This window comes from Chelonia mydas, chromosome 1, assembly GCF_015237465.2.
Source record: "Chelonia mydas isolate rCheMyd1 chromosome 1, rCheMyd1.pri.v2, whole genome shotgun sequence".
In the NCBI taxonomy this organism is placed as follows: Eukaryota; Metazoa; Chordata; order Testudines; family Cheloniidae; genus Chelonia; species Chelonia mydas.
In genome coordinates this window covers 55,888,772-55,960,860 of record NC_057849.1, presented here as the reverse complement: position 1 = coordinate 55,960,860, position 72,089 = coordinate 55,888,772, and the positions used below count along the sequence as shown (strand labels likewise).

The window sequence follows — 72,089 nt, the reverse complement described above, 5'->3', positions numbered from 1 at the left end:
AAAGCAGACTTAAAGGTTGCTAAGGGAACCCCAACTTTTGTGACATTAAAACCTCAATCATATCATTTATGTGGCACCAACTGTGTTCCAAGCACTTTTCAGAACAAGTTATAAACATAGTCCTTGGCCCAAGGAGTTTACAATCTATGGGGCTAAGGCAGCCACTAATGCAGCACTCGTAGATTCCATCCCTGCAATGGAGCTGTCATATGGAAAAGAACACAGAGCTCCACTGAGTTGAAGATCCTTCCCCAGGGAAATCAAAGATGGGGGCTCTTTCATTGACTCCCATCTCTCACTCTGAGGTGGTAACTTGTTTCTTTAAAATTGTGTGATCCACTCCCCAATCTCACGCCAGAGGCAACTGTGTGGCGGTTACTGCAGACCTATGGTTCTAGGCCACAGAGTGCTGCAGTGAGGGGAGAAAAGGGTCTGGAAGTTGTGGACAGCTGCATGACTTCCCCATCTTCTCAATTAGCTTCACACCTTGCTCCTCAGTATGGACACAATGCTGCATCCTTCACCCTGAACTGATTGTCCTTGGCATCTGTCAGCCTCGTGTGAAGCTGTATTACATGGTGGTAAGAATCAGAGCTGTGCGAATAACTGAGTGTTTTGGTTTGCTGCCTGTAGGGTTGCCAGGTGTCCGGTTTTCGACTGAATACCCGGTCAAAAAGGGACCCTGGCGGCTCTGGTCAGCACCACTGATCAGGCCATTAAAAGTCTGGTTAGCAGCACAGCAGGGCTAAGGCAGGCTCCCTGCCTTAGCCCTGCGCCCTGGTTCCGCGCAGCTCCCGGAAGCTGCTGGCATGTCCCTGCAGCCCCTAGGTGCAGAGGCTGCCCAGGAGGCTCCGTGCACTGTCTCCGCCTCAAGCACTGGCTCTGCAGCTCCCATTGGTCAGAAACCATGGCCAATGAGAGCTACGGGGGCAGCACGCAGAGCCACCTGGCTGCTCCTCCGCCTAGGGGCCTCAGGGACATGCCAACTGCTTTCAGGAGCTGCCTGAGGCAAGCCACTGCACCCCCACACACGTACCCAAGCTCAGAGCCCCCTCCTGCACCCTGAACCCCTCATTTCTGGCCCCACCCTGGAGTACGCACCCCCAGCTGGAGCCTTCACCCCCCCATACCCCTGCCCCAGCCCAGTGAAAGTGTGTGAGGGTGGGGGAGAGTGAGTGATGGAGGGATGGGGGATGGAGTGAGCGGGGATGGGGCCGTGGAGTAAGGGCTGGCCCTTGGGGAAGGGGGCAGGGCAAAGGTGTTCAGTTCTCTGCAATCAGAAAGTTGACAACCTTCGCTGCCTATACCGGGGAAAATAGGGGGAGTAAAAAATTAATTTAGGTCAAACAATGTTTTATTTGACCTGAAACGAATCTTTTTGTTTGAGCTTTTTAAAATGTTTTCATTTAGAAATTTACTTCAGTTTTATTAAAAAGTCCTATTGAATTGAAAAATAGAAATGTTCTGATTTTTCTCCGATTTTGTTTTTTTTGTTTGTTTGTTTGTTTTTTAACCAAAACAATTTGTGGAAATTGACGCAAATATATGAAATGTTTCAGCTGATCTGAATTTTTTTATTGAAAAACATTTCCGCCAAAAAATTTTGCTCCTCTCTAGTAAGGCACTCCCATACCTCTTATTGTCATGTAAACAGGGGAGAGAATTTGACCTTAATGAATGTGATTTCCTCTGCTTTTTGAGATACTGTCAGTTTGCAATACTGTTTCTACCTCTTGCCATCCAAGAAATATTTTACAGTAGATTTATACTTGCGTATGTGAAATCAAAGAATGAGGCAAACAGTGGTTCCAACAGATAATTATTTTCAACACTTTAAAACGTAACGAATTCAAGAATAGAGAGTACTGTACAGTCTACATGAGGGGCCAGGATGACCGAAAAAGCTGTAGCTCAACAGTTAAGAACGAAGCCAGCATGCTACAAATTACAAGGAAACTGAAGTGTCTGAGTGAGTAATATACAGCCTGATCCAGCCCCTAGTGAAGTCCCATTGAGGGCCTGATCCCAGTGAAGTCAACAAAGACTTCTGCTGATTTTCAGGAGGAGCTGGCTCAAGCCTTCAATGCATAAACATTTCTGAGTATTTGGATTCTTGTACATGCTCTCTGAGCTTTAAGGGAAATAGAGTTGTTTAGAGCCTGCAGTTCACAAGTACAGAAAGCATATTCTTACATTTTCTTCTTTGGCATCAGGGTTATGATATCTAGTCCCTCTTCACCCGAGGTGGGTCATGGAACTAATCTATAAATCAGGTTTTAAGCCTTTCATTTCAGCAGCCCTTTTACATGGCACCTTGGCTCTGTTTATGCTTTTTATCTGAGCTTATTTAATCTTGTTCTGTGTATTTAGTAGTTTTGGACCTTATTCTGTAGTGCAGAGGATGCTCAGAAAGTTTTAAAGATTTTTTTTAAACAAATTATTCTATAATACCATGTTTTACAGCCCAGTGGGTGTGGATGACTCTTTATAGAGCAAATAAAAAAGCCTTGAAGAGCTTGCAGTGTAAGAGCCTGATTGCATAATCACGTACTATTAAGCATATTACTCATCTCTCCATGAGAGCAGCTCTGCTTTGAGTCACACCAGAAGCCAGTGTATTATTTATGTCTAGACACTATTGTCTGGGTCTGAACTGATCTGCAAATTCCTCAGAATGGGGACTGTATATTAATATACATTTGTACAGTGTCAAACGTACTGCTGATGCTAAATAAAATATAAGTCGGGCGGCTCCAGCCATTTTTCAACTCTGGTAATTTACACTCTGCTCCGAGAGGCCTTGATTCAAGAAATCTCTTAAGTATGTGCTTAAGTCCCACTAACTTCAACAGGAGTTGAGCATGTGCTTGACTTTAAATTCATGCTTAGCTGCTTTCTGGAATAAGCAGTATTTCCTTAATCTGTTCCAGAGTGCTAGCCCTGCAGTAAAAGTGCTAAGCACCTCCTGAAATGTGCTGTTTGCCTCAGATACCTTCGATGTCAGTGGAACTGAGGCGGTGGAGGGGTGAGCACCCTGCAGTATTAGAACAGCTGCATTAAAAATACTGCAATAGGAATGTCCAGAATCAGATTTATGACATTAACAAAACTTGACATTAATTTTTCAGATGGAAATGCCAAACAAGATGAAATAAGCACCTAGCAGATTTAAATGATCAGGCATCAATTTTAATACTTGCCTTTATGATACCAAATAACATTTTTTGAGAACTCAGTGTAGAAAGATCAGTTAACTTTTACAGGCTTATTCTCCAAGTACTTATTAGAACTCCAGTTATGGTTGTGATTTTTTTATTTATTTGGATTAGAAGACCTTATTATTTATATTTACATAATTTATATAAACATGGACATAAATATTGTTAAAGTAAATACTTTAAAAAAATCAAAGTAAATAATAGAAAGGACAAATGTAGCACATATCAAAAATAAAAACAATTGTTGTAAATATAATGGCCTTCAATGTTTGCTTTTATGTGACAGATGTTTTTAAACAAAATTTCTGAGTTGGCAGTTTGAGTACACTTATGATTTTCATTTATGTAATATTCGCTTTTAGTATTGATGTCTATTTACAACATCTGTGAGCGGTCTGTAACCTGAATTTGACAGGGGAAAGCTAACATACTGCTATTGGAATCTTTCCATGGATTCCATGTAACAGACTGTTACCAAAACTCTTAAATAACTATTCTAATCATCAACAGGGTTCTTACGCAAATTATATTAGACCCAAAGGGCCCGATTTACTTTAAAACGCCTTACAGACATGAAACATAAATTTAGCTTTCCCTGCCTTTAGAATAGGAATCGGATCATAGAGTGTATGCCCATTACATGCACACACACAAATCTGTATGCAAGTCAGTCTTATATCAAGTAGGCAGGATTACATTTTCATAACTGAGAAACCAAACTTGTGAGTACAAAATAAATTTAGCCCCTTTTGTCCCCATGAAATGTAAACACAGATTTACAACCAGAATTTGGAGCTACACAACTCTTTAATCAGCTGGAGGGCAGACACATTCATAGCAAAAGGAAGTATTAATATATCAACTGGCATTGATATTAAAATTATATCGGTTGAGTCAGGATTTCTGCTGGAGTAGAGCTAAGTCCCACTGATCAAGAAGCATTGTATGAACATAGCTTACAATTATCGAAGCATGAATGAGTGAACATGAGCTCTCCTTTGCTATTCATTAGTTAATGTTTATATTGATCTTTGAATTGCTAAGTATCTATCTCCCAGAGGCCCTATCCAGAGAAGAGAGTCCTTGGCTATTTGCTTGCACTGTTCAGGGGTCATCATTTACCCTACCATATGCCACTTAGCCCTCCTTCTCCCCCTCTTGCCCCCACACATACTTTGTTTGACCCCATCTATACTATTAAAAACTAACAGTTGTTAGTCCTACTTAGGACTGCCTCCCTTGTACTTCCTGCTCCTTGACTCTGACCTTGTGGTATCCTGACCCAGCCTACCAACTGAATCTTGCTCTGCCCTCTGGCCTGAACTGGACTCTGATTTCTTGGTAACCTGCCCCTGCCTGCCGCGTCACACCTGATTCTCAGTCTGCCCTCTGGCACTATCACAGATGATAATCCCCTGGTATCTTGCCCAGCCTGACTCTTGCTCTGACCACAAGTCAGACCGCCCACATCCTTGTTGTGACAAAAAGTGAGTTCCCCCCACTAAACCAATTTTTTTGGTCAGGGATCAGTCTCTTGGCTAGAGTGAATAGATTTCACACAAGTGGGTACTTAACAGTCAGCTACCTTCTATTGTTCTTTCGCCACCAGCCTTTGGAATTTTCAACCCAACATAGAAGCAAACAGACCATAGAGAAGGCAAAAGGCTGCACATTCATAATGGAGTGTGCAACTGGACAGAGACATGTAGCGTTCATCATCTGACAGAGCATTCATAAATTGTACAGGCATGTTCCCAATTCATCACAGCTGGGAGAAGCCCAAACAACACCTAGTTTCTAAATGAAGTGATCTTGGTAATTCAATAAAGAACACTTTTCCTTCTGAGCTAGGACTGATCCAATGCTCCAGTGTGATGTTAGAGGATCCACAGCCACTACAGATGCTGTCCTGTGATAAGATATAAAGCCAAGCTGTGATAGGATGCTCAGAGGACTGGGTGGCCTAGCAGTTAGTGCACCTAACCTCTGGCCCCTTGCCCCTCTGTCAAGGTGGTAGAGGTGCCTGGTTCTTGACCATCAATCAGCCATAAATCTTCTGGCCTCCACTTGCCTCTGGGTCTCACCCTTAATGGGGTGTGGTTGTGGGACCTGGGCCCTCCCTCTCCACCAGGGCCTGTGTGAGCAACACCAGCAGGGTCTTCCCTGCAGACAGTCTAAGGGCTAGTCTACACTAGAAGCACTACATCAGCGCAGCTGCACCGATTCAGCTGCGGCATTGTAGTGAGTCTGATAAAGGCACTCTATGCTGATGGGAGAGAGCTCTCCCATGGGCATAATTACTCCACCTCCATGAGAGGCGGTAGCTATGTCAGTGGGAGATGCTTGCCTGCCGTGGTAGCACTGTCCACATGGGTGCTTAGGTCGGTGTAACTTGTGTCAGTCAGGGGGATGACTTTTTCACACCCCTGAGCAACATAGGTTATATTGACATAAGTAGTGTCTGTTTGCTGCCCTGGGCTACTTCCTACCTATAAGTCCCTTCAGGTTGGGATGTTGCCCCTATAGTCCAAACAATCAATCACTTAACAAAAGGAGTCCAAATGAGCAGGGCTCTGCAGGACCTGCTGGTTCTTAAAGTGGTTGGTGGTTTGAGAAGGCATTGCCTGTGGGCCTTACCCTCTTTATGGTCCCATCTTAGGCTCAACCTTCAATCTGGCTTCCTGGAGGATTAGTCTCTCCTATAGCCTGCCCACGACTAATAGTCTGGGCTTCTGAGCTCCTTTTTACCCACTCCTCCAATAGTCATATGCTCAGAAGGCCTGGAGGGGTGGTGCTACCTGGGCCCAGTATTGCCTTTTAACCCCTTTGGGCTCAGTGTGGAGTTTGTATATCACATTACAATCTATGGGACTTTTCACCAGAATAAGTATCCCGGCCAAACTGGTGCATAGAGAATATGAAATGAGTATATTAAGAATACACAGACAGATTAAGTATGGTATAGAGATAAATATCCCATTTTTGTAGATTTCATGTTTGTAATCTTAGGACTGGAAGGGACCTCGAGAGGTCATCTAGTCCAGTCCCCTAAACTCATGGCAGGACTAAGTATTATCTAGACCGGGGTGAGCAAACTTTCTGGGCCGAGGGCCACATCTGGGTGGGGAAATTGTATGCAGGGCTGGGGCAGGGGGTTGGGGTGTGGGATGGAGTACGGGGTGTGGGATGGGGTGCGGTGTGCAGGAACAGGCTCAAGGCAAGGGATTGGGGCAGAGGAGGGGTGCGGGATGTATGAGGGGGCTCAGGGAAGGGGGTTGAGCGCAGGAGGGGTGCGGGGTGTGGCAGGGGCTCAGGGCAGGGGGTTGGGGTGCACAGGGGTGCGAGGTGCAGGCAGGGGGCTTACGGCAGGGAGTTGGGGAGTGGAGTGCAAGGAGGGGTTCGGGCTCCAGCCCAGTGCTGCTTGCCTAAAGCGGCTCTGGGGTGGCAGCAGCGCACACCGGGGCCAGAGCAGGCTCCCTGCCTGCCTGCTCTGGCCCCACGCAGTGCTGCTCCAGGAAATGGCCGGCACCACGTCCCTGCTTGGCCCCTGGGGAAGAGGGGAGCACAGGGGTCTGCGCGCTGCCCTTGCCCTTGCTATGCCTCCAGATATAGAATCATAGAATATCAGGGTTGGAAGGGACCTCAGGAGGTCATCTAGTCCAACTCCCTGCTCAAAGCAGGGCCAATCCCCAACTAAATCATCCCTGCCAGGGCTTTCTCAAGCCTGATCTTAAAAAACTTCAAAGGAAGGAGAATCCACCACCTCACTAGGTAACGCATTTCAGTACTTCACCACCCGCCTAGTGAAAGTTTTTCCTAATATCCAACCTAAACCTCCCCCACTGCAACTTGAGACCATTACTGCTCGTTCTGTCATCTGCTACCACTGAGAGCAGTCTAGATCCATCCTCTTTGGAACCCCCTTTCAGGTAGTTGAAAGCAGCTATCAAATCCCCCCTCATTCTTCTCTTCCGTAGACTAAACAATCCCAGTTCCCTCAGCCTCTCCCCATAAGTCATGTGTTCCAGTCACCTAATCATTTTTGTTGCCCTCCGCTGGACACTTTCCAATTTTTTCACATCCTTCTTGTAGTGTGGGGCCCAAAACTGGACACACTACTCCAGATGAGGCCTCACCAATGTCGAATAGAGGGGAATGATCACGTCCCTCGATCTGCTGGCAATGCCCCTACATATACAGCCCAAAATGCCATTGGCCTTCTTGGCAACAAGGGCACACTGTTGACTCATATCCAGCTTCTCGTCCACTGTAACCCCTAGGTCCTCTTCTGCAGAACTGCTGCCTAGCCATTTGGTCCCTAGTCTGTAGCGGTGCATGGGACTCTTCCGTCCTAAGTGCAAGACTCTGCACTTGTCCTTGTTGAACCTCATCAGATTTCTTTTGGCCCAATCCTCTAATTTGTCTAGGTCCCTCTGTATCCTATCCCTACCCTCGAGCGTATCTATCTCTCCTCCCAGTTTAGTGTCATCTGCAAACTTGCTGAGGGTGCAATCCATGCCATCCTCCAGATCATTAATGAAGATATTGAACAAAACCAGCCTCAGGACCGACCCTTGGGGCACTCCGCTTGATACCAGCTGCCAACTAGACATGGAGCTGTTGAGCCCAACGATCTAGCCAGCTTTCTATCCACCTTATGGTCCATTCATCCAGCCCATACTACTTTAACTTGCTGGCAAGAATACTGTGGGAGACCGTGTCAAAAGTTTTGGGGGAGACCTCCTCCAAAGCTCCCATTGGCTGCAGTTCCCCGTTGCCCACCCCTGATCTAGACCATCCCTGACAGGTGTTTGTCTAACCCAGTGGTTCCCAAACTTGTTCTGCCGCTTGTACAGGGAAAGTCTGTGGCAGGCCAGGCCGGTTTGTTTACCTGCCACATCCGCAGGTGCAGTCGATCGTGGCTCCCAGTGGCCGCGGTTCGCTGCTCCAGGCCAATGGGAGCTGCTGGAAGCGGTGGCCAGTACATCCCTCGGCCCGCACCGCTTCCAGCGGCTCCCATTGGCCTGGAGCAGCGAACCGCGGCCACTGGGAGCCACGATCGTCCAAACCTGCAGACACGGCAGATAAACAAACCGGCCCAGCCCGCCAGGGGCTTTCCCTGCACAAGCGGTGGAAAAGTTTGGGAACCACTGGTCTAACCTGATCTTAAAAATTTCCAATGATGGAGATTCCACAACCTCCCTAGGCAATTTATTCCAGTGCTCAACCACCCTGACAGGAAGTTTTTCCCTAATGTCCAACCTAAACCTCCCTTGCTGCAATTTAAGCCCATTGCTTCTTTTCCTATCCTCAGAGGTTAAGAAGAACAATTGTTCTCCCTCCTCCTTGTAACAGCCTTTTATGTACTTGAAAACTGTTATCATGTCCCCTCTCAGTCTTCTCTTTTCCAGACTAAACAAGCCCAATTTTTTCAATCTTCCCTCATAGGTCATGTTTTCTAGACCTTTTATCATTTTTGTTGCTCTTCTCTGGACTTTCTCCAATTTGTCCACATCTTTCCTGAAATGTGGCGCCCAGAACTGGACATAATTCTCCAGCTGAGGCCTAATAAGCGCAGAGTAGAGTGGAATAATTACTTCTCGTCTGTTGCTTACAACACTCCTGCTAATACATCCCAGAATAATGTTTGCTTTTTTTTTTTTTTTTTTTTTTTTTTTTTTTTTTGCAAGAGTGTTACACTGTTGACGCATATTTAGCTTGTGGTCCACTATGACCCGCAGATCCCTTTCCACAGTACTCCTTCCTAGGCAGTCATTTCCCATTTTGTATGTGTGCAACTGATTGTTCTTTCCTAAGTGGAGTACTTTACATTTGTCTTTCTTGAATTTCATCTGATTACTTCAGACCAAAGCTTCCAAAGGTTCACTTCAGAAAAGCACTCAGAAGTTCAGATGCTTATTCAAACTATCAAAACCTCTTAAATCAATATACCTAAGCTGGAAAGAGGCTTTCTTGTGAGATTTCCTTTACTTCCTTATTCCAGTTGAGTTAGAACTACTATGCCATTACAACAGTGGCTCTCAAACAGGGGTACATGTAATCCTGGGGTTACTTAGAGGTCTTCCAGGGGGTATATCAACTCATGTAGATATTTGCCTAGTTTTACAACAGGCTACGTAAAAAGCACTAGCGAAGTCAGTACAAACTAAAATTTCATACAGACAATGACTTGTTTATTTTGCGCTATATACTATACACTGAAATGTAAGTACAATATTTATATTTCCAGTTCATTTATTTTATAATTATATGCTAAAATGAGAACATAAGCAATTTTTCAGTAATAGTGTGCTGTGACATTTTTGTATTTTTATGTCTGATTTTGTAAGCAAGTAGTTTTAAGTGAGATGAAATTTGGGGTATGCAAGACAAATCAGACTCCTGAAAGAGGTACAGTAGTCTGGAAATTTAGAGAGCCACTGCATTAGTACATCCTCTCTGAGTATTTTATCACTACAGCTTCTTGTGCCAGCCAGACCTTAAACTGGAAAGGGGCACAAAAACAGAATGAAAAATTCAATATTTGTTCAAACATTAACTGAATATTTGTTCAAACATCAAACTGAAACTTTTATAGAGGTTTGGGTGATAGTTCAAGTTGCTTCTTATTTTATTCAAACTAATTTGTTGCCCTCTAATTTCAAACTCTCTTGATAGAGACAAGGAAGGTAAGCGAACATTATTTCTTGGACCAACATCATTTCTTTGTACAAGTCTTCAAACTACACAGAGTTCTTCTTCAGGTCATCTATATAGTTGAAAAGCTTGTACCTTTGACCAACAAAAGGTGGTCCAATAAAGATGTTACCTTCCTTACTTTGTCTCTGTCATATCCTGGGACTAACACAGCTACAACAACATTGCAAACAAATTCTCTTGATGTCCTTTTGAACTAGCTGTTCTCCAACTTTCTTCTTTTAATAATAGATGTATCCCTCCCAAAACAATTGAGCACTTTTAAATCATATAACCATGCATCTCTGCTGATCTTGTGCATTTAGCCAAAATTAAACACATAATTCTGAGAGAGGCTGAGAAATTACGACTCACCAGTCTGGGTATGTTGAGATGATTTAGAAACAGAATAATAAAAGTGCTGACTTCAACTGGTATGCATCATTTTTTTCCAGCAGCTCCTGTTCAAAAAGGCTTTGATCTGTTCAACAGATTTGTGGTGTATGGAGCAGATTTTGTTCCCACAACCAAATAGAATTTTTTTGGGCATACTTCAAACTCCTGTGTTTTTTGAACTACATTGTTTTCAGGTAAAGACAATATTAGATTGTTTCTAATTTGTTCACAAAATGTTTTAACATGAACTATATGAGAATTTCTTATATTTCCGTTCGGTGTCTTCTCCGCATTATCAGTGATGAAATTAAAGCAGATCCACTGTTTAAATAAAAATGTCTACTAATTTCCTTTTTTTAAAACTATAGTAATTACCTACATTTAATGTTTCTAAGTATATTCCCATTATAACAATGCCCAGAATAATCTGTATACCTGTCCTTACCCTACCATTACATTTTCCTGGAAATTGAATGCAAATCCTATATAGTTTTAATATATATATTGCTATAGGATCTGATGGCATTAGAGTCCAAATACTTAACTGTTACAGCAAGCACTATTGCACTGCCTCATGCTTATGTTTTTAATCTCTCTTTGACCCAAGGTCATATTCCAAATAAATGAAACATGCCTCGATTTTTCCCATCCAGAAGACAGAGGATAACATGTCTGTTTCAGACTATAGGCATATTACTCTTCAGGCAGTCATTTCTAAAGATATGGAACAAGTTCTTTAGTCTTTAAGTTTAATATTACCCTTTCATATTTTAATCAATTTACAGTCTTTCTTTGTAATCAGTTTGGTTTCTTCCCAAGCCCAGTACAGGGGATGCTTTATTGCCAAATCTGTGTCTCTGGTATGGTTTTCTGGATAAGGGTTATATCAAAGACAACGCTTCTTGATCTGTCTAGAGCGTCTCACACAGCCCCTTTGTTTAAACAAATATATATATTGTCAATATACCTTAACACGGCAACTCTCTAGTTATCTGCATTCAAGGTACAGGTATTGTTAAAGGTGTTTCAAACAGCAAGGACCCTTTGTCATCTAGAATTCATCTATAGTCTGTTCTTGGCTGGAATCTGTTTTTATATATATTCATAATATAATCTCTTAGCAGCTCTCAATAAATAGTAGGCTAATTTGCATTAGTGAAGACACAACACTTCATAAGTCAATGTTTAATTCAACTGATCTTTCTGATTTCCAGTCTGATGTAGAAGCAACATTAGAATATAGCTGGTTCCAATACCATTTATAGATTCAATAATACAAACAGGGTGACCAGACAGCAAATGTGAAAAATCGGGATGGGGTGGAGGGTAATAGGAGCCTTTTTAAGAAAAAGACCCAAAAATCGGGACATCTGGTCACCCTAAATACAAATACCATTCTGAATTAAGAGTTAACATTTGAAAGTCAGTAACTGAAGAAAAGACATAAGTACATAGCATTTAAAAAGGAATACTGATTACTATGGGCCAGATGCTGCCATCCAAGTGGCATTCCAATGGGACTAACTGTGGAATAAGGTGCTACTCAATACAAGTAAAGGCAGCATAATCTGGCTCCTTTGGTTGAAAGAAAATTTAATTTGTAATAAAGATAAAAACATTAGGTTAAAGAGTGGAATGGCAGTTTCTTAAAGATGCATGTCAAGGTCACAATGCACCTCTGGTTTCTCTGAATGTACCCCATCAGGTTTCAGGCCTCAGAACTTTGGCTTTCCTGGGATGGAATTCTACAATTCTCCCCCTCCTAGACCAGGCCATAGGCTAGAATACCTTGTTGTTGGCTGACTCATAGAATCAGATTTTAAGGTCAGAAGGGACCATAATGATCAGATTCTAGTCTGACCTCCTGCATATTACAAACCATAGAACCACCCCCTCCCTCCCAGCCACTCCTGTAATAGACCCCTAATCTCTGATTGAGTTACTGAAGTTGTCAAATCATGGTTTAAAGACTTCAGTGACCCATGCTGCAAACAAGATCCACTCCAATTTAGGCTCAGGCTTTATTTTGTATGTTTTAAGACAATGGTATTACTACCTGTGAATTACATGTACACGCAAAAACAGATAAGGCAAGAAACTTTTCAAATGACTCTTTTCAAATCTCTGTTCTTTCCTGTGTCTTCTTCACCACTTTCCTATTACCAATTACCTATTTTTACCACCTGTTCTGCAACTTCAGGCAGACTCAGTTTAATCAGTTACCTAATCTCTACACATGTCCTTTCTAAACCCCAATTAAAACATTCTTATACATAAATCCCAATAACTAATGCAAACTAATCCATTTTTGCTTATCCTGCTAAAAACCTACTTTAATCTGCCTACTTCTGTCATCTATTCTTTGTTCTTAACCCCACTGGCTCCCTCCAGTTGTTTCTATCTTACTGGTCTGTGTAGGTTTTAGTTTGTTTGTTTGTTTGTTTTTGTTTTTTGGTGGCCTTGGGTATGTGCTTGTTAGCATGTTCAGGGCACAACTGAGTTTAACAATTCCCTCATGACACTCTGTTTCACCCTATTTCCACAGATCAGGATTTTACAACACACACACACACACACACACAGAGCTTTCATGGTTTACACAACACAACCCTGAAGATGTTTCAGCTAACTTCTGAAATGCTGCATCAGCAGGAACACATACAAAAAGCAAAACATTCTTTATATTTTCCTATCATAATATTCATTTCTCTAGTGTATATTTAGTATTTAGTGTATATTTGACTAACACAATTCATTACCCAGTTTCCCAACACTGTGCATCAACCATGTTTATCCAGAAGGTTTGGCACCTCCAGTTCTTCCGTTCAGAAGTCTGTGACCAGTGGTGTAGTGATGAGACAGTCCTGTTGAACCAATGTATTGTTTATTTTAACAGTAGGAACAAAGCATCAGAGAAAAAGGATTTTAAAACAGTCTCCCCATGTCTATCTTACCGATAGCTTACCATTCCCGATGATAATGTTGGCAAGCCTAGCTTCTTCAGACACTCCAGTGGATGTCTGTATGTAAGTCTGGTTTCCGAGAGCAGCTTCCCCAACTGCTGCCTCCCTCTCTCTTGAGTCCCATAGTCCTTTTGATCTCATGTTCCCAGGTCTTTTCTAGTCCAGCACTGTCTCCTAACAACCCTTAAGTGTTTACCAAGGTTGGCTTATTGTGAGTCATTGTTTCCCTTCCTATTTATTTTTCCTGACCACACCCCTGTTACTAAACCAACATATTCATATAACCAATAACCTGGTCAACACAGAGTCTTCTGAATTCTTTACAAAGCAGCTCCAGTTCCCGTACAGTGCACTGTGAAACTTGTAAACTCAAATTCTGTTTTCAGGCTCACAAATGTAAGTCAGCTGAGTTATTCTGGATTTATGCCTGTGAAGCCCACATCATCCCCTCTCATAGAAAAACCTGTGGGACTGAGGGATCTCAAAGGGAAGAAATCTCTGCAACGATCCCTTCACAGATAACCCCCTCTGTGGCTCACTGGGCTGGGGTTTGCTCCCTATAAAAAATACTGTGTCCCCTCTAGCCAAACATAATGGATCCGCAGGGAGCCATGGAAGACCAAGGTCATTTGTGTGGAGAGCCTGTGCTTCTGCACCAACCCTAGCCCCCAGCAACAGCTGCCCCAGTTCTGGCAGCATAAGTCCAATGGAGCAACATTACCATGTCCTCCTCCTGGCTGCAGCTGCCCCCTGTTTGGGGGTGGGAGGCGCCAATGAAAAGATGATACAAGCCCTATGCTGTATTACTATTATTTCTGCAGGACAGGAAGGTGGGTTAATTTACTCTTCTAGGTGGCTCTCTCACGGGCTTGCTGGTCTTTACCGCATCCACCATCACAGGACCACGAATCTGCATGAAGATACCTCTGTGGGGACAGGAGTGTGGGAGAAATGGTGACAGAGATATTTAAACCCCACTTCTTGTAAGAAATAAGCTGACGGTCCCTGCCATGCATGGAACTAGGGAGTATGAGCTGGCCCGAGAGCCGAGTTTGGCACAACTGTTTTTAACCTGAAGAGTCCTAATCTAAAGTGGAGTATGTATGCTGACTTCAAAGCCACACAAATTTATTTTAAAAAAATATTTGAAAATCACTTGCATGCTGAATTCTGAGATCAGGACTCAGTGTTTTCCCTTTAAGAGCTACAGTTTCACAGTCCACTAAAACTTGAGGGGATTGCTTGCCTGTTGTACTTTAGGTGTTTGTTTTTGCTTCAACTGTTTCACTGGAAACATGGATTCCTGGACTGAGGACACCATCCCTAATCCTGTTCCACTGAAGTCAATGTGGATTTTGCCAGTTGGGTCCATAGTAAGCAAGACGTTTCAGAGTAAGAAGACACTCAATCTTCAAATAGTCTGTTTTAACTGTATTTATAGTTTTTAATCTAAATATATTCTATTGATGGCCTCAGATCAGCTTTGCATTTAACTTTAAAAAGTGTTCTGATCATCCATGTGCAAAACCTTTGTATCCATTTATAAAATTGAACTGTGCACTATCATAGGCAGTGGGACAAATGCAAGGGTGCTCTTGGGCGATTATTCTGTCTCTTGGTCTGGCAGTACAAAGGTTGTCTGTACAATAAATGGGGATGGATATTTCACTCTACGGATGTATCCCACTTAGGAAAAGAGGAAGGAGGCCCTTTCTAATAGTCACCGAACAGCTTACACATAAGGGCCATTAAGAGGCTATGCTAGCGCAAGTAGCCTGAATGACTCTAGCCAGCTCTCCAGGGGGAGCACGGTAACCAGCCTGAACAGGGTTGGTCAAACTGGGGGAAGCAGATTGAGAGTCCCAAAGAGGCAAGGTAGGGAAGATTGGGACTCGGTACTAGAATATAAATTGATTCTGCTCTGTTCCAGTAACTTAAGACAAAAGCTGATCTAATTTTGCGTGTAATGATGTGTAAGATTAAGTGAAACTAACTACAAGCATAGGCTGTTTGTTGTTTTAAAATCTTTATTTCTCTAATGCTTTGTTCCAACTCCCTAATAAAAAAGCTATATTTCAAGAAGTCTGTTGGTCAATATCACTGGTCACAGGTTCCTGAAATGCAGGTGCCCGAAACCCAGTCAAACCAATAGGTTGATAAATGGTTGGTATACATGGAGCAGTCAACCCATGTCCCCATTTAAGAGTGGAAGAATCATGAGGCCAGTCACCTGAAGCGTACATTAAAAGAGGGTCAGAGGTGCAGGGGTCAGGGGTGCAGCTAGCCCTGGAACTATGACAGGCAGTCTGACTCAATGTGCATTACTCCAGGGGGAGAGCAAAGGTTATGGTTGAAATTGATCCTGGTATACAACACTCAAAGATGTCGGAGTATCACTGGGGAAAGACTAAGAGAAGAGTTTTGAAGGAAAGTAATTTAAATAATTCTCTTTAGGTGTTTTAAACTGTTTCATTTATATCTCATCTGTATCACAATTCACTCATTTTTGGACATAATTTGAGGAGGATGAATTTGGCTTGGGGCAGAACACTAGCATTATGGCTGGGACTTGCCTACCAGTAGCTCTTTGCACTATGACAGCATGAATGGGGAGAAATTTCAGTGATGAGAATGTAATGGAGATTAACTTTCCTTTAGCTCCTTCTGGCAGGTTGGGGTAATCAGGTGGGCCTTTTATATACAGTCTCTGTTATCTGCTCTCACGTGACACAACTCTTACTGTAGAGAAAAATTGCCCGAGAAGAGTAATTTGAGACATGCCAACATCCTCCCACTCAAAATGGACAGGAGAAAGCTTGGAAGAAAAGTGAAGAATGACCACAGGAATGTTAGGAATCAGGGAGAGTTTTTATTAAAGTGCCTGGCCCTCAAGAGCTGCTACTAAGTGTCCACCACCAATAAACTTGTGGGTGGAACTTTGGACAACACCCGCAGTGAGCAGCATTCTATGATGTGGAAGAAAATGCATCCCAGCTCATATTTCTTTGGAAGACATTCCTTTAAAATTAATAGAATTATTTATTTGAATTTGTAATCTGCTTTAACAATATATATTCACCAAGAGTTACAAGATGACTTTTAATTCCCTCCTTACTGGCCTGAGTTTCTCTCTCATATAGGTGGAAAATGCCTTAAAAATGTATTTTTTGTATTTTGTATTTGAAGTATAATATAATTATAATACAGACTTTTGTAATGGGGTTACTGACTGGCACTATTATAGATCCCTCATTACAGAAGAGCAGCAAATTTGATACTTCTATCATAGCTTATCTGTCCAAGAATTTGCAGGATATAAATTCTTTGTGTGTGTGTGTGCTAGCCATATGGGGTATGAGGCCTTCAGTTTGTAGAAATTAAGGTCACTGGTTCTATTTACCAGATTTCTAGGCAAAAAAATTGTTGAAGGCAAGAGAGCACTCTGTAGGTGACTACATGATAGCCAAATCTGTCCAAGAAGCTGTTGTCTGCTAATAATAATGACTAATAATAATGCATCACTTACTTTATGAGAATAAAGACAATAATTAAACTCAAGAATTGTCCATATCTGTTCTCAGAGTAGCAGCCGTGTTAGTCTGTATTCGCAAAAAGCAAAGGAGTACTTGTGGCACCTTAGAGACTAACTAATTTATTTGAGCATAAGCTTTCGTGAGCTACAGCTCACTTCATCGGATGCATAAAAGTGGAAAATGCAGTGAGGATGTTTTTATACACACAGACCATGAAAAAATGGGTGTTTTTCACTTCAAAAGATTTTCTCTCCCCCCACTCCACTCTCCTGCTGGTAATAGCTTATCTAAAGTGATCACTCTCCTTACAATGTGTATGATAATCAAGGTGGGCCATTTCCAGCACAAATCCAGGGTTTAACAAGAATGTCTGAGGAACAGGGTGGGGGGGGGCGGGGGGGGGGTAGGAAAAAGCAAGGGGAAATTGGTTACCTTGCATAATGACTTAGCCAATCCCAGTCTCTATTCAAGCCTAAGTTAATTGTATCCAATTTGCAAATGAATTCCAATTCAGCAGTCTCTCGCTGGAGTCTGGTTTTGAAGTTTTTCTGTTGTAATATCGCAACTTTCATGTCTGTAATCGCGTGACCAGAGAGATTGAAGTGTTCTCCGACTGGTTTATGAATGTTATAATTCTTGACATCTGATTTGTGTTCATTGATTCTTTTACGTAGAGACTGTCCAGTTTGACCAATGTACATGGCAGAGGGGCGTTGCTTGCACATGATGGCATATATCACATTGGTAGATGTGCAGGTGAACGAGCCTCTGATAGTGTGGCTGATGTTATTAGGCCTTGTGATGGTGTCCCCTGAATAGATATGTGGGCACAGTTGGCAATGGGCTTTGTTGCAAGGATAGGTTCCTGGGTTAGTGGTTCTGTTGTGTGGTATGTGGTTGCTGGTGAGTATTTGCTTCAGGTTGGGGGGCTGTCTGTAGGCAAGGACTGGCCTGTCTCCCAAGATTTGTGAGAGTGATGGGTCGTCCTTCAGGATAGGTTGTAGATCCTTGATAATGTGTTGGAGAGGTTTTAGTTGGGGGCTGAAGGTGATAGCTAGTGGCGTTCTGTTATTTTCTTTGTTAGGCCTGTCCTGTAGTAGGTGACTTCTGGATACTCTTCTGGCTCTGTCAATCTGTTTCTTTACTTCATCAGGTGGGTATTGTAGTTGTAAGAATGCTTGATAGAGATCTTGTAGGTGTTTGTCTGAGGGGTTGGAGCAAATGCAGTTGTATCATAGAGCTTGGCTGTAGACAATGGATCGTGTTGTGTGGTCTGGGTGAAAGCTGGAGGCATGTAGGTAGGAATAGCGGTCAGTAGGTTTCTGGTATAGGGTGGTGTTTATGTGACCATCGCTTATTAGCACCGTAGTGTCCAGGAAGTGGATCTCTTGTGTGGACTGGTCCAGGCTGAGGTTGATGGTGGGATGGAAATTGTTGAAATCATGGTAGAATTCCTCAAGGGCTTCTTTTCCATGGGTCCAGATGATGAAGATGTCATCAATATAGCACAAGTAGAGTAGGGGTATTAGGGGACGAGAGCTGAGGAAGCAGCTTGTTCTAAGTCAGCCATAAAAATGTTGGCATACTGTGGGGCCATGCGGGTACCCATAGCAGTGCTGCTGATTTGAAGGTATACATTGTCTCCAAATGTGAAATAGTTATGGGTGAGGACAAAGTCACAAAGTTCAGCCACCGGGTTTGCCGTGACATTATCGGGGATAGTGTTCCTGACAGCATGTAGTCCATCTTTGTGTAGAATGTTGGTGTAGAGGGCTTCTACATCCATAGTGGCCAGGATGGTATTTTCAGGAAGATCACCGATGGATTGTAGTTTCCTTAGGAAGTCAGTGGTGTCTCGAAGATAGCTGGGAGTGCTGGTAGCGTAGGGCCTGAGGAGGGAGTCTACATAGCCGGACAATCCTGCTGTCAGGGTGCCAATGCCTGAGATGATGGGGCACCCAGGATTTCTAGGTTTATGGATCTTGGGTAGTAGATAGAATATCCCAGGTCGGGGTTCCAGGGGTGTGTCTGTGCGGATTTGATCCTGTGCTTTTTCAGGGAGTTTCTTGAGCAAATTCTGTAGTTTCTTTTGGTAACCCTCAGCGGGATCAGAGGGTAATGGCTTGTAGAAAGTGGTGTTGGAGAGCTGCCAAGTAGCCTCTTGTTCATATTCCTACCTATTCATGATGACAACAGCACCTCCTTTGTCAGCCTTTTTGATTATGATGTCAGAGTTGTTTCTGAGGCTGTGGATGGCATTGTGTTCTGCACGGCTGAGGTTGTGGGGCAAGTGATGCTGCTTTTCCACAATTTCAGCCCGTGCACGTCGGCGGAAGCACTCTATGTAGAAGTCCAGTCTGCTGTCTCGGCCTTCAGGAGGAGTCCACCTAGAATCCTTCTTTTTGTAGTGTTGGTAGGAAGGTCTCTGTGGATTAGTATGTTGTTTAGAGAAGTGTTGGAAATATTCCTTGAGTCGGAGACGTCGAAAATAGGATTCTAGGTCACCTGTATCATGCTCGTGGGCGTGGAGGGGCAGGAGAGGCCCCGAGATAGGACAGCTTCTTCTGCTGGGCTGAGAGTATAGTTGGATAGGTTAACAATATTGCTGGGTGGGTTGAGGGAACCATTGCTGTGGCCCCTTGTGGCATGTAGTAGTTTAGAAAGTTTAGTGTCCTTTTTCTTTTGTAGAGAAGCAAAGTGTGTGTTATAAATGGCTTGTCTAGTTTTAGTAAAGTCCAGCCACGAGGAACTTTGTGTGGAAGGTTGTTTTTTTATGAGAGTATCCAGTTTTGAGAGCTCATTCTTAATCTTTCCCTGTTTGCATATCTGTTCTATTCAGTGTAATTTTTTGGCTGCTGCATCTGTGAGGTCTGGGCCACCAAAAGGCATTGCATTTTTAAGCACTCCTCAGGATGGTAGGGGTCTGAGAAATCCCCTGAAATCCTGAAGATAAGGCTAAGGTCACCATATTTTCAGAATAAAAACCGGACACTTTTGTGGCTGTATCTTTTAGGTTGGTGGAAACACTCATGCAAGAGGCAAAAGTACATTCTTAACAATGTGTGCTGGTGCCCCCTACAGCCAGGTTCTGACTCAAGTTGCTCATATTTCTTGGAGCAGAGGAGTTCTTGCAGTAATTTAGTGTTGAGAATAAATTTATCATGAAATATTGAACAAGTGTTAACATTCACTTTGAGCAAAATAACAGCCTTGACAGAGTTTACACCATTCAACTTTTCTCTCCAAACACTATGCATCACAAAGAACGCTTTCCATTAGACTGTTGCTGGTAAACAGAACAAATTCTACCTTTGATACAAACACATTTTAAAAAATGAGCATGTTCATTGATGAAATGAAAAACCAGGACATTTCAAGTGCCCCAAAAGAAGGTCCTGGGATCCTAGGAAATCATACAAAAAATCAGGACTGCTTTGGTAAAACTGGATATACGGTTTCTTTAGATATTCTTGAGCACGGCTTACGTTTTTCCAGGATCAAGGCCCAAGTTATTATTGTTGCCAATATTTACAGAGAATATTTTCCAAATGAAAAACTTTCTCTGTAGACAGGTTTCAACACAGTAACCAATTCTGTTTGAGAAATAGATGCTCTGGCAGAGATAACAAACACAGCCAGCTCCAGTGGATTTTATAATCACGGCAAACACAAACAGCGGGATTTATAAACTCTGCTGGTGAATTCTGCAAATCCGGTAGCGTGGGTAGTTTGTAAGGTCCTAAAGAGAATAATTGTGGAACCATATCAGGCCATCAGTTTATAAGCAGAACTTTCCAGTGATTTCTGCTTTGCAGCACATGCCGTAATGCGGCCCTTGGCTTTTCCTATGTCCCTGTCCCTCCTTAGGTTAAAAAAAAAATCAAGGAAAATGAAAATGAACGTAGGTTAACATAATTTTAAGGGTATAAATGTATATAGCCAAACATCAGGGAATTGTTTTCTGTAACATGAACTTAGCCATTTGGCATGTCCCGGCCTTGTCTTGACCTGCCGCTGTTTGGTTGTTTGGGTTTGTATGATGGCAAACAGCGTGCGCTGCGCTGCTATTTAATGCCCGCCTTAACAGATGCGAGTAACAGTGGTCTGGACCGGCTCTTTGGGGCGGGAATGGTCTTTGGGTTGGGGGTGGGCAGCACAGTGCGGCCCCGCCCCAGGCCTGGCGCCCCTGCAATAGCGGGCACCGGCTGCCTGCGAGACGAATGTAACGCCACCCCCCTGTCACGCCCCTGGGGCTGGCGCGTAGGAGGGGAAGGCCGGGTGTGTGGTGAGCGGAGCGGGGGGAGGGGTTAGGGGACGTCAGTCCGTCCCTCAGCTCAAGGCGGGGCCCGGCAGCGCCCGACACCGAGCGGAGGGCTGAGGGGAGGGAGCCCCGCCTCGCCGCGCCAAGCTCGGGCCGAGCAGAGGGAGCCAGCGCGAGGCGCTGCAGTGTGTCAGGCCCCGCCTCCCCCGGGCTCGTACCATTTGGCGGCCCTGGTGGGGGGGGTGCGCGGCAAACCCCAGCCAGGCGTTCCCTGGCTGCCGCGCGAGCGACTGGACTCCCCTGTGATCTCCGCGCGCAGACCGCGCGGCCCCCGCCTTCCCCCAGGCTCTCGGGCCCGTGCCGGGCCTGGGGCAGCCCTGGCGGGAGGGCGCGGCGCCCGCGGCTCCCCCGCCCCGCGCGCCCGCCCGGGCCCCGCCGTTATTCGGACGCGGAGGCCGAGGCGGGCAGCGCCAAGAGCGCGGGGGACCCGGACCATGCTGGGTAGCGGGCGGCGGCGCCCGGCGGACTCGCGCCCCGACCAGTGGGTGCTGGTTGCACCAGGTAACCCCCCCCTCCCCCGGGCCCCGCGGAGCAGCTGGAGCCCCGGCGCCCCGTCTCCCCACCAGCGCCCCCGGGGGAGATTGGACCTCCCTCAGCGCCCCAGGTGCCACCCCCCCGCCCCCGCCACTAGGGCCCCTGGGGAGACTGGAGCCCCCTGCCCCCACGAGCTGCTCCCTGGGGAGACTGGAGCCCCGTGCCCCATCTCGGCAAGGAGGGGCGCGATCTCAGTGCAGTGAGATTTGATCCCCCTGATCCACACCAGCTTCCCTTGTGCCCCATCGAGTCTCCGGGAGCAGGACCCAGCGGGGTTGAGGGGCTGCTCTTTGTAGAAGGTTAAATTCTTTGCAGCTGTATTACAGTCAAGACAGGGGGTAGGAGGTGTATTTAAGGCAGGATGTGATGGTCTATATCTGCTGCCCCTTCCCTCTCACGAGTGAGCTAGATGCATCTCAAAGGCTACTGATGCTGCAGAAAGAGAGAGATCTTCCCTTATCAAATACTTAGATTTCCTTGGCTGATTTGCACCCTAGTCAAGACCTCTCTGTATATCCAGCCAACCCCTATCGTGCTAAGAAGCGGGATCATCTACCGGACCTTCCTGTGTGTAACCTTAAGCAAAGTCTTACAGAGTTCACCATTCTGCTTCTCAGTCCATATTCAGTATTTTCCTACATCACTGGGATGTCATAAGGCTTAACTCATTAGAATTAGTAAATTGCTGTGAGATCCTTGGAGAGAAGGTGCTGTGCAAGTGCAAAATATCATTTCTAGAGTACTCTCACAGGTGCTTGATCTCACCTGTTTTTGATGATCTCTCGTGAAGGAGCCTTACCTACTTCACAGTTTATTCTGTCTTCTGTTTTCTAAAGGGAATGGTGTAGAGACATAAACATCAGATTCAAAACACTTAGACCCCTCTGAAACACAAAGTGCTAAACCTGATGGGGTCTACTCAACCCTTCATCCTTATAGGATAAAACGGAATTCCCTGTATCTGATGGAAGAATGTCTCAGATGAGGGCCTTAAAAACTGAAATCATCTCTGGCCTGTATTTCCCTCCACTCCACAACTGTCATTCGGTATGATTTGTAAATGTAAAATTGCATTACTGCTAATTTTTTGCAGTGTCTGGATTTAAAATGTCATCTGATTCTTAGGTTTCAGAGTAGCAGCCGTGTTAGTCTGATCCGTAAAAAGAAAAGGAGTACTTGTGGCACCTTGGAGACTAACACATTTATTAGAGCATAAGCTTTTGTGAACTACCGTATGGTAACACCCATTGTTTCATGTTCTCTGTGTATATAAAATCTCCCCACTATATTTTCCAATGTATGCATCCAATGAAGTGAGCTGTAGCTCACGAAAGCTTATGCTCTAATAAATTTGTTAATCTCTAAGGTGCCACAAGTACATCTGATTCTTACCTTCAGTTATCTCCAAACAAAAGATTGGTTAATTTTTAAATGAAGGTGGCTGAGTGAGCGAGAATGTGCACAAACCGTAGGAAACGGAGAAAAGATGCATTTCTCAACCCTATTTTCTTCTGGATTTGCTGATTCCTCCCTGTCTGTTCCACACTTGGATCTGAGATACAGAGTGTACAAGATGCTGCCGCTGATAGTAATAATAACTAGGGCTATCAATTAATCACAGTTAACTCATGCGATTAACTCAAAAAAATGAATCGCGGTTCAAAAAATGAACTGAGATTAATCACACTAATAACAATAGAATACCAATTGAAACTTACTAAATATTTTTGGATGTTTTTCTACTTTTTCAGTATTGATTTCAATTACAACACAGAATACAAAGTACACAGTGCTCACTTTATATTATTATTTTTGATTACCAATATATGTGCTGTAAAAATGATAAACGAAAGAAGTAGTGTATTTCAATTCACATCATACAAGTACTGAAGTGCAATGTCTTTATCGTGAAAGTGTAACTTACAAATGCAGATTTTTTTTTTGGTTACATAACTGCACTCAAAAACAAAAGTGTAAAACTTCAGAGCCAGGTCCACTTGGTCCTACTTCTTATTCTGCCAATAGCTAAGACAAACAAGTTTGTTTATATTGACGGGAGATACTGCTGCCTGCTCCTTATTTACGTCACCTGAAAGTGAGAACAGGCGTTCGCATGGCACTTTTGTAGCTGATGTTGCAAGGTATTTACATGTTAATATGCTAAACATTCGTATACCCGTTCCATGCTTCGGCCGCCATTCCAGAGGACATGCTGATGATGCTCATTTAAAAAAATAATGGGTCAATTAAATTTGTGACTGTACTCCTTGCGGGGAGAATTATATGTCTCCTACTCTGTTTTATCTGCATTCTGCATATGTTTCATGTTATAGCGGTCTTGGATGATGATGATCCAGCACATGTTTGTTTTAAGAACACTTTCACAGCAGATTTGACAAAATGCAAAGAAGATACCGATGGGAGATTTCTAAAACTAGTTACAGCACTCAACCCAAGGTTTAAGAATCTGAAGTGCTGTCTAAAATCTGAGAGGGATGAGGTGTGGAGCATGCTTTTGGAAGTCTTAAAAGTGCAACACTCTGATGCAGAAACTACAGAACCCAAACCACCAAAAAGAGAATCAACCTTCTGCTGGTGGCATCTGACACAGATGATGAAAATGAACATGTGTTGGTCTGCACTGCTTTGGATCGTTATCAAGCAGAACCCATCATCAGCATGGAACCATGTCCTCTGGAATGGTGTTTGAAGCATAAAGGGACATATGAACTTTTAGCGCATCTTATACATAAATATCTTGCAATGCCAGCTACAACAGTGCCATGCAAATGCCTGTTCTCACTTTCAGGTGACATTGTAAATAAGAAGCAGGCAGCACTATCTCCTGCAAATTGTAACCAACTTTGTTTGTCTGCGTGATTGGCTGACCAAGAAGTAGGACTGAGTGGACTTGTTGGCTTTAAAGTTGATATTGTTTTGTTTTTGAATGTAGTTGTTGTTTTTTTTTCTACATAATTCTACATTTGTAAGTTCAACTTTCATGGTAAAGAGATTGCACTATGGTACTTGTATGAGGTGAATTGAAAAATACAATTATTTTGTTTTTTACAGTGCAAATATTTGTAATAAAAGAAGTGAGCACTGTACACTTTGTATTGTTGTAATTGAAATTAATATATTTGAAAATGTAGTAAACATCCAAAAATATTTTAAATAAATGGTATTCTATTGTTGTTTAACAGCACAATGAATCCTGATTAATTTTTTTAATCGCTTGACAGCCCTAATAATAACTGCTAGCTCTTATATCATGCATTTCATCTGCAGATCTCAAAGCAGTTTACAATACAGGTCAGTATCATTCTCCTCATTTTACAGTTGGGAAAACGAGGTACCAGGCGAGGTGAAGTGAGGTCACCTACCAGCATAGTGACAAAACCAGGAATAGAACCCAGATTTCCTGAATTCCAGTATAGGATGAGGATTCACTTCTCACATGCGTCCAATGAAGTGGGTATTCACCCACGAAAGCTTATGCTCCAATACGTCTGTTAGTCTATAAGGTGCCACAGGACTCTTCGCCACTTCTTACTTTGACATCGATGCAGACTTCAGTTTAGAGTTAAGTACTGTATTCAAACAGCTGGCTTTGCCAACAAATGCCTCTTTCCTATTAATTTTAACACACTTAACTTTATGCATGTGAGCAGTCAGTTCTGTGCAAAATGTTAATCTCTCACATCAGCATTTTCAGAAGTGGAGCCAGAGCTTGTAAATTCCAGGAACTCAGGTTTCCTTACAGAGGCTATGTGTACACTAGGGGGGCTTTACTGGTATAGTATAGGTATAATATACCAGCAGAATGCTCCTGGTGTGGGAACAGCTGCACTGGCAAAGCTGCCAACTTTGCCAGCAAAGTTTATAAAGTTCATCAAATGTATAGGAAAGTCTATTAAATTCAGTAGAACCTGAAAGCACACATGGAGTTTCAAAAGTCCACAGCAAACAGCTCCAAGGTTTTGCTGCTGACATAATCAGAAATAGTCCTGTGGTTGAGGTCTAATTGAAGACCATTGAATATAATAAATGTAATGTTTTTTGATTAAGTGTTTTTGAGAAATTACAGGAAGTTGAATACCACTTTTTGAAGTTCCATATTTCAGAAGTGTTTTGTCATAATTTCCGTAAATTCTCTTGTGGCTATACTTGCAAAACTTGACTTTGCTTTCCAAATTTCCAATAGAAAAGTCTGTTTTTTGAGGAAGTTAAGTGGGCAAAATGGGGCTTATAACAAGAGTTCGTTACAATTTTAGGGCCTGATCATGATAACTCTTACTTATATGAGTAGTCCTTACTCATGACAATAGTTCCATGGTCTTCAGTGGGACTATTTATGTGGGTAAGAGGGTTACTCAGATGAATAATTATTTACAGGATCTGGTCCTTAACTGTGGAGTCTCTATCTTGTCTCTCTACTTCTTGCAACTCCTTTGTGGCGTAGGTTAGTAACAAATTTCTGATCTTATGCAGGGAAACATTGAATTATGGAGAGAAAAGATTTGTTTTAATGTTACAACAAGAAGCACAAAAGAGCTAATTGTTACTTTTTCTTCTTGGAAAGTAGGTACATCCAAAGGGTCCAATCCTAGAAACACTAAGGCACACCTGTAGCTGCTCACATGAGTAATCTTAGCATTAGAATATCTCACGTGGGTGTTGATATCATGTACCACCCTATATATTCAGTAGCATTATTTTCACCTGGACATGAATAGTTCATCTTGCTTTGATTGTGCCTTATTTTAACATTAATGGAGAGGATGGGCTAATTCTGCAAAGAAGCAGATGTCTTGGAATCAGTCCAGACAGAGAAGGGAAACTGAAATTAGGGGACTTGTCAGCAAGTATTCAGAAATGAAATTGAAACTCTACCTAAATCATGTGTATCTTGATATTCGTCAAGCCCCAAGCAGCATGACAGCAGCTTGCTATATTGAAAACGGTGTGAAATAGAGTGCTACAAAGTTAGGGCCTGACCCTGCAAACCCTTAACCACATGCACAACTTTTCTCATGTGAATAGTCCCATTGTACTGAGAATTATTATTGTATTAATGTCACAGAGACCATTGAACAGCCCTAGCATGATTTTTAGTTGCTAATGGCAGATTGGATTGAAAACAGTTAGCTAGAAATAAAAAGCTCTGTTATTCCATTATCCATCTCCTGAGTCACCATTCAGAGTGATAGTAAATCTTAATATGAAACTTTTGCACTTCAGTTAATGGTGACATGCTTTCTCCCGGCTGATCACTGTGATGCAGCATTGGAAATGGCAAGATATTGTGAGTACTTGCAACAGAAATCAGTGGAATGCCAAATAGTTAAATTGGAAGGCTGAGTGGTGCAATTTCTAAGTCTTCAGTTGAAGTAATCACATGAGCAAAGAAAAAGCCTGTTTTCATCGTTTAATAATGAAAGGAACAGTTATTTTGTGGTTTACTTTTTCGTCTGCAGGATACTTGGCATGTTTCCTGAGCAAATGTTGTTTACCAAATTATCAGATTGAGACTGTGCTATCAACCCATAGGGCATCAGCAAGCATAACTGAATATGTGGGGCTTTCATATTAGCCTAAGGAATAAGAGAAGGAGAGTGACCAACTTGAAAACTCTGGATCATATTGGAAAAGTAGTCATATTAAAATAAGTTCTAGGACACATAGTATGTAAAATATAATTTATATTAACAACTTACACAGACAAATTATATTTATTTTTTTACATGTCATTACTCCTGGGGGCATTCTGTGCCAAAAATTTAAAAATTCTGTGCACAATATTTTAAAATTCTGCACAATTCTGCAAATTTTATTTGTCAAAATAACACTACAAGTTAATCACGCCAATTCCAATTATTTTGGTAATTTATTTCAAAATACCTGTCAGCAAATATATCTGTAACAATTCAGACATGCACAAAAATTCCCCTGGGAGTAGAGAGTTAAAGAAACCGCTATGACAACCCAGTTCCTGTTTCTCTGTCCCCTTTGCCCCCCCTCTGGATCCCAGCCAGGGGGCCAGACACCCACAACCCCTCGCCCCCAAGCCTACCTGTGGGGCCCCCCCACCCCCACGGCCAATACATCCAAACCCCCTCCTCTCCAGAGTCCAGCAGCAAGGCCCCCGCAGCCCAGACAGCCCGGTCCCCTCCCAGAGCCCAGCTGCGGGGGCCCCCCATGCCCAAACACACTTCCTCCCTCAGAGCTTAGGGATCCAGAGGGAGAAACAGCCTGATGCTTGGTCCCAGGCTTGCGCAGAGTTTCCTGCATGCTGCCCTCTCTTTCCCTCAGGGAATGCTGGGAACTGCAGTTTCCAGTAACCCTCTAGCTCTCTCTCCCTTCCCCCAAGCAGTGTCTTCTATGTGCAAGCTGGTCTCTGCCGAGTCCAGTGGTTCCTAGTGGCAGCTAGCAGCAGTAGAGCCCATTTCTATGGGGGAAAGGAAGTTCTGTGTGCAAAACATTAATTTATGCAAAATTCTGCATTGCGCAGTGGTACAGAATTCCCCCAGGAGCAGCATGTTAAGATCCTGCCTTTTAAAACATTTGGTTTTGTTCATTTCTATTTAACCTAAAATAAAAGATGTTTAGCCCAATTTGTTCATCTGCCAAAGAGCAAAACACAGTAGTAGAGTTATAAAACAGGATCCAGGAATTGCTTAGAATTTGAAATTCAGAGAGACATTTGGACTTTTATATTTATCTGTCTCTTCAACAACATTTCCTGAACATGTAGGTTTAAAAAAAATCCAATAAGAATTTTGTACATATTACATAAAAACACTGCAGAATATATATTAATATTAAAGTCATCTTAAAAAGTTAGTGGATTAAGTGTCCAAGCCAAATTCAATGGTGAGTTTAGAGAGCGGCTTTGTTGGCATAATTTACCTGTGCTTCCCCCAATGTGTACATTATATCAGCTTAGATTCCCTTACACTTAAGACCTTTTACCAACAGGTAATTTGCGCCCATTCTAATATGTCATCTCTGAATATGGTCCACTAAGTATAAGGAAGACTACTTTGATGTAACTCATAAGCTGAGGGGCCAGAAGAGAGGAGTATAGCAAGTAAAATAACCGAAAAGAGATGTGAGACCCTCCCCTCCTTCTTTTCCTATCTTCTGGCTCCTAAGTGAGCAAGTTACATCAATTTAGGCATTGTCTACACTCAGGAATAATGCTGATTCAGCAGTTGGTGTACCTGCACCAATGCTGACCCTTAAGTGTAGACAAGAGGAAGCTGGGGTTTGCATCAGTTCAGCTAGTCAGGATTTAACCTTGCTTAAGCTAATCAGAGTTTACCCATACTTCAGTGGGTGCAAACTCCGGCATGCCCTTATCTATACCTAGGGTTCAGCATGGTTACAGCTACACCGATTGCTGAATTAGTGCTGTTTCTCTGTAGGCAAGTCTTAGACTTGCTCCTTGTTAGTTACTTTAAAAAAGGTGAATTATACCTGAACGGGGTGAAGCCAGAGGAGGGTTATAGTGGTCCTCATAGGCAAAATCAGTCATTCCATTTGGGAATAGGGGCAAAAGACTAACCAAACCATCTGCTAGTTTTTTCTCTGAAGTTTCACTCAAGATAACTCATGTTTGTCCGTGACTGCACCTTACAATTCACAGGTGATACATAAGGTGGTGTAAGTTTGAGGAGTGCAACTTGTACCACCTTAAACATCATTTCTGAATTTAGTCCTTTGCTGGAGAGTACCAATCAATGTTTCAGCGATTGCCAGACTGATAACCATTAGCGCATTGACAGTAAGCATTGGAGAAGTCCTCGCTCAATTTTTGAAGATAGTATTACAGATTTGTTATGAAGAAAGCCAGAAATGTAAGCTCTCCAGCACTTTCTGATGTTTGAACATAGTTGAGAAATCGACTGCAAAAGCAGAATTTTCAAAGAAGATGCAATGGATGCTCCTACAAAATGTGTCTGTGCAAAAGTGCCTGTTTTCTAAAGTAGTTGAGGGTTTTTGTGAAGATGAAGTATCGGACTGGGAGTCAAGAAATCAAGTTTATAGTCCTATCTTTGATACTTGACTGACTTTCTGACCTCTACCAAGTCACTTATCCTCTGTGTAACTGAGTTGATTCCTCTGTTGATTGGAACTAATGCATTCCTCATATTGATTATTAATTAAACTTTGTAAAACTCTTGGATGATGTAAAGTGTCATAAATCCTATGTAATCTTATTCAGCCCTTCTAAAAGGTCTGTATTACTTATAAGCCTGGGTTGCAGAGTCGTAGGGCATCACACTTATGTACCATAGAGTCGTTGGTACTGAGCTAAAGCCGTGTACTTCAGAGTTCCTTGACTCCACGAGGTACACAGATGAAGCGAGATTATTAGATCTAAAATATCTGCAGTATTAGTATGTCACTCTGTCTTTATTTAAAGCTTTTATTAAAATATCTATCAAAAGGACTTCATCAAAATGTTCCCATGTTATAAACAATGTGCAAAGGCTGCATGGGCTGGCAGTACTGCAGGGAATGGAAGAAAATACAGTTATGTAGATGACTTTAAACTAGATAAATCCATATGTTTTAATATCTGTTTTTAAATGAAATCTTAACTTTGTAGTTCCAGACTTTTTAATGAGCCTTTCTTTTTGAAAAAAAGCCCTCAATGTTCTTTTAAGGCTAACCTTAATGGCATCTTTTTGCCTGAGAATTCCATATCCTTTGATACCAGTCTGTTAAACAGAGTATTCATTTCTAAAATTTGCTTATAAAAATAGATTTTGGGTCATCCATAATTGCTTCATGTAGCTTGATGGGGTTTTATGCTCCTTCATGTAGTAGAAATATAACGCAGAACTGCATTGGGCCTGGTGTTGGCACGGAGAGAAACTGGCCTGCCGGGGGGATTCAAGGGCTGTGATGAAATGAAAGGTGGAGCTAGCGATTAGCAGCTGTCAGAACATCAAGGGTCAATTTCACCAGCCTGAATTAAAAAAAATAAAAATAAAATGCACTTCCAATTTAGTCATGTAACAATAACCATTCTATAATATGGAATTTGGTTGTGTGTCTGACCTCCAGGAAATTTGATAAGGTTTCCCGCAAGATTTTAGGAATGAGTCGGGCAAGTGATAGTCATCAGATGACCTGAGTGTTTTCGTTAAATGTGAAAGAAGTCTGGACACTTTTAAAAAGCTTTAATTGTTTATTCTGGTATTATTTTAGACTTGGCCTGTGTTAAACTGGGAGAGGCTTTCATGTGAGGGAATGCATGACGATAGAAAGTAAGGGTGCTGGGATTACCGTCTAGTGTACCTGCTGTGCTGCACATTTTCAAAGCTTTTATAGCCTCTCTTAAATCAGGTTCAGGATAGAGTAAGTTGTGAAATTCACTTTGTAGACTTCAGTGAAAATGAAGTGTCCGTCTCAAAGCATTTTTTTAAAACTGTTTAGTGTTACTTGATGAATACTGCAAAGATTACTGTAGAATATATCTTAAATGATATATATCAAAACCAATTTTAGAGAGACACAAGGTGGATGAGGTAATATAAAAAAGGTAGTAAAAAAAGCTCAAAAGCTTGTCTCTCTCTCTCCAGTAGAAGTTGGTCCAATAAGACAGTGGTTCTCAACCGAGGGTACGTGTATCCCTGGGGGTACACAGAGGTCTTCCAGGGAGTACATCAATTTATCTAGATATTTGCCTAGTTTTACAACAGGCTGCATAAAAAGCACTAGCAAAGTCAGTACCAACTAAAATTTCATATAGACAATGACTTGTTTATACTGCTCTATATACTATACACTGAAATGTAAGTACAATATATATATTCCAGTTGATTTATAATTATATGGTAAAACTGAAAAAGTAAGCAGTTTTTCAGTAACAGTGTGCTGTGACACTTTTGTATTTATGTCTTATTTTTGTAAGCAAGTAGTTTTTAAAAGAGGTGAAACTTTGGGGTACGTAAGACAAATCAGACTCCTGAAAGGGGTACAGTAGCCTGGAAAGGTTGAGAGCTACTGCAGTAAGTGATATGACCTTACCCACCTTGTCTCTCTAATATCCTGGGACTAACACAGCTACAACAATACTGCGTAAAACCAGTTTTGACATTTATTTAAACAGCCCCATAAACACATTATGCTTACTTCTTAATTACCTCGTTTGTTAGGGTTATAAAGGCACTATATATTTGTGTGAATCTGTAATGTAGTCATATTCTTAAATGCTGTGCTGGATGAACAGTTGTCTAGTTTATCTGTTGCTAATACACGCACCTTTACTGGGTGAGCAGTTTTGTCTATCTGCCTCCATCTTGGTACAGTGTCTAGGTGCAGTATAATTAATTGAAAGGCATAATTTCTGATCAAAAGACCTTGCACACACTCACTAACTTGTTTTTTGCTCATATAAAAGAAACTCCTTGGGGCAGAGTTTATAAAAACAATTCTTGTATATTGTGGCAAATAATCCATCTTCCTTTAGGATTTAACAAGAGACCTCTTGCATCTTTGTTTTGGTTTTTACTTATATTCTCCAATTTTTTTTAACCAATTATGGGTCTTAGACCTTAAGACAAAAGACAAATTTTAATTCTTAGTTTTCCTGGAAACAGCAAAGCTGCTTTGATATTTCTTTTTAAGAAAGCCCATTAACTTAGCAACAACATTATCTTTTTCACTGAAAACCTCAAAAAAAAAAAAAAAAAAAAAAGGCAATCCAGTTACCTTTGTAAGTAAAGATCTCTGTGCCTTTTATAGGGCTTGCAAAATGTGGTCTTTTTCTCTTATATCTGATGCCCTTTCCACAAAAGTAATGCTTTCTTACCCTGACTTCTTATTCTTGAGTATTCTCTCCTGTAGGTGTTCCATTTAAATAGGGGGTTCTTAATATTTCAAGGCCAAGTTGGTTTGGTATCTATTTCTGCAAGACAGCACCATTGCAGTGTTTTCCCCGTCTGCATGCCAACCTGATTTTCAAGCATAACTGATTTCTAATGAAAATTACTTCTAGTCAATGGAAGAAATGACAGAGTAGGTCTGGTGGGGACATGGCATTGTATGTGAAAGAAAGCCTAGAGTCACATAAAGTAAACATCTTAAACGAATCAAAGTGTACCATAGAATCTCTATGGATAGAAATTCAGTGCTTGAACAATCAGAGTATAGTAGTAGGAATTTACTACTGGCTCCCTGACCAGGATGGTGATAGTGATTGGGAAATCCTCAGGGAGATTAGACAGGCTACAAAGACAGAAAACAAATTAATGGTTGGGGGATTTCAGCTATCCTCATATTGTCTGGGTATATGTCACCTCAGGAAGGGACACAGAGATAAAATTTCTAGACATCATAAATAACTGCTTGTTCGAACAGCTTGTCCTGAAATCCACAAAGGGAGAGCCAATTCTTGTTTTAATTCTAAGTGATACACAGGATCTGGTCCAACAGGTGGAAGTCGGGTCCTAGTGAGGAAAATAGAAAGGAGCATAAACTCTGGCAAGTCAATCGTAAACTAGGGCAGGCCAAGAGAAAAAATTTGAAGAGCAACTAGAAAAAGACACTAACAGCAAATATTTTTTTAAGTGCATCAGAAGCACGAAGCCTACCAAACAGTCAGTGGGGCCACTGGACAATCAAGGTGCTAAAGGAGCACTGTAGGAAGACAAGTCCGTTATGGAGATGCTAAATGAATTCTTTGTATTGGTCTTTACTGTATTGGATGTGAGGGACATCCCTGCATCTGAGCCATTTTTTTAGGTGACAAATCTGAGGAACTTTCACAGCTTGAGAAGTCAATAGAGGAGGTTTTGGAACAAATAGATAAATTAAACAGTAATATGCCACCAGGACCACTTGGTATTCACCCAGGAGTTCTGAAGAAACTCAGATATGAAAATACAGAACTACTACCTGTGATATACCTATCACTTAAATCAGCCTCTGTATCAGATAACTGAAGGGTAGCTAATGGAACACCAATTTTTAACAAAGTCCCCAGAGGTGATCCTGGCAATTACAGGCCAGTAAGCCTAACTTGAGTACCAGGAAATTGGTTGAATCTCTAGGTCACAAAAAAATTATCAGGTACATAGATGAACACAATGCGTTGGCTTTTATAAAGGCAAATGCTGCCTCACCAATCTAGTAGAATTCTTTGAAGGAGCCGACAAACATGGACAAGGGTGATCCAATGGATATAGTGTAATTGGACTTTCAGAAAGCCTTTGACAAGGTCCCTCACCAAAAGCTTTTAAGCAGAGTATGCAGTCATGGGATAAGAGGGAAGGTCCTCTCATGAATCGGAAACTGGTTTCAAGCTAGGAAACAAGGAGTATCTCTACAGTGCAATTAGACACTCATGGCTGGCCCATGCCAGCTGACTCAGACTCCCAGGACTCAGGTTAAGGGGCTATTTAATTGTGGTGTAGATGTTCAGGCTCAGGCCTGAATGTCTGCACCACAATTAAACAGCCCTTTAATCCAAGCATCCTGAGCTTGAGTCAGCTGGTACTGGCCTGCTGTGGGTTTTTAAAGACAGTATAGGCATACCCAAAGGGTAGGAATAAATTGAGAGAGGTAAATAGGAGGGTCCCCAAAGGATCTGTGCTGGGACCAGACTGTTCAACATACTTATAAATGGTCTGGGAAAGGGGGTAAATGATGAGGTGGCAAAATTTGCAGATGATACAAAATTACTTAAGATAGTTAGGTCCAAAGCTGACTTTGAAGAGTTACAAAGGGATCTCACAGAGCTGTGTGACTGTGACAAAATGGCAAATGAAATTCAGTGTTGAGGAGGGCAAAGTAGTGCATTTTTGAAAACATAATTCCAACTATACATACAAAACCATGATGTCTAAAGGAATTCTTACTGCATAAGAAAGAGATGGAGGCACTGTGGATAGTTCTCTGAAAACCTCCACTGAGTGTGCAGCAGCAATCAAAGGAGTGGAAAAAAAGCTAACCGAATGTTAGGAACCATTAGGAAAGGGATAGAAAACAAAACTGAAAATATCATAACGCCACTGTATAAATCCATGGAACACCCACACCCGCAGTACTATGTGCAGTTTTTGTCACCCCATCTCTAAAAAGATATATGAGCACATATAAGAGATATTAGGGATGCAATCTCATGCTCTGGGTGTCCCTAAACCTCCAATTTCCAAAAGCCGGGCGTGGATGGCGGGGGGATGGATGATTGGAAATTGCCCTGTGCTGTCCATTTTCTCTGAAACACTGGCACTTGCCACTGTCATAAGACAGGATACTGGGCTAGGTGGCCATTGTTCTTGTCCAGCATGGCCATTCTTGTGTTCTGATGTAATGGACATACTGGATGGCTTTCAGGGGGAAATTACCAGTATCTGAAAGGTAAATCCAATTAATACAGACAAGTATTTTGGTGAAGTATGATGGGGTGGGAAAGATCTCTCAATTTATAATTTTATAATTCTTTTCAGAGCCTGTTACTGATCTTCCTATGAAACCTGATGGTGGGCCTTTATTTACAAGACTGCGTAATCCAAGTACAGGCAAGTTTGCAACAGTTAAGGACATTGTTAATATTATGGTTAATTCTCTCCTTATCTCTACCAGAGAATTAATATTTTGCAAGCTGAAATGATGATAGGGTTAATCTCATGTGCCAGAGATTTTGTTGAGGATGCCATGTAGTTAATTGAGTTAAAACATTTAGGATTTGTTTTATAATTTTAATTGGTTGAACTGTTCATCAGAAATATTGGCAGCACAAAAAAGTGGTATATTTCAAGTGTGTCTTTTAAATGCATTAGTTTTTGGGGGATCCACAGGCCTTTCTTATAAATCCAAATTTAGATTCTTCAGCTAGTCACCTATAAAATAAACATTCAGCTAGGAGAGGCTTTTATTACACTTGCCAAACTTTTGAGCCTTTTCATTTTTAACTACGATTTTCTTTTTACTCAGTCCAAAGTGTGGTATCTCTTTTCTTGACAGTAGATGATGATTTACCTTTAATTAGAAACATATTAGAAAAACAAATATGTAGAAAATTTAATGAACCTCCCTCCAATCTCCAAAACAATCATTTTCTTCTTTGGTTGTATAGCTAGTATATCTTAAAGCTGCCTTTGTCTAAGACTTTCTTTTCATTAAAGTATACAGTATTAAACCCTGTTTAGTTTATTTAAACAGAAAATCTTCACATTTAAAGTAGTTTGTTTGAAAAAATCTGGTTCAGGTTATTTCTTCACTCCATAAATTCATTTCCTTTTGGTAGGATCATTGGGTTTTTTAAAATGTCAACACTCATGTTTATAACAGTAAAACACATCTGAGAACCTTAATTACAGATGCAGATAATCTGCTAGTTTCTGCTTTGTGCCTAAGGGAAGAGATTAGTGAAAGACAAGAGATGCAGAATGGGAAGAGAGTTTATTAATTCTGTTTAAAAATATTCAGAATTTAGCTTCAGAATATAAAGCAATGCACAACTTCCATCTGCTGTACTGAATTGGCTTTGCAGTTTGTCACCAGAATTGAAAAAAAAGTAGATAAGAATTTATATTTTACCAAGGAAGGAAGTGATCTCTTTAACTTATAGAATGAAAAGTGTGGGGGAAGGCTTTTAGAGAAAACCTTTAAGTGTAGTTGTTGACACTGAAACTGGGTAACTTACTATAGAATTACCAGAAGCCTATTTAAAGATCTGTAATGCGCAAACCTTTGGTTATGTAACCTTATGTATGAGTGCAGGGTCTGAAATAGGAAGAGAAGACAACCTCTTTTAGCATCTTTTTAGAATATTTGTGTTTTAATAAATAAATTGTTGTCTCCAAATATTGTATAAACACCCATGCAATGTGTGCTCTTGAGAGATCAGCCAGAACTAACCAAGTCTGCAAAATCATACAACTTCTAAAGCAAAGTCTTGGTGACTTTCCATTATCGTAATGGAGATTGTCAGCCTTGTTCACAATGTATTTGGCATTTGGTAATCAAAACTAATATGGGAGGCATAAGAATGATCCATTCCACTTTGTCCATGTGAAGCAATGACAAGCAGGGGGATTTTGTGAAGGGGCCTAAAACAAAGCAATTTCTGTCATCTCCAAGATTTCAAGTTTCTAATGAAACCCACTTGTTCAGCTCCCTCAGTCACCTAATTCATTTAACCCATAATCTCCCTACATCTGTACCAACACACAAAAATAAATGACAAACAACAAAATGACGCTTAAAAGAGTTGGGACTCTCATTCCCTATCCCTGAGTCAGATAACTCCGAGACAGACACAAAGAAAGAAGAGGGAAATTCTCACTATCACCAACCCCTCCCGTACAGACAAAAGCTAATTTCTTGTGTGATCTGATTTGAGTTTGAATCAAAGGCTTTGCATTGTAAGATGAACTATTCACACTTCTTATTTATTGATTCAAAATTGAGTAAGGATTATAGAGCTGGTAAACGAACATCTGTATATAATAGTTTTCTTTGTCTAAGCTTTCTTTGTAGTTACAGTGTGTGTAGAATGTATGTATGTTTATGTATATATTAGGCAAGTTCTTCAGACATATTGGATGGTCTTTTGATTTTCATGAAAGCTTACAAATACAAACCAGATTTCTTTTAACAGGAGAAGCTGCCCTCTACTTATTCAATAGCAGTGCACAGCAGCTGTTTGAAGTAAAAGCTTTTCATGAAGAATATCGTTCTTGGTTTATAGGTCAGGCTGTTCAACATGGTGAGTGTTTCCTCTCCCTTACCCCTAAGTGTAACTAATATTCATACATTCCCCCCCATAAATTTACTAGTATATCTCCTAATTTTAGAGTCCAGTCACACAGTATCTCCATCTTCTGAGGCACTCACATGCCATCTGGATTTAGCCAGGGGTGGGGCTTTGTGGTTTCTTAGAAGACTGCATTTGGCAGCCTCAATTAGACAGATGTTCGTGTGTCTTGAAAAAAATCAAATTGTCGTAAACTCAAGTGCCACAAAATATTTAGCTTTCCTTGTCAATCAACCTGACAAGTCCTCAGGGAACATATGTATATTTTAATTTTAGGGAAGAAAGCATAAATGGACCCACTTATTTTAGCAATGAAATATAGTTTCAGACATTGAAACATTTGGTCACTCTTCCTTTAACCTACCATTCTGGTTCCCAGAAAAGCTTTGGGATCCCAAGCTGATGGTTCTTTTCCTGAGGCTGGTATTTAGGAATTTCATGACTTGGAGCAAGTTCCCCTATTTATTCACAGCCCTCTTATCATCCTAGCCTATCTTTTTAAATAGAAGGCAGACAACTTTCTGTACCTTCTCACCAAGGATCTAACAATGTTTTTATCAATGAGGATGTCACTAGAGAAATGTTTCTTGCCCAGTCAATTATTGCATCCTATTTTATTTGATTTTTTTTCCCTAGAAAAAATATCATTTAATGATAGGGGAACACACAATTTTCTAAAAACTGTATATCTTCTTTAATTGTATTATCCTTAGGTGTGTGTTTAATTCTAAATTTCCTTTGCACAGGTGCATATAGGAATAACCAGACTGCAAGTAATGCTGCTGTAAGCTTTGATTTGCTGTGGGTGGGTGTTGAGCTGAGGGAGTGTGCATGCTTCATGCTGCTGATTATATTGAATTTTCTATGTCCCTTCTCCTCCCACCTTCTGCCTTGGCCCCTGAGAAATAGCTGTCCTCAGGAACCATCACCTGCATTTTGTTTAGTAGCCTGGAAAGATGTTCCTAATTTCTTTGAGTGCTGCAGGGGCGTGTATAAAATTAACTCCTGTATCTCCGAAAAGGTTATTCTTCTGAAGATAATTCTCCAGCTTTTTGTTTTTGTTTGAGTATTCTAACTATGTATAAGTCTGAAACTCATTAGTTTTTCAGTTCCTGTAAAATGGGTCCATGTTAAACCTAGTTTTGTTAGTGAGCCTTTCAGGTTCCTGAGTGGAGTTTCCCTGTCTTTTCTCCCATTTGTCTGACATATCGGTGGCATGGAATCTCTGATTCTTGATTTCCTGCATCCCCTGAAAGAGGAGCTTACTCCAATTCCTTGTAATTCATGTTATCTTCTCTTGTTTGGCTTTTTTTTTCTTTATATCCCACTACTCATGCAAATGCATTACCTGGAAGGTGTGTTGAACTGCCTCTCAGCAGTAACAAATTTGTTGTGGCTCTTAATGATCTAGACTACAGAAGCTGCTGTGTGAAAAGCATAACAGTACCTCCCTTTGATAGCCGGCATGTCATCTTCACAGCATGCTTCATCTTCAGCTGTTCCAGAACCTTAGACCTGATCTACACCTAAAACATAGGTTGACTGAGCTACGTTGCTCAGGAGTGTGAAAAATTAAGCCTACCAAAGCCCCGGTTTAGACTGGTAGGTTGACAGAAGAATTCTGTCAATCTAGCTACTGGCTCTCAAGGGAGTGGATTGACTACACCACTGCAGCTCTGCCATTGTAGCACTTGTAGTGTAGACATATCCTGCGTTCCCTGCTGGCTTCCAAAGGCCTGTCTTTCTTTCTGCCTTTTTATAATTTATTTTTAAATATTTAATGATTATCTCATTGTTTGGATTTTTCTCATATTTTCCAAGTGACAATAATGCATTACTAGATTCATTGCTACTGAAAATGTTGTTTTTACGGGAACAAAAGAGTGTGTAGAGAAATAGAAATAGATTCAGAATTCTGTGTCCCCAAAATACAAAAAAGCGTCTTTAAAAATAAAATTGCTTTCTCAGTGGTGTGGTGGTACTTTCCAGCCGTCAGATTAAAAAATACCAATGACAAGGAATAGATGACTGTAAGAACTTGGGGAATGAGGTTTCTTACTTATTTAGCGGTCTTACTCTAAAATGGAGAAGATTTGGAAATAAATATGCAAATTAATTAAAGACATCACAAATTATAATTTACCATTGGGACTGTTAGTTCTGTTGTTAGATCTTCCATTGGAAAATCAACACTTTTTCAAATATGAAGAATAAATTATTAGTTGTAAGCCAAATGATTCTCCAATAACCTGATCTTGATTTAGCAAGATTTAGGAAATACAAAATGGGAAAAGTACGTTAAAATTTCATTCCCTCTTAGTGAATTAAAACAAAAACCTCCCTCTAGCTGTCAAGTCCACATATCTACACTCATTTTTGGTTTTCTAATGTCAAGTGGTTATCAATTATTAGATCTTATCTAATGAATTTCTAATGAATGTTACATTGTTGTTTCCAATTATCTATACTGAAGGTTCTGTTAATTGAAGGCCCCATCCTGCAATTGGTATATATTATTAAACGTACGCACTGGGCCATATTCTCTGGTCTACTAAGTTCACTTTGTGTCACATAAGAAACCAACAGAGAATTCCCCCATGCAGAGGGAATCTCTGGCCTTTGTAAAACACGCAGAATTCAGCTACAACTCCTCTTCTGCTTCCTACTGCAGAGCTCTGCCTGATGTAAGTGGGGAAGGGGCCACAGCAGAGCGAGGTCTCATTATGCCTGATTCTCTGCTGATGGAAGGGATTTCCCCTGCAGCGTGCATTGAAGCTAGCCCCCTGCAGCTTTACGCGAGGACTAGGGGGAGAGCAGAATCATTGAGCTATAGTCAGCTTCCTATCAAGACACCTGTCCCACTGTATTTTAATGTGGCTTAGGCACAATTAAGAATTAAGCCGTCTTATATTAAGGCATTTGTAAAACAAAATAACAGAATATACTTAACTGCTCCATGAAAACGCTGCAACCCCATCAGTAAAATTAAAAGGAAATAATCAATCTGCCTATGTTATGCTTCTGAGAATAAAATGTTCTTTCATCTTTCTCTCCATAGATGGGCGCCTATTGTTTGCAACACCAATGGATCCTTTATTTCTGGTACTTTTCTACCTCATAAAGGCAGAGAAAGAGGTAAGTGTCCTTGATTCTGGCATTAGAAATTTTAGGGGAAACAGCTATTTATTGCTTTATTTTCTCTAAAAGTTATTTTAATTCTTTAAAGTGGGACTGCCACACTAAATGAATATTGCATTATATATCACTGAAGCATAAATACATGTCCCAGACAGGTTGTTGTCATCTTTGCCCCTGTTGTTTGGTGATCAGAGATATGTAGTGTGTTGTCAGTAAAGGATGTTATAGTTAAGGTTACATTTTGACTTTGATATAAGCCTTATATTTTTCTCTCTGCTCATAATTATCTAAAAAATTTTCCATTTCATCTGAAATGTTCCATTCTTGGTCTCATACCAAAGGTGAATATTTTGGAAAGTTTGAGATGAATTCATTCATCCATTTTTGATTATGGAAGGTGAGGGAAATAAAAATACTTTTACCACTCTAGGAAAATGTGAAGAAGCTGCTTTGCTTGTTCATGAGTTTAAAAATGGCTGACCTTCACAAGTTGAAATTTCCACATGTCTAGTCCTTACTGAGGACTAATCTCTAAGCCAGTTTGTTTAACTAAATATAAAAATTAACAAAACAAGTTGAATTATAATCATTGGAAAAATCCATTTTGTGACTGCTCAGCACAAGATTTCCCCCTAAAATTTGAGTTAAGTTTTTTGGCTTCAGTCGAACAAAGCACTTAAATACATGCTTAAGTACTTTGCTGGATTGGGGCCGGTTGCTTAGTACTTTGCGGGATTCATAGATTCCAAGGTCAGAAGGAACCATTGTGATCGTCTAGTCCACCTCTTGTATAACATGGGCCATAGAAGATCCCTGAAAAAATTTCTAGAGCGTATCTTTTAGAAAATATCCATTCTTTGATTTAAAAATTTTCAGTGATGAAGAATCCACCATGACCTTTCGTAAATTGTTCCAATGGTTAATTACTCTCACTGTTAAAAATGTACCCCTTATTTCCAGTCTGAATTTGTGTAGCTTCAACTTTGAGCCACTGGGTTGTGTTATACCTTTCTCTGACAGATTGAAGAGATCATTATCAAATATTTGTTCCTGTGAAGGCACTTGTAGACTTAATCAAGTCACCCGTTAACCTTTTATTTAAACTAAATAGATTGACATCCTTGACTCTATTGCTGTAAGGCATGTTTTGTAATCCTCTAATTATTCCTTTGGCTCTTTTCTGAACCTTCTCGAGTTTACCAACATCCTTCTTGAATTGATGGCACCAGAACTGGATATAGTATTCCAGCAGCAGTCACACCAGTGCCAAATACATAGGTAAAATAGCCTCTCTACACTTATTCAAGATTCCCCTGTTTATGCATCCAAGGATTGCATTAGCCCTTTTTTGCCACAGGGTTGTACTGGGAGCTCATGATCAGCTGATTTTCCAGCATGACTCCCAAATCTTTTTCAGAGTCACTGCTTCCCTGGATAGATTCCCCCCATCCTATAAGGATGGTCTACATTCTTTGTTCCTAGAAATTGATTCCTATGAGTCTCTGTGACTGTGGTACCTGGAGGAACTACACTGAGAATGCTTATTCAGGGCAAAATGCAAAGGATAGGGCAGACAATCCCCAAAACTGGTGGTTTATTCTATAATTAGATTTCACCAAACCGGTAACCAAACAACTTCTGTAATACCTTACTGGTTACTAAGAAACCAAAATACGGTCCCCTTTAAGCAATCCAGCCTTTGGCTCCCACCCAGACAGCCAAGTCTAATATAGTGACGGTTACTAAAACCTTATTCACCATATATAAAGTTCTACCAATCGCAAGAGACCAGACGCATTGCCCACCAGGTCAATGAATATTTCATATCTCACCCACAGTTACAGCCAGTTCTTATTAACTAAATCTGAGATTTATTAATAAAAAGAAAAAAGAGAATTGTTACGGTTAAAAAGAAAGAAGAGAATTGTTATGGTTAAAAGATCAATATACATACGGATATGAGTAAAGTTCTTATGTCTGTTTCATTGCAGAGATGGTGAGGCTGCTGATCTGCAAAAGTTCTTCTAGAATCAGTTCAATAGGTTATAGTCCCATAGGCAGTCCATGTGCAGAGCTTGTTCAAATTCTTCCATTAGAATTTCAGGATGGATCCAGAGTAACCTGGAGACCTCAGTCCTGTGCGCTTAGACTTACCTTGTCAAAGTTTAAGCAGATCTGAGATAAGATAAGGATCAGGCCCAGGTCTTTTCTTGTAGCTGAACCAGCCATGGTCACAGCAGGGCCTTTCTTGGATGACGAATAGTTAATGTATATTGTTGCTTTGAAGCTAATCTCTGTTTCCTGGTTACTAGTTGTATTCATTTACATAAGGCAATTAACCATTCAAACAGTTCACAGCTAATTTACTTATGTGGAATTTACAAGTTTCAAAGAAAAATGAAGCCAATAATATTTATTAAACTGCAAGTCCCATCTAGATGATAATATCCCTTTTTGATCTCTGAATCAATAGAATACAGTAATGAATCATTACAGATAGAAACAGAATTTTAGCATCTACAATTGAATTAGATCAGAGGGGTAGCCGACAAAGTGGGTATTTACCCACGAAAGCTTATGCTTCAATACGTCTGTTAGTCTATAAGGTTCCTTAGATCACATTGTTTAACTTCTAACAAGATATAGATAAACACAGACCAATACAGTTATTATCTATTCTTGTTCTCTAACAGTATAAGCAAACATATCAGAGTTTCTAGTCTACTTAACATGACTTTGATAACTATCTACAGGGAATGACCCTGTTCATCATTTCAGTACCTTCTGTTGAGTTGTTACGGGTCATACACCAGTCAATCAGTCTGTCAGTGTCACACCGCACTGCACAGGGCTCAAAGAGGGAGAAAAATTAAAATTAATATGTATGAAACACCTCCAAACATGACCTAAAATAACTTTAAAATAGTACCATTTTAAAGTAATTGTCACCCTGCAGGGCCAGAAGTGAATGCTAGTTCCCATCTGGAAACAGAGAATCTCCTCTTTCCTGTCATTATAGAGCACCTGAGTCTAGGCCTGTAGAGCTGAGAGGTATTGGAGTTTGAACTGATAAGCAGCTGTTTGTGTAGGACTGAATAGTGCCTTTCCTGAGCCGGGGTAGATGCAACTTTTGTGGGGAACCTACATGTTTGTGGGGAGGAGGAGGAAACATTTCTATGGCAGGTTGAACTTAAAGAGAAAAGGTGGCTATTTGAAGTAGTTACAGGGGTTGGAATGTAAATAAATCCTGGAATTTGCAGATTATGGGCAAAGGGATGGTTAAGTAATCCAAGGCAGATAATAAATGAATTGATCACATGGCTCTGCAAATTCTCACATGTAATTTAAAAGTACAATACATCAGGAAGAATAGAAAAATGCACTTAATTAGTTAATGTAATCTCTTGTCCATGAGCCAAAGGACACTAGCTTATCTAACTGGAAGAATTTAAATGCCACTCTTCATTCATGCCAAATGGAGGCAGTAAATTAGGTTTACTTATCTGAAAGGCTTCTCTTTCCTTCAGTACCTGTTTCTTGTTTCTCCCTCCAAGATTCCCTGCTACTGTGTCATGGAAGAACAAGTATATGGATGAGAGAGAATTATTTTCTTTGTGCTTTTAAGTAGTGGATTCAGGATACAAAATCTTACTGTTATGCATTTTCTTCTAGCAGTGAACACCTGCTTGATATTTCTAACCAGTAATTTAACCTATATTGTTTTGGAAATGTTTCATCATTTTATGATAAAGGGTAACCATAAACATGTTTGCTTTATAGTATTGTAGTCCATCCCAATTATAAACAATTACAGAAGAATACTTTCAATGGCTTTCCATGAACCACACTTCATTCAGATTTGGTTGCCCTTTGAAAACCTTATCCACAAATTAATTTTAATATACATTTATTTTTTTTTACTCTTGTAATCGTTTTCTTCTTTTGATTTTTACGTCTACTTTTTTCTGCGCTAGAAACAAATATGAAATCCTTTGTTTTGTTTTGTACCTTGTAAATTTCAGTTGGTTGTTTTATGAATTCTCTGATTGCTCCAATGAGATTATTCTCTAATAATGAATGCGGTTTACCGAAGTGTTTTATTGTCACCCTGACCAGCATAATGACTTCAGTTTTGGCCCCCAGAGACCATTCACTCTAAGGATGGAGAGCTAAATGAGCCTTTGTACTGATGTGCTCAGGGAGGTTTCCAAAGGGAAAGCTGTCAATTGTGCCAAACTGTGCTGAATAATTATGCATTGTAATGCCTGGCAAAGGCAAGATTTGTTTGATGGTTCTGTCGTGTACAGTGGTATTTAAACTGTGCCAAAACCACTTTATGTAAGACTTCAGGCCAAACTGGAACTCACTTTCCAGAGGTGAAAGGTTAGTACTATGTTCCTTAAGATGCACTGCTCCTCTGAGATTCTTCTTTATGGAAGGGAAAAAAGCAAAATTTTAATGAAAATTATGATGCTGAATTTAATCCAGCAGGTTGTGTCTAGAAAAACTATTGGCACACATTAACTACCGTAACATGCTGTCATCTTCTAAAGTAAACCCTCTGTACTTTGCATTTGTTTGTCTCCATGATATTTTAAAACTGGACCTTTTAAAGTACACTAATTGAAAAGTTCAGTACTTTGTAAGTATTTACGGTTTTGAAATCTTTCTTCATAGTTTGTTGCTCTGTAAACAGTTTATGAATATGTTGTTGTACTACTAGCAATCCAGTCTTTGTAATCCTTGGTTTAAGGCTCTAGCCTTAAAAAAATTTAATGGCTTATTATATTTTTGCTGTTGTTGACAGTAGTGTTTCTATAATCCCTTTTGATTTTTTTTTCCAGCAAGGAAAGTTCCAACCACTGGATCAAGTTGTGGTTGATTCAGAATTTTCTAGCTGTACGATGTTGCTACAGTGTGCAAGAGTTCTGGACTCACTACATCATGTGATAGAAGAAAAAGGTACACGATTTTGGATATCAGTTTAGCTGACAGACTAATACTTCAGCTAATATTGGGTTCTGAAGGGTGTATTTATTTGTTTCCATTGACGTCTGCACAGTGGGACTAGAAGCTGCTAAGCCTACAGCACTAGGCACTGGCTTTTACGTCTTGTTTCACCAAGCATCTTTGGTGTGCCAATGTAATCTGCCACATGTCCTGCTGCATTTTATTACTGGAGTCCATTCATGTAGTTGATCAGTCTCCTAAATTTGCAAAAAGTTTCCCCTCCATAAAGTAACTGCCATGTTTGGCAAATTAAGCCTTTCTCTTTTTTTTATAACTTGTATCTCAGTTACAGCTCTATTTTTTAAGTTTTTTTTTTTTTTTACTGTGTGTATATGTATGTATGTGCATTTCTGTGATTGCAACTGTAACCACCACAACTACAGTAAAATCAGGGATCAGCAAAAGAGTGCTTTCTCAGTAGAGGAGGGGTCTAACCAAAGGTACTCTACTGGAAGACTGTACTCTACTGGAAGACTTGAAGACTTTTAAAAGTGCGAGTTTATGCTGAAAAGTGACTATGTGATAATAGCACCACCAGGCTCATCATTTTGTGTGTTTAGAGTTGTATCTGCTGATTTTAGCAATAAATTTTTTTTTATTGCTTTTATTCCGGTTAGTTGGACTGTTTTAGCCAAGTTATGAGTGAATGAGCTGGATTTTATTCCTTTTGCATCAGCAACAGAATTGTTTACTCAGTTACACTTGAATATTGCAGTTGCACAGGTATTGCTGAAGGCCTAATTGAGCATGTAGAGGCTCTGTTACTTTGGGTGATATGTGTGATAGAAAGAACCTAGCTTGTGTTTACATCCCAGGCTGAGTGTGCAGGGTTGGCAAGTAGAACACCAGCTTTTCACTTATAAATGTTTGGTCTGAAAAACATTGAGACAATAAACATGTAACCCCCTCAATGTCATTGGCTCAGAGTAGAACTGCACTTTAGTGATTGTTTAAGTTTAAGTAATGATGTTAGAAGTGGTCTTTATTTCAGTATTTTAAAAGGTGTTGCACTTGGCTGAAATTATATACTGCAGCTCTAAATTAGTAGCATACAGTTCCACCATTTGATATTAAAAATGATATATCATTAAAGTTGTAAAAGGAATCCGAGTGGTTCCCTTATCCTGTGAGCAATATCTCTTTTTTTCTGTTGGTGAGTATCACATGGGTCTTGGAGTGACTCTTTTGCCAGGTGGACGGTCCGCTAAGGAGCAGTGGCACCAGTGTCCCCTGTGAATGACCAGTACGGTATATGGAGAGTAAGCAGGCCCAAGCTGGGATGGGGAAAAGGGAGAATGAATGGCTGTGAGAGGCGTTTCAGGAAAGGAGAAGAGACAACACAAGTTCCTGCAGTTTTCCATAAGCTTATAGTGTGGTGTTAAAATTAAGTAAAAAGAAAAACTTATTTTAAAAAATAGCAGTTGTCTGCCATTGTAAGCTTTGTTCTGAAAGGGGCGTTTGGTGATAAACTGTATTAAAGAAAACCTGAAACAACTCTGTCTGTCGAGGGTATACACATACTATCCTTGATCTTTACACAGAATTCCCATTGATATTATTGGGAGTTTATGTGGCAGCTGAGGACAACATACGGCCCTAAATGTTTGTTAGATACATTTAAATATATGGCTTTTTTCATAGCACAGCTTGGCAGACATGGAAAAGAGGCTTCATAAATCATAACAATATTGTCTGAAAATTTAAGATTTGTAAAAATCCCGAAAGGTCCTGCACTGACCTCCTGACTGAATGGAGAGGGTAATCATTCAAGAAGGATACAGAAGTTAGAGAAAACAGAATCTTCCACATTGGCCTTCTTTTTCCATTAAAAAAAATCAACCAGTTTTTCTATTTCTGTACTGTGTAGAGCACCTACAAGGCACTAAGGTGTGCGAACAAGAAGGTTTGTTTGAACCAATTCCTGCTAGCCATGGCAGGCTGCAGTTGTCACTGACACTTTTGGGAGGGAAGATTTAGGCAGCGTTACAAGGATAACTACCAAAGAATTGAAAAGTAACAATGGAACAATAAGCACCACAAACAGAAGAAAACTAAAAACTTATTGTTTCATGGAATTTAACAGTAACCTGGAGAGGCATGTTGAACTTTTAGGGAACTGGATATATTCTCACAATATGAGATGATGTTGTGTCCTGTATGGGTAAGGGGTGTGTTGCATGTGTTCAGCCATTTCTTCCTAAAAAGCTTCATTTGAATATAAAGTAGGACTTACTTCCATTGAAAATAGTCACGTTTATTGCAGTGAGCAAGCAGGAGAACATATTGATAACACAGTTACTACCTATGTGTTGAGACCAGGAATGCTGAATGGATACTGACTGTAGCCAGAAATGAGAGGATTTAATTATAAAGCAAGGGTGGAAGGAGATTAGATTTCTATCTTCCTTAGCCTCAGCCTGGCAACGAAGATGAAAGAAATCTGGGACACAAAGTAAACTTTCATTAAGAAAGGAAAAGTGTCCTTACTATTCCCAGTTACATGTACAATGAATAAAGTAACCCAGCTGTGGGCCTGACCAGAAACCTGTGCTTAGCTTGCGAAAGAGGGTAAATGATAAAAGAAATGATACACACGTCAAAGGATGAAAGCAGGAAGCCTTGTCTGTAGAGGCCTTTCAGTGGTAGTTGAAGGTGCACAGCATCTCACAGGATTGGGTCCCAGGTCAGCACTCAGATTTACCGTTCTGAGTTGCAGATTATTTTGTTTGGTTTCAAAACTAACTCTTCAGAAAGGCTCATGTTGCACATAGTTTTCGCAGGTATGAATGACTGTTTACTTTAGAGCTAGAGTGTGAGTTTGGGCACAGCCTAGACAAAGGGGTGGCGCAAAATCTGCACTACCCCATGAGTAACCCTAGAAGGCACTGTGTGACACACACATATGCCTCCAGGTCACTGTTTCTCCCTGCTTGCTCTGGAGTGGTAGTAATTTTACTGCTGGTTTGTACCAAAAGTAAATTACAGTCCCCTCAGTCCCACCCCCATGCTGGTCAGCAAGTGGAGGAGGAGAAGCCAATGTTCTATCCACCTACTCCACTGAGGGAATAATGTGGTTTACTCCGGAGCCACCCAGACTAGGAAGTCTGTGTAGGAGTAATTAAGGGGGGGGTGGGTTACTCCCTTGCATGGATGCCTAGTACAAATCGCAATGTAGCCCTTAGGAAATCGTTGGGTTTTTTTTAATTCCGTAGGAAAAATATAATAGTGGTTACCATAAAAAGTTCTTCTTTCTTAACCTTATCTCAGTGCTAGTTCTGTAAATAATAATGCAGTTATAGTACAACAGAGCAACCTCTGGGAAGCTCCTTTATTCCTTTAGACAAATGAGAATTATTTACTTTTGTTTATATATAAAATATATATGTATATAATTTTATATAATGTATAGCCTTTTCAGCAACTGGCACAAATTCTGAAAGCCAGCATCTTTATATTTTGTTTTGAAATATGTAAAAATGTGATTGACTTTAATTCAGTGTTTTTTATACACCGTTCTTAGTCCTAACCATTTCTGGGTCTCCAAGTGCTGCTTGTCCCATTTGTGTCTGTTCTATGGATTGTATCTTGGAGCAAGGACTTTAGCTATTTTTTCTCTTTTACAGCACCACACACATTAATATGTAACAAATACACTTGGGGCTATTAATCACGTCTCACGTTTCCTTTCTACCAACCCACTACTTGCTTGTCATTCAAATCACTCTTAAAGACTTACTTTGTCTAGTGTTCACAAGGACTACTGGTATTATGACTAATGCATTTCTAAAAGAACCTAGTACTTCTCTACTGCGGCCTCTCATTGCTCTGCCTTATTTGAGAGTAAGCTTCTTGGGGCAAGAAGTATTTGTGTTGTAGATGGCACTGAACATGGTAGTGGTGCTTAACAAATAATAATAATAAAAAAGCATAACTGGCACTGGGAATCTGGGTAGTAAATTCTGAACCTAGAGCACTGATAGTTTACACTTGCTGGGCTAACATTAAGAAGTCCCCCTGCTTGGCACCCAGCAGCCAGGGCACTGAAGCAGTCAGAGTTCTGTTCCTGTGTAAAAATCACACTGAACTTGCATTCACCTGCTTCGTTGGTAAAGGAAATTACTTCTTTCTGTTCACTAGATCTGGGTGAAGAGGATGGTTTCAAAATAAGTTCATGTATGAGGGAGACACTATGATAGAAAAGGATTAATAAAGGGTTATGAACTTCAGTTTGTGAGTGTTACTCTTTGTTTCATTTTGCAAGGCAAAAGTTGCACTGTGATCTTGTCTGATGTGATTAATATGAAGAGCCAAGAAAACTTACCTGATTAGAATAACTAAGTAATATTGCCAAGCTTATATTCCCAGAAGGTAGGAAAAAAAGGGGCCGTATGAGTTTCTGAGTTATGGAAAGTACTGAGAAAATAGATGTTAAAATGTGCTTTAGGCAGTTTGCTCAACAATACATCAGGGAAACTTCCAAGTCTACATAGCGATTACCCAATTGCTGAACATATTATTTAATTGTAGAACCACTTATATTCCATTTGTATTTCTCAAACCCAATCTTTCCAGATGTCTCAGACCAGTTTTATAGGCATCAGACACATTAGGGAAAAAAAGCCTTTCCAATATATTCTCATATTATCAAACATAGTTGCTAACTCTCACCAATATCAAATGTGGATTACATGTAAAATCCGTGTTCCAGTATTGAATCCTTTTGTCAGCAGTTTGTGACTTTCACAACTCATTTCAATTCTTCAGAGGTCTCAGATATTGTCAGTTCCTAGTATGTGATAGTACAAACTGTCAAGTGCATAAAATACTTTCAAACAAAGTGATCTCTGAAGGGTTCAGTGTAATTATTTTTCATGTTTTAATGAAAATGGCTTCACATTCTACATTTCCTTCCCTAACTGAGTCACTCTGATTCATGCTGTTTGGAGATTCTGCCTGGAAATCTGGACTTAAACTATTTTTCAACATGGATTTGGGGAGGATGGCAAGAGGGTGTCCTCTCCTCGAACTTTCTCAGATAAGGGAAATCCAAAAATTGTACATTATATTCTTGGACCCAAATCATGTTAGTTTCTTTGAGCAACAAACAGGTTCGTGTATCCCTTTTGTGCTTCTATCAAACTTTTTTTCTTTTAAGAACCATTTTAAAGCTTTTTTTTGAGTCCCAAAAGGCTGTAGCCAACAATATTGCAACTAACTACTTAATCTGCAACAGGTCAGTTATAAAATGAAGCATAGTATTTGGAGTTTTCTTTTCTTTTTTGCTATGTAAAAATATTTACTTTTTTACTCTTCTACCATGGTTGAGATGAAATTAAACTATATCTTGTATGTAACATTCCCCAACCCCTCACCGTCCCCTGCTATGCACACACAAAAAGTACATAACAATTAGATATTTGTATGCAGTTTGAAAGAGCCAAAATAAACCTCAAAGAAGGAAATGCCGAAGGAACCATAAATAAAGCGTTGTTGGTTGTTTGCAGGGAGAGAAAGAAACTCCATGAGTCTAGTGCTGGAGTATGGTATCAGACCTTTTAAATTACATAAAACAGATGTAAGTATTAATGGTAATGTTATATAGGTTATTAAACCCTATTGAAATACCTGTTAAAGAGCAAGATTGAAATGTGGTGTGTCTAAAGTCTGCTATATAATCTTTCACATTCACATCTTTCACATCTTACACATTTCATTCAATTTCCGGACTATTAATTTAGTGTGCAGTTCTATGCTGAAATTTTCCTGAAATCTTTGTAATTTCCTCTTCCATTTGCCCCAGCACACGCAGATAACTAATCATTCATCAGCAATGAATGTTTATGCTCTCATAGTTGCAGATATGGAAAATATTTTAATACATATATCATAATTAATTTGTATTGTGCTTAACAAATAATAGATAAGACATATTACCATCCCCAAATAATTTGCATGTTTTCACTTTTTTTTTTAAGAACTACAACTTGTTTGCTTTGACATTTATGTTAAATTATTTAGAAGCAGGAGGAGGAGATGAAAAAGAAAATGTTGCTATCCACCATCCTATGAGTCTTTGGGGGAGAATGCTTGGAAGAGCAGTGAAATATTTTTTATAAACTATTCTTTTTTTCTGCCTTTGGTGCCAGATGCATCTGTTTACAAAGTCCAGGTTTAAGACATGAGGCTTAACAACAAATTGACTAGGAACTGAACCTGAGACGAAAAAAACAGCTGTGACCATATCACTTATAAATGTAACCGTCTGTTGGCATGTGTCAAAAGGGATTCAGCAAAGCACTTAAGCATGTGCTCAACTTTGATCATGTAAATAGTCTCATTGACACCACTTTTGAAACCATTGGACTGAGACTATTCATATACTTAAATAACACATGTGCTTTCCTGAATCAGGGTTAATTAGAGACAATTGTCAAGTTGCATGGTCTCGTGAACATCAGCTTGCTGTGTTGTTTTTCCACATTTCCAATATTTTTCAGTATTATTACCCTGATGACATGTGCAAACTATGAAATAACTTCCATGCCTTATGTGCATCTTTTGAGTTTTTAATGTATTGAAAATGAAAACCAATTATGACTTTATTCCCTTGTTTTGTTTCATCCTAGAAATTGGCAATAAGAAATTTTATAAATACAGCCAAGAGAAGACATTGAAGTGGTTAAAGAAAAAGGTATTATGTTTCTCTTTTGCTTTCAAAGAGCTTTTATGTTCAAAATTTAAAATAGTAAGAAGTTTTCTTCACATTATATTTGAATCACAAAACGTGAGTATATTCAAAGTCCATATCCCATTGAACAAAAGTAAACACATCAGTAAAGCTGTCATACTTTAGAATGTGACAAATATAAAGTGTTAAGGAAATAGCAGATTTTTAGCAGATTCCCTCTTAGACAGAACCAGACTGTGGTTAGTCCCTGCACAGGCGCAGAAAGGTCCAGAGTAGGCTACAGTTGCTATTTCTATGCTGTCCCTGAGCTCAGGGACTGCTCTTTGTCTTAAAGCATGGGAAGGAAGCAAGGCTATGACCATTTCTCGCTCCCTAGCCCATAGCAGCCGGCCAAACATGGAGGGAAGCATACCTTGAACACTGCTGTGATTTGATGCAACTGTGTTCCTCATGAGCTCTCTACATTGTCTCCCCTAATACTGGTAGGGTCGTGCAACTATGTATCACCTGTGAAACAAGCCTGCCCACACTCTCTATGCCTAAAAGAAATTGTACTGTGTCAGGTAAGCTGTTGTCCAAGCTGCTGTACTTGTCCAAGCTGTTGTACACAAAGAAGCAGATCCTTTCAATCAGAATAGATCTACTGCAACAGCATCCATCTGAGAAAATGATTAAATCTATGTCAATCACAAGATGTAAGGGAGCCCTGAAAAATTGTCATTAACATTTACCACCCCAAGTACAAAAACTGCTTCCCACCTTTTGCCATGATCATGGGCGGGGTGGGGGGGGATAACAATAATGTTCTTGCCTGTTAAAGGAAGTACTGGTCTGGGTTAAGTGGAATTTTTCCAAGGCTGGTATAAGGGAAAAATATCACTGGAAGAGCCCATATAGTTTCACATCTCTGATATTAACTTTTACATCCATGGCTGAATATTTATGTTTTTGCAGGTGCCTGGTATATAATTATAATGTTCTTGATCTATTGATAAGGTTAAGATTTTATCAGGGTATTTTTAGTAAAAGTCATGGACAATAAACAAAAATTCACGGAAGCCTGTGACCTGTCTGTGACTTTTACTAAAAATACCTGAGGGGGTGGGAACTAACAGTCGGAGCCCCGCCGGGGGCTGGCCTCTGCTCCAACCCCGCCTCTGCTCCTCGGTTGGAGCTGACAGCTTCTCCAGCCCCATGGGCTGAAGCAAAAGAAGTCATGGAGGTCCATTAAAGTCACGGATTCCGTGACCTCCAAAACAAAATTGGATCCTTCTCTACTGACAGTCTCTCTCTTATATTGAATCTGACAATGCCCTGGCCTACAGAATCCTGATGATTACATTCCATTCCTGTTCAGGACTCCATTCCCATTCCAATAGAAATGGAAAAACCCTTACTTTTCTGAGCAGGTGCATGAATCATCTGTAAAATCCATAGCTGCTCCAACTGTAAATTCCAGCCCGTCTCAGCGGAGCTGCAAATCTAGCTGCCATGTCTCAAAGGCAGCAGGCCGGAACACTGGATCCTTAATTTTTTGAGATCATATGCTAGTCATTACAGATGTATATTAAGTTTCATCACAGTTCATAACTTGAGCATTTTATGTGCTTTAAACCAAATTACAAGGGCTTTGTCACTGTATTAACACACGTGCAGAACAACATTGATTTAGACATTTCAATCTGTGGCTCCTTACAGGTCAGCCAGACAGTGAAAGTACTTAAAAGCAGCAATGTATGTGTGGGTGGAAGGGTGCAATCAGCTACATTTATCAGCGGCAAACAAATCACAGATGTTAAAGAAGGTAAGAAAACTAAGTGTAGTTCTAACTAAATATATCTTTATGGGATAAGATACCTGCAGCTTAGATGCTCAGCTAGAATCTAACAATAATTTTAAATGGTTTGTAAACATTTAAAAATATTTCTTGCCCAAAATGTTTTTAGTGTAGTTACTGTAGTGGTGCCATGACTGTTTTTAGTTCTGTGGTGCCTGAAACGTGGTAATTGTATAATGCACCAAATGTACAGGGAGAAGGGTTCTGAATAGCTTCTAGTGAGATCTAATTGAGGCGCCAATTCAGCAAACCATCACTATTCATTGATGTGCTCGGAGAACAAATGCTCAGGTTGGGATCGTACTCCTGTGCAATGATTATGCAGAGAGAGAGAGAGAGAGAGAGAATATGCATCTCGTGTAATCTTAGTATAATAGATATGAATTATCTCTATACAGTATGTATAGGCATAATTATGTTATATATACTCACATAATATAAATTATGATTTAATAATATATTGAATACACACAATATAGAGGGGGATTTTCAAAAATGCCTTTGTGCGCACAAGTCCTACTGAAAGTCACTACGACTTGTGTTCCTAAATCATTTAGGTGATTTTGAAAATTCCACCCAAAGTGTTAGAGTTATTACCATAATCATTAAGTTGTAAGGTTTCACCATTATTTTGATAACCTTTTTTCCTGAGGACAAGGTCACGGAGGGGTTGGATTATGAAATATCCTAGATATGCCCTTCAGAATATGCACTATGATGAAGAAAAAGATCAAAATTTTTAAGAGAAGAAATTCAAATTCAGAAAGTAATTAGAGCAAATTAAGCGAAGTTAATTATTCACTTTACTAAGAGGTTCAGAAGCCAGCATGCAATCTAAAAATGAGGAAACAATGAACAGGTAATCGTGGCAGGCTTCTTGAACTCTGAGTACTGAGTATGTGGAAAACCAGTTATCAAGTAATGATATGAAGGAAAAAGCATAAATGAGATTTAAGAGATATCTAGACAGTTTTATAGGGGGTGCATTATAATATATAGTTTCAAAAAGGAGGTGGTGCTGAGAGACTTGTGTGCCTTTAACTTTACAGTAACTTTTTATTACTTCCAAAAAGATTAAATAAATAAAAGGAAATTGCAACTGTCAGATCAGGTCCATCTTTACTATATTTAACCATTGTCTTTGGTAAATTTATTGTTAGTCTCAATCTACAATGTTTTCTCTTGTATCCTCCCACCTTACAGGAAGGTGTGTATATTCTTTATTATAGTTTTGCCATTGAAAAGGGTCTAGATTTTAAAGAACAACATTGAAGGAGGGAGTATTGTGGGTTAAAGTTAGGTCAGTTTTGGAGGAGGTTCTAAAGTGTCTCTAACTACTGTATGTAGCAAAGGGATTGGCAGAAAGTCAAAGGGAACTTACTCAACACTTATTTTTAATCATCATTCAATGATAAGAGAGTGCAATTGATTTTTGCATACAGTTGCTGATTCAAGAGTATGGCAGTAATCTTCACAGTCTACCTGTAAATGCAGCTGTGTAGATTACAGTAATAACCGCCAGGTAGCATCTGTTGGTGTGGTAAGACAGAAGTGTTGTAGGGCATCCAATGGGAGAACGAGTACAAGGGAAACAAGGAAGGATTAGCGTGTAGGATCTGAATGTTTTATTAGAGAGGAAGGTTGGGAGTCATATAACCCAGGGAGAAGAGATGGATCTTGAGATGAGATTTGCTGTTAGGGAGGCTATTTCAGATGGTGAGAGCAGTGTGGGAGAAGCCCACTGAGAAAAGACAAGGAAGGGAGATACAGAATTCTCTGACATTTGAGAAGAGAAGCAAATGGCCTGAATAAATGGAAAAGCTGGCGGCAGGTTAAGAGTTAGGGTATGGGTTAGGGTGGCAGTAGGAACTCCTTGGAAAACTCTGTACTGGATTTTTAAATAAGGAAGCCAGTGAAGATTTCTGGAGGACGGGGGGGTGATGCAGCCTCATATCTGGGTCTGAGAGAAGTGAAGAATTGCTGTAGTAACTGACTTGACCTAACAATTCAGTGCCATAAAAAGAAGAGCAAGATAACAAGAACATCTCTATTTAGGTATAGATGGGATATAAGGGTGAAGTTCAGAATCAGTGTGTTGGATCTGGACCACTCCTTTATGGTTTTGGATGCCAAAGGGGGTTAAGGAAGGAGGAAATACGTGAGAAACAAATCTGCTTTTTGTTGTTGTAAAGCACACAGGAAAGTTGTGCCAGTAGAGCTAAAATGTGCACACTGGGGCCAGTTTATTAATTGTATCTGTTTTGGCGCCAATTTGCTTTGTGCTATTACAAAACTTCACGTAATCGTGTGTGGCAAACCATCTCTGACCCAGGAGAAATATATCTTTGCTACTCTGGGGGCTGGTTTACCATATGCTTCCATATAGTTCGGGGGAGGGGGTTGAAGTGCTTGGCTGTTTTAAGGCTAATTAAGAGGCAAGGTATTGGCTTGGGGTCTGCTTGTGCAAACATTTATGCATGTGAGTAAAGTTACTCTCTAATAGCCCCATTGACATCAAGTTATTCACATACAGAAGAGTTTGCAGGAGCTAAGCCTTGTTTTGCCTTTTTGTGGGGAGGGGGACAGAAAAAGAGATGTTTTAGGACTTCATGTTGCCAAAGGTTTGATTTCCAGAAAAACTTTTATAGCAAGAGTTTCCTGTCCTGAAAACAGCTTCTAGTAGTTCATATTTCCACAGATAATTATCCTGTCTTGCCAGTGATGTTTAGATATGCCTTGGCATTGTTCATAAAATACTGACATTAAGTACAAGGCTTTGAAATAGACTCATTGTCTCATCTAATTGTTTTCAGTTGAAGCCAGAAATATATTTTAGTACTGAAACTGTTGCCAAATAATTGTAGGATCCAGATGCTTTAAAATTAATGATTACACATTTTGTTGAGTCAGCTTTTTACTTCTGCAGCATTTTTTAAAAATTAATAGTGCAGAAAAAATAGATTATATTTAGAGTTCTCAGAAAGCAAACAGGTTTTATAAAGTACATGCCACAGAGATTAATAACATCTGTGCTGACAAAGTAAGCATAGTAACTCCTTGCTTTTTAATTAAACCTACAAGTGTCATATAACATAAACTACTCAACAAAGAGAAACGTCATGTGTCTGTTAGTAGTTTCTTAGCATTAGCTCATCATAATGGGTTATAGTGACATACAAGAGCATGGATTGAAAAGCAGTCCTATGACTGTATAACATGGATGCACACTCTCTTTCTCCGAATCATGTTTGTTTGTTTTTAACTTTCAGATGACTATGTACGATATGCCCATGGTTTAATATCAGAATATATTTCTGAAGATCTGAGTGTTGAGCTATCTAAGTACTTACAGTAAGTATTTTAATTATTTGTTAGCTTTATATGACACACATTGCTCTGCAGATGACCTTTTCTACTGAATACTGTAACTTTGACCATCAAGTTACAGGGACTGATAGAGATATTTTTGTCACTTATTAAATATCTGAGGAGGGTAGGAATTGGAGGAGGAAGTCAAATCCTACTGAAGAAAATAGAAAGGAACATAAATTCTGGCAAGTCAAATGTAAAAGTATAATTAGGCAGGCCAAAAAAGAATTTGAAAACCAATTTGCAAAAGACACACAAAGTAACAGCAAAACTTTTTTTTTAAGTATATCAGAAACAGGAAGCCTGCCAAACAATTGGGGGGGCCAATGAGTTATCAAGGTGCTAAAGGAGCACCTAAGGAAGACAAAGCCATTGCAGAGAACCTAAATGGATTCTTTGCATCAGTCTTTATCGTGTAGATGTGAGGGAGATTCCCACACCTGAGCCGTTCTTTTTAGGTGGCAAATCTGAGGAACTTTTCCAAATTGAGGTGTCAGTAGAGGAAGTTCTGGAACAAATTGATAAACTAAACAGTAATAAGTCACAGGACCAAATGGTATTCACCCAAGAGCTCTGAACAAACTCAGTTATGAAACTGTGGAACAACTAACTATGGAATGTAACCTATCACTTAACAGCCTCTGTACCAGATGACTGGAGGACAGCTAATGTAATGTCAGTATTTTTTTTTTTTTTTTTTTTAAAGCTCCAGAGGCAATCATGGCAATTACAGGCCAGTAAGCCTAACTTCAGTGCCAACAATAGCAAAGAACAGAATTATCAGACACGTAGATGAACATGATATATTGGGGAAGAATCAGCACAGCTTTTGTAAAGAGAAATCATGCCTATTAGAATGCTTTGAAAGTATCGACAAATGTAGACAAAGGTGATCCAGTGGATTAGTGTATTTGGACTTTCAGAAAGCCTTTGACAAGGTCCCTCTGCAAAGGTTCTTCAGTCATGGGATAAGAGGAAAGTTCTTCAATGGATTAGTAACTAGTTAAAAGATAGGAAACAAAGGGTACAAATAAATGGTCGGCTTTCACTATGGTGAGAAGTAAATAGCGGGTCCCCCAAGTATCTATACTGGCACCAGTGTAGTTCAACATATTCATAAATGATCAGGAAATGAAGGTAAACAGTGATATGGCAAAATTTGCAGACAATACAAAATTACTTAAGATAGTTAAGTTCAAAGCTGGCTGAGAAGAGTTACAAAAGGATTTCAGAAAACTAGGTGTGTGGGCAACCAAATAGCAGATTAAATTCAGTGTTGATAAGTGCACAGTAATGCATATTGGAAAACATAATCCCAACTATACATACAAAATGATGGGGTTTAAATTAGCTGTCGCTATTCAGAAAGAGATCTTGGCGTCATCATGGATAGTGCTATGAAAACATCTGCTGAAGTGCTGCAGCAGTCAAAAAGCTAACAGTATTAGGAACCATTAGGAAAGGGATAGAAAATACCATGTCACTGTCTAAATCCGTGGTATTCCCATACCTTGAACACTACTTGCAGTTCTGGTCACTTTATCTCAAAAAAGATATTAGAACTGGAAAAAAGTACAGGGAAGGGCAATAAAATTGATTAGGGGTATGGAAGAGCTTCCATATGAGGAGAGATTAAAGAAGACCGGGACTGTTCAGCTTAGAAGAGAGATGACTCAGGGGGATATGACAGAGGTCTATAAAACCATGAATGGTTTGGAGAAAGTGAATAAGTGTTATTTACCCCTTCACATGAACCCAGGGTCATCCAATGAAATTAATAGGCAGCAGGTTTAAAACAAACAAAAGGAAGTTCTTCTTCATGCAACGCATAGTCAACCTTTGGAATTGTTTGCCATGTGATTTTTTTGAATGCCAAAGCTATAACCAGGTTCAAAAAAGAATTAGGTAAGTTCACGGGGGATAGGTCCATCAATAATTACTCGCCAAGATGGTTAAGGATGCCTCCCCATGCTCTGGGTGCCTCTAAACCTCTGACTGCCAGAAGCCAGGACTGGGTGATGAGATGGATCACTCAGTAATTGCCCTGTTTTGTCTGAAGCATCTATCGCTGGCCACTGTCGAAAAACAGGATACTGGGCTAGATGGACCATTGTTCTAACCCAGTATGGCCATTCTTAGGAAGAGTGGAACTCTCTTTATTAAGTCTAGGTTGGCATTGTGAATGTAAACAGCATGTTTTGCAAGTAGAAATATACTAATAATTATGATAATAATACCTAGCCCTTCATAGCACTTTTAATCCATTCATCTCAAAGTGCTTTACAAAGGTCGATGTTGTTATCACCATTTTATAGAGGAGATGCTGAGACAGAGAGAGGTGAAGTTACTTTCCCAAGTCACCCAGTAGGCTAGTTGCAGTGCCAGGAATAGGACCCAGAACTCCTGGGTTCCACTGCAGTGGTCTAGCGATTAAACTACACTGCCTCTCCATTCTCACTCAATCAGCTGCTGTATATATAAAATATCCTTTCACAGCTCATAGCCAAGCTTTTCAGAAGTAACTAGTGATTTGGGTTTTCCTCTGTTTTAGGTATCTGACTTGACACCATTAAAGGGGACTGATTTTCAGAGGGTGTTTGCTCAGCACTTTCTGAAACTCAGGCCTCTTTCAGTTGTCACCTAAGATGATTAAACCTAATGGGCACCCCACTAGCCACTTCTTTCGAAAACTTGGCTCTCATCGTTAGTGTGTCATAAAAGTAATATGAAATGAAGTGGAAAATATTTTGAGGGTGATTGATGGGATTAGCATTGATGCCCTCTTTGTGGGAGAGGAATGTAATTTCAGGTTAACATATTCAAAAGTTATATTCCAATATATTGATTTGTTTCTATATGAAAACTGTAACTTAAAATCTTTTATTCTGAAGGCTTCCAGAACTTACAAGTCCAGAAGCAGACCCCCCGCTAAAGGTAGGAAAATAGGAAAAATTTTAAGGTAGAAAACTAATAAAACTTCTTGATGGATGTCTGTTTTGTTGTGGATTAGTCTCTCTCAATGTTTGAGGCAATTAAAACTAGACTGGACAAAGCATTAAAAAATATGCAGTAAGGAGCAAACCTGCATTGTAGTAGCACTGATCAGAAATATAGGGGGAGGCGGATCCCAAAAATTTTGCCAAATATTTTTCTATTTTTTATTCATCAAAATTTCAGTCATCTTTGTCAATAATTTTTTCCTGTTTTTATAATGAAAAATCAAAAAAATTGAGCATCTCTTGTTGGTAGATTGATGGGACTATATGACCTCATGTCTTTTTCATAAAAGTTACACCTGTCCAACCACATGGAAGTAACTGTGGCCACAATTTATTCCTTTGATTCTGTCTTGAGCCAAGTGATATTCATTAGGTGTTACACTAACTCTGTTGAGCGTTCTTGTGATGTGGATTATACAATGTGTATGAATGTCTATTATGCTGTTTGGATATGCTGAGAATCTGTTTTTAGAAAGGTCTAGTGACTTCTAAAAATAATCAGCAGTGTGATTACAACTCAAGCCATTTTTAGAATTTTGTTCAATAGTTTGACTGTGAAATAATGTCTGCGGTCCCATTGACTTCCACATGGCTGCTCACGGTGTGTTGAGCACATGTGTAAATCTTTGTAGGTTCAGGGCCTAAAATGCTACTTTAATATGTTTTATCTCACTGCTTTACAGGATCAAGGCATAAATTAGGTGAAATTTGATTTGCTTTAAACCTTCTGTTTTAGCTTATTTTAAAATTTCTCTTATGTGAAACCAAGGTGTTTGTTAGGACAAAATGTATGGTTCCTACAAATCAAGACAGATCTGATGTATGTCTCTTACTAATACAAAGTAATTGCTTCTTAAATAATAATCTGAAATAAATTTCTGAAGGGAGAGAGACACAGGAGCCTTAGAGTATAGCTACAAATGTCTACTAGCTGGAGCATATTACCAAGCTTACTCTTCTATTACAAGACTTTTTGAGGAAGTCTGAACTCTTCATGTGACACATGCCAACCATCCCATTAATTGTAACCACCAATCTTGCATTGTAATCACTATATCTTCTCAGAGTATGAAGTCTGGTGCTGTCAGATCATAATACATAGCCACGCAAAATACTTGAGATCACTTAAAGCTGAACTACAAAAGTTTTACTGAAAGTTAAAAACATGAAGATTCCAAAAGAGGGACATCATAATTTATTGTTAGGCTGTCATTTAAAAATGTTCTTATAGTGTAGCATTTAAGAAAACTACCTCCCAAAGGGCCTGCTCCAACTTGGATTGAACTAAAAAAACGGCTGCTGTTGGATCTGGTCCTAAGGGCCTGAAAAATCTAAGATGCAGACCTGGTTTTTGTGCCAGCGAGAGAGATCACAAGTGCCAATAAATAGAGTAAAAAATAAGGATTTAAAATAGAACGGTTACCATTCAGGTTACTTTCACTATCACTCACTCTGGCAAAGAAACTAGAAAGGCTGCAGCTCAGATTTCACAGGATATTAAGGCAATGGTAATTGTCTCTGAAAATTCAAAAAAAAAAAAAAAAAAGCACTCATTACATTTGTGAAATGCCAAATGCACACCGCTTAGGGAAAGAAACATGCATTCTTAAGGCCTGATCGTATCAAGTGCTGAACTCCCTTGAGTTCGATTGACTTCAATAGTAGTTAAGGATAGCTAGCAACTTGAACAGTTAGGCTCTTAGATTGTCACTGAACTGAAATTAGAGAGCATTGAGCAAAAACAAGTCAATGTATGTCAAACAAGTCAACATATGAACATTACCAGATTGTGGAAAGTAGCGATCCCAGGAGAGGTTGTATGCAACAAACAGATTAGACATTGTTCCAAATGTAGGATTGCTTTGTGCTTTCCGGTCCCAAGAGACCACAAGGACCTGAATTTTGTCCCCTGTTCCTTGGCCAGTAGATAATACTTTTCAGCACTAATCTATAAAGATGAGTCAAATAGTCTCTGAATTAAAAACTAAAGGCAAAGGATGGAAATTGAAATGTATATGTAAGTGATTCTATAAATCAGTCTTCTGTGGGCAAAAGAGAAGAAAATGTGTTTCCTACAAAACTAACCAACTTCTCCGAATAGTGAAGAGATACTGTTTATCCTCCTGTTTCTTGAGGAGACTGTTATGAAAAGAGACCTACCAGTACTATATTGCATATTACTTGTTTGGTTGCCTGTGCCATTTCAGTGTCTAGCTTACACCAGAAAGCCCGAGGGCCTTTTCAGCTTTAATGTTCAATGTGTGTACATCACAGTAGTGGTTGACAGAGCAACTTCATCACTCTTAAAATTTCAGAAAAGGAAATTCTCAGATGCACCTGTGGAAGCAGAAGAAGACTACACTAAGTTTAACAGCAGTGATCTCAAGAACAAAAAGGTACGTGTGCTTTATGCGTGTGCATGCCCACATTTTGTTAAAGCGTGTTTTAATGCTGGTCAAATAGTTACACAGGGTGCCCATTTTTTGCAATGTGCCTCTTAGTCAGAAAAGCAATGTAAAATGGATGTTTTCGGAAAGTATATTCAACATGTTCTGAATTAGAATCAATGTACTGTATTGTAGGTGGGTTCACCTTGATAAGAACCAGACTGAAAGTGACTTTCTGGGTCATTGAGTCCAGTTCCCTGCTATCTCAGGCAACCCCATCATATAATCTTGTTCATAAACTTATCAAACTCCATCTTGAGACCAGTTAGGTTCCTTGTTTCCGCTACTCCAGTTGGACAGCTGTTCCCCAACCTCACTCCTCTGATGGTTAGAAACCTTCTTCTAATTTCCAGCCTAAATTTACTCTTGGTCAGTTTATATCCATTTGTTCTCATGTTAGCACTGTCCTTTTACTCTTCCTGGTATTTTACCCCCTGAATATATTGATCCTGCCAAGTCTTCTAAAGCAGTCAATATTCTTTTGAGGTACTTAATTGTTTGTGAATAAGACAGGTCAGAAATTTTTGAAGCAATCAAAAAGGTTTGACATGAAGGTCGTGACCATATATTATCACCATTTATCATGGCACATTTCATAAGAGGTACCATAGAAGTGTTGATTCTAGAGTCCTGGAAAAAATGTAGTGAAAGCAATTGCATTCTCCTTCTTTAAACTCTACCTGCAGTTTCCATTTGACATGATAGTCTTAATTTCCCATCCTAAACTGTTGTGTAGTGTTGCAGTGTAATGTTAAATAACTGCATAGGTGACTCTGTTTTAGTGGTGGGCCTTAGATAGCCACTTACTTAACTAATGTTATATGGCTTAGTGAATGGTTATAAAGCTTTCTGAGCCCCTTGGATGAAAGCTACTACAGCAGTGTAAAGGATTATTATTTATTTATTATGGAAAATGGGAGTGCAATTAGTTTGCTGTTGTATTATTTTTAAAAAAGGGGCAAGGGAGGCAACATTGATTTAAATTCCCAGGTATTTTCAAACAGGTCTTAATTTGCCCACAGATGTTGTATTGTGCAGTTGTTTGTGTGGGTTAATAAAGTAAATCAATACCAGCTGCCTAATTTGCCAGCTTCAATGCAAGTTTTCAGGGAAGACCAGTGGAGTCTACGATTTTGTCACTCCAAGGGGAGAAGCAGAGATATGAAAATAAATAGATCCTCTCTCTGCACCAAGCCTAAGTAGCCAGGCTTGGTGTTGAGTGGTTCTGTAGATGCTGAAGAAGAAGGAATTCTCCAGTCCATAGGGAGGCAATAGAGCCCCACTCCATGCTGTTATTGTAACAGCTACTGCTCTTTGCACCTCTACTCTTCCAGGAGCCGTGGCCAGTGGGTCCTCCTAGTGCAGGGGTGGGCAAACTTTTTGGCCCAAGGGTCACATCGGGGTTACAAAACTATATGGAGGGCTGGGTAGGGAAGGCTGTGCCTCCCCAAACAGCCTGGCCCCACCCCCTATCCACCCACTCCCACTTCCCACCCCCTGACTGCCCCCCTCACAACCTCAACCCATCCAACCCTCCCTGCTCCTTGTCCCCGACCACCTCGCTCCTGGGACCTCCGCAACCCCACCCCCTATCCAACCACCCCTTCTCCCTGTCCCCTGACTGCCCCAACCCCTGTCCACACCACCGCCCCCCAGGACCTCACCCCCGATCCAACCTCCTCTGCTCCCCGTTCCCTGACTGCTCCCCGCCCCCTTACCATGCAGGAGCAAGCCATGCCGCCGCATTGCCCCGCAGGAGGTGTGTGTCAGAGCATGGGCGGTACAGTGAACTCAGACAGCAGGGGAGGGGCCAGGGGCTAGCCTCCCCAGTCGAGAGCTCAGGGGCTGGGCAGGACGGTCCCGCGGGCCGTAGTTTGCCCACCTCTGTCCTAGTGGTTGTTCCATTTCCCCCCCCCCCCCCACCTCTGCCCTTTCCCACAAACCCTCTTCCATTAGGGGCATTCCACAGCCTTAAAGGACGGTACAGGAGTTCCCCTATGTTCTTGTGATAAATGACTCAAAAGCTCCATTTTTTCCCCACTCCCATACCATGTACATGCAGTTTTTGAATCTTGGCACAAAGATACAAAAAGGACTGAAGAAAGCTTTAATATTAAATTTGATTTACTTCTGAAATAACAAAATATGTAGTTAAGAGCATCTGGGAAGGATGAATTGGCTTGTGGGTTCTGTTCAGTGTACTGCACTTTTAACATACTTTGGCAGTGTTTTTGTTTGCACTGTAAGTAATGCAGATAATCTTACTGTTGGTTGCATATCATTATCCTGTCCATAACATCATAGCTGAACCCAAATTGAGTGAAATTGTGAAGTCCTACAGTAGGAGGACTAACAGAAGGAAAGGTCAATGCAAAGATTTCTTAATAGGGAAAATGGCTAGAGATGTGAAGCATGCTATTTTAAAATGTAAGAAGGGAAAGAGGTCAGCTCTATAAAATGTGGCACATAAAATGTGTTTTAGGTGTAACAGTCTCTAGGAAGCTGTCCCAGTGGCCTCAACATGCTTTTCAAACCTTGGTTACCTCTTTCATCGTTAGTGTCCTTTCCTCTCTTTCCCTTTATTTCACTGTTCTAAAAGATTTCGATAGTAAATCAGTGTGAATTATTCATCATCTGTAATGCAAGGCTGTAATTCAGCCGGCTGACAACATAATCATGAGACTGAGTCACAGGGTACAGTATACGTCTGTTGTATTGCGCGCATTATTCCTGTTAATGTACACTCCAGGATTATCCAAAGTAAGCATTTGAGTTAGGATACCTCATTCTGCAGGAGGGAGAGATATTTTGCTTCCTTGTCCTCTTAACAGATTCTCTGTCTTTGAGGTTAAATAATTCATGACAACTATTTTCTATTGAAAAATCTCAAAATTGTAAGGTTTTTTCCTTCAGTTTTATCCCACATCATCTTTCCCTGCTGTATACTGTAGATTAAGAAACCAAGCAAACCTTTAACTGATTTCAGTATGTGTGAGTTTGTAGATTAGCATCCCCTCCTGCAGATTTGCTCAGTAATTTTTCTTTTTTTCTCTCTTTACCTCATTTCGTTAACAGACAACTAGCAAGATGTCTGCTGCTCAGAAAGCTCTGGCCAAAGTTGACAAGACTGGAATGAAAACCATGTCTGCTTTCTTTAGCGCAAAACCTAAAGCAACAAAATAAAGATTTGAAACTAAAAAGCATATTTTTGATACGTAATTATTTTTGTAGTTACTGTTGTTCTAAAGCTAACTCTTTTCCCCTGTTTTTGTTGTTGGTTTATTTAGTCTGTCAGCTAATGAGGATTTTAAAGCAGGATTTTTGGATCTAGTGAGTGTGTTACATTTCTGAGATTTACATGTTGTATAAAATCAGACTGGAGCAGCTTCTTAAGGTTTCCTTATTAGCCCAGGTCAAAACACGTGATGTGAGAGCTGTTTAGGGTAGGTTATCTTTGCACCCAGAATTCCTGCGTTGTTTTTGTTGTAATTGCAATAAATAACAAAACTAATATAGCATAATAAATTGATGTATGAAACAAATGTTTGTTGTGTTTTCTGTATTCATAGAAGTATGCTGAGTTTTAGATAAGCTGTGGCACTTGGGATATGTCTATCCAGAGATAAAAAATCCTAACAGAATCCCAGAGCTTGGACTCCAACCTGAGCCTGAACATCTACACAGCAATTTTTAGCCCGCAAGGTTGAGGCAGCTGACCTGGGCCAGCCGTGGCTGGCCCGTGGGTCTTTTATCGCTGTGTAGACGTACCCTCATAGTGCTTCCTTGCGTATACACCTCTACACCATCTTTAAAAATTATGACATCACTGAAAAGTTGTGTGATACATAATTTTTTTTAGCAGATTTATCTTTCACTGTTTGTTTCCAAGAATCATGGCTTCTTACCAAAATAAGTTGCCAAATGTTTGTTTAAAGACAAAGACTGAGATTTTCAAAGAAGCCTAATGACCAAATCTCAATAAATCCAAATAAGCAAAAGGTGGGTGCCCTAACCACCAGCCAATAGTCACTCTATCTCTCTGGCTCACTGATTATTCATGTAGTTTATAAACAGTGGAATAGCTTCATCAGGAGAAACTGAGGAAGCTGCAGACCAGAATATCCCATAACCTAGTGGCTAGGGTGCTCTCCTGTAATGGAGGAGACTCAAGGTCACCATATCAGGCACAGAAGGAAATTGAACCCAGTCTTCCATGTGAGCCACTTGGCTAAAGCGTCCAAGTCAGGCAGAAACACCTTCTCCTCCCCAGCCATTTTGTGGATCCAGCTCTTTGCTGCAATGCCTAAAATCAAAACAGAATTTTTCAAGTGGAAATGAAACATTTTGTTTTGACATTACCAAAATGTTTTTGATTTTTTCAGTTCAGTCAAAAGTGTTCAGCAAACTTGACACACACACACACATTTTGATGGACCCATAACTGCATTTTTCAGTAAATAAACTTCCCCCAGTCCTAATCTAGGAGCACAAATCCCACTGATTTTTAATTGAAATTGTGCTCCTAAATCATTTAGATGCTTTTTAAAAATTCCACTCTTGGGTGCCTCAACTTTTGTTTTCTTGTGTAAGGAAGTTGGGACGGAAGGACTGACATGACAGTGAAATAAAGAAATAATTCATAGACATGTACAATATAATCCATGTTAATCTGATCATAGTTCATATTCACTGCTTTACAAATAAGTTGTAGGAAACAAGGCAAAAGATAAATCTCAGAACATGGTGGGTTTGAATAAAAGAAAGAAAACCATGCAGAGCCATGACATTCTGATCACTCTGATCTATAATTGTCTTCAGCCCTTTTTCACCAGACCCATCAGCAGAGGTTCCTGTACCATTCTGAAGTCAATATCTGTCAGCTAAACAACTCTTAACAATTAAGACCGGATGTCGTCACATCTGTGTTCTTCCAGTTGGTTATAAGCAATTCTTTTGAGACCTCCCTTGTCACTTTGTTGCTGTACTAATTTTTTATCCTGGGAGCGTAAGTGATTTCCAGCATTGTGGCACCATATGGAATACTAAAGATCATCTTGTAGGAAACATTCTTGTGAATTGGTAAGAGTTTCAAACATAAACAATTGTGCCCTAGAGTCTAAGGATGTTGTTTTCAAAACCACTCAGCATTACCCTAACTGCTCCCATTGAAGTCAATGCTAAAATTCCAATTAACTTCAGTGGGAGTAGAGTTAGGCCAATGACGAGTGCTTTGGGAAAACCCCACCCTTGAGTTCCAAGTGGGAGAAGCAAACTTTTATGGCTGTTATGACTGGAATGCTGCATGCAATCTGTGGTGGTTTAGAAGTATTTTGGAAGACCGTGACGGAAATTGGTTTATGTTAACAGGAAGTCTGCTTCAGGCATTGAAAAGGCAGTGAGGAAGAAGGCACAGAGTTGGGAGTGAATGAAGAGAATGGTCAGGAGGAAGGCTTGAATGGAACACAGAGATAGGAAGGTGTTATAGGAGAAGCTGAGGATAGAGATGTAAGGGCAGAAGCATGGAGAATGGATTTCTAAAGCAAACACTGATTCTGGGTTTTACACTTTGAAGTTTTAAAAGTCAGAGCACCAATAAAATTCAGTTTTAAAAGCAAACCTTTACGTGAGTTAAATGAGTTGTGAACTTTGCTCTTAAAAAAAAGGTCAAATTAACTCTTCTGAATGGGTGGGGGATAGGTCACAGACAGAACAAGTCTGGTACAGGTGGAAAGTATCTGTCTTGACTTCTTATCTAGTGCACCAATTTTCTATACATGAATTCTACATTCATCCCTGCTCACCAGGGCAAGTCTGGAGTTCTTCCTGTGAGCACAGATGCATTCTGCATTAGTATGTCACATCTCAACTTCAGCTGTCAGCCATGCAGTAACTTATAACAATAGTAATTTTATTAGTGAATGTCTTTGGTCCAGCAGAAATTCATGCATGACAAAAACCCAAGCTGTTTCCAAAAGCAGTAGAGCTTTCAGGTTAAAAAAATAAGACAATTTTTTTTAAAATATCCTCTCCCTTTAGGAAAGAATAAAATACATTTAGCAACTTTGAAACTTCCTGAACATGAAGCTGTAAGAAATTATAAAAATCATATTGTGCCAGATACATAAAATGTTTCCGACCACAATGAGGATTTAAATATAGTAACAATGAAAGGCCAGCAGTAGCAGAATGGTCATTATGAAGTGTTGCTGTGACATTTTTTGCTTGGTTAGTTTAATACTAAACAATATGCCAGCACTGTTACAGAAACGTGGTTTTCCTTTTTCTTTTTACCCCTGGATTAACATGTCTTTGCTAAATTTGCATGTACGTATCTGATATTTCCCCCTGTTTTTATAGCTGTTGTTTGGGATAGACCATTTTTTAAGAGTGCATATCACAAATGGAGTGACCTCACTGAGTGTGGAAAATCTCCTGTGGATGGAAATGATAGCTCTTAGGGACCTTTCAGGGTTGGACTTTCACATTATCTTCAGTCTAAAATAATAAAACTAGCTCTAATTTGGGAAGTGACTATTTGATTATTGGTTTCAGAGTAACAGCCATGTTAGTCTGTATTCGAAAAAAAAGGAGTACTTGTGGCACCTTAGAGACTAACCAATTTATTTGAGCATAAGCTTTCGTGAGCTACAGCTCACTTAATAAGCTGTAGCTCACGAAAGCTTATGCTCAAATAAATTGGTTAGTCTCTAAGGTGCCACAGGTACTCCTTTTCTTATTTGATTATTTTATTTTCCATGGAAAAGAGCGTTTAAACAGCAAAGCTTGGATCTGGATCTGAAATTTAAGAAACTTCAGTGCTGTTTGTATACAGACGTTTGATTGTGGCTTTCTCCAGCTTTTTTTAAGAGAGAAAATAAAATGCATTGATTCTTATTTGAATAGATTGATGTTTGTTTTTTGTTCTTTTCTCTCTAGATGTCAGTAAAAAGATGTCAGAGGAGGAAATGAAGAACATAATGAGGCTTGGTTATATCACTTTTCATACTCTCAAAGCAGCTTTTAAAACTTTTTCTTTTGTGATTTCTTAGAACAAGGCATCCCTAAGCTTTAAGAAACAGTTAATGTCAACAGATAACATTGTTGAACAAGCTGTGTGTTAATCATATGCAGCTTAAAATTTTATAGCTAATACAATATTGCTCTGTAAAGCCTTTTCAGGAAGATACTTTAAACACATGTGTAAATGTAAGCATGTGAGTAGTCCAATGGGTCTGTTCATATGGTTAAATGCTTTGCTGGGGGAGGGCCCAAGGGCTCAAGCCTACAAGGTGCTGAGCACTCTGACCCTGATCCAGCAAAGGCACATACTCGCAGGCTTAACTTGAAATACGTGAGCAGTCCCACTGACACCTTTGCATTTGTGATATCCATAAAATTCATGTGTAAAATTAAGCACATGCTTAAGTACTTCGCTGGATCAAGGCCAGAGGTTTGAGAATCCGCTCCTAAAAGATGCCGTGTTTCTATAGGATTTTAAATGATTTTCACTCTTTTTATAAAGATTATAAAATACTTATACTTATTCTGATTAAGCGGCGACGATTTCAATTTTAAGAAGATTCGGTTACATATCTACATACATTGTTGAGGAGCGTCTCCTATGTTGTAGGTTCCAAACTCTGCTGGGAAGCAGAATTTTCATTACAGATAGGAAAGCATTAAAAATTGGGCAAAAAAATTCCCTTGCTGCTAAATTCTGAATTGCGAATAATTTAAGAATCTTTTATGTGAGTAAGCTCCACCCTCACCTCTTGGAATTATAGTAGTTTGATGTACATCATTCTACAGTGTTTAGGCTTGAATCAGTGTTTTCGTTATAAAGGCAGGAGTTAAAAAATATGATCATAAGAAGGCTGAGAGCTAATATTTTTGGAAAAGAATAAGATACTGAAAATGTGCATTTTATGATACTAGAACTAAACAGATGGTTTTACCTTTTTACAGATTAGTCCATTTTGTTGCATTATATGGGAGCAGTGGAAAGCCGACAAATAATGAGAGAATCTTAATTTCTGTGCATGCGTGATACATTTTAGGTGACTAAATTTCAACCAAACTATCCTTCTGAGAATATTTAGAACGTAGATTGTATGTGCAAGAAAAGCAGCGGGATTATATGAGAGGACATAACTGCCATACGTGGTCCAAAACCCACTACTTAGTAACATGCACTGTAATTGTTTCTATCAGGCATATGGTATATGTTTGCAAAAATGATTGCCTGTACCAATCTGCTGTTAATATTAAATTTTGCAAAATAAATGTTGTAAACTAGTAATTAACAACAGTTTTAAAATGACTGGCCATATATTTCTATGAATCTTAACTATGGGCCCAATGGACCAAAGCGCTTCGGCAGATGACCTGTATGTTTACATAAAGCCTAAATATGTGTGTGAGAGTGGCAAGGTGGGTGAGATAATATCTTTTATTGGACAGACTTGTGTTGGTGAGAGAGACCAGCTTTTGAACTTGGAACCTTGTGTCTAGCTGTGACATGCTTAGTACCTTACTCGGACTTGAAGAAGAGCTCTTTGTAAGCTTAAAAGCTTGTCTCTGTCACCAACAGAAGTTGGTCCAATAAAAGTTACCGCCTCACCCACCTTGTCTCTCTAATATCTTGGGACCAACACGACTGCAACAACATTGCAAATAAATGTAGTGTTGAGGGGGAAAATATTTTGGCCCAATTCTGCAGTCATGTGTCAGGGAAGTCAGTGAGAGTTCTGAGTAGAGTTGATTGGGATATTTCTGAGAAACTACATTTCAACAACAACCACCAAAAGGGGGAGGAGAAGAGGGGAGGGGAGACTATTCAATTTTTGTTTCAGTTTTTGACCAGCTCTAGTTTTGAATAGGAAAGAAGGATTGGAAATGAAAGGATTGCAGGACTAAGCCCTTAAATGTTTAAGACTCTTCTATGAAATAAGTTATTTTATGAACGCTCCTTTTAGAATTCTTATACTGATATTGTCTCTTTTATTGGCTTTGCACTGGACTAGTTAGCACTGATCACTTGTCATGGCTAGTTAATGTGTATTTTAATATAGATTTCAAGATATTCTTGTGTGGAGGATTCCGCGATTTGATGAGAGTCTAAACTGCATTTTCTGTTTTTGCTAACTTGTATTCAAAATATGAGAT

The 72,089-nt window shown here is 40.0% G+C and overlaps 1 protein-coding gene across 1 annotated transcript; it reads left to right on the top strand.

The window, feature by feature from the left end:
- The first annotated feature begins 21,121 nt into the window (after nt 1-21,121).
- RNASEH2B (ribonuclease H2 subunit B) lies at nt 21,122-66,466 on the top strand. The gene is made up of 11 exons (XM_037893265.2): nt 21,122-21,277; nt 35,125-35,196; nt 37,281-37,388; nt 40,495-40,571; nt 45,419-45,536; nt 52,211-52,275; nt 53,971-54,076; nt 57,379-57,460; nt 60,370-60,412; nt 62,793-62,873; nt 66,000-66,466. The coding sequence occupies exons 2-11, from the start codon at nt 35,145-35,147 to the stop codon at nt 66,105-66,107; spliced, it is 840 nt and encodes a 279-aa protein (XP_037749193.1). The 5' UTR covers nt 21,122-21,277; nt 35,125-35,144; the 3' UTR covers nt 66,108-66,466.
- Nucleotides 66,467-72,089: the final 5,623 nt, after the last annotated feature.

Bases quoted from the DNA above. Each gene is read 5' to 3' on its own strand.
- RNASEH2B (XM_037893265.2), top strand. From the start codon at position 35,145: ATGAAACCTGATGGTGGGCCTTTATTTACAAGACTGCGTAATCCAAGT. The intron at 35,197-37,280 runs GCAAGTTTGCAA...TTCTTTTAACAG, and splicing joins ACTGCGTAATCCAAGTACAG to GAGAAGCTGCCCTCTACTTA. The intron at 57,461-60,369 runs GTAAGTATTTTA...TTTATTCTGAAG, and splicing joins GAGCTATCTAAGTACTTACA to GCTTCCAGAACTTACAAGTC.